Source organism: Octodon degus, unplaced genomic scaffold (genome assembly GCF_000260255.1).
Source record: "Octodon degus isolate 3935 unplaced genomic scaffold, OctDeg1.0 scaffold00131, whole genome shotgun sequence".
NCBI classification, from domain to species: Eukaryota; Metazoa; Chordata; class Mammalia; order Rodentia; family Octodontidae; genus Octodon; species Octodon degus.
Window position 1 is genome coordinate 749,677 of NW_004524707.1, and position 55,606 is coordinate 805,282.

General features: G+C 52.9%; 1 protein-coding gene and 1 long non-coding RNA gene across 4 annotated transcripts in view; one reads left to right on the forward strand and one right to left on the reverse strand.

The window, feature by feature from the left end:
* Positions 1-13,967: 13,967 nt before the first annotated feature.
* Cdk18 (cyclin dependent kinase 18) lies at positions 13,968-38,164 on the forward strand. Of its 3 annotated transcripts, none has more exons than XM_004641123.3 (16): positions 13,968-14,315; positions 29,511-29,664; positions 29,814-29,956; positions 30,531-30,656; positions 31,824-31,880; positions 32,604-32,718; positions 32,870-32,964; positions 33,138-33,200; positions 33,831-33,954; positions 34,080-34,200; positions 34,766-34,863; positions 35,086-35,191; positions 35,286-35,328; positions 35,957-36,047; positions 36,256-36,333; positions 36,865-38,164. In XM_004641123.3, the coding sequence occupies exons 2-16, from the start codon at positions 29,535-29,537 to the stop codon at positions 36,897-36,899; spliced, it is 1,425 nt and encodes a 474-aa protein (XP_004641180.1). In that variant the 5' UTR covers positions 13,968-14,315; positions 29,511-29,534; the 3' UTR covers positions 36,900-38,164. The 3 variants fall into 3 exon arrangements, with proteins under 3 accessions (XP_004641180.1, XP_023556945.1, XP_023556944.1); XM_023701177.1 differs by lacking the exon at positions 13,968-14,315 and adding an exon at positions 20,194-20,210; XM_023701176.1 differs by lacking the exon at positions 13,968-14,315 and adding an exon at positions 24,582-24,891.
* Positions 38,165-52,926: 14,762 nt separating this feature from the next.
* The window catches only part of LOC111812590, a 19,428-nt gene continuing 16,748 nt past the window's right edge, over positions 52,927-55,606 (reverse strand). Inside the window, exon 3 of the long non-coding RNA XR_002818059.1 lies at positions 52,927-53,504. This is a non-coding gene — a long non-coding RNA (uncharacterized LOC111812590). The remainder of the gene's footprint in view (positions 53,505-55,606) is intronic.

The following is a 55,606-nucleotide window of genomic DNA, read 5'->3' on the forward strand; positions in this document are numbered from 1 at the left end:
ATCCCCCAGCACCACATGCCAGCCAGCCCCACCCCCTGGTGGGCTGAGCTGGCCACACACACACACACACACACACAAATAAATAAATAAAATTTAAAAAAAAAGAGAATAAAAAATAGTAAAAAAAAAAAAAAACAACTAGAAATGATACAGAATTTCCCTAAACAAAATGATAGGGATTCAACAATGGTTCTTATGTTGCATATTGTTGTCTTCAGAATAGTTGGTCAGATTACCAGATATAAGCATGCAAAATTGGCTAAAAATTATAAAAAAATTAAAAAAGAGAGAGAGAAAAAAATAACTTTTAATTTCTCCAGCAGAAATCAGCAGTACAATTATCCAAGCCATCCTCCTTGGCCTCATCCCAGTGGTCCCTTCCCTTCTACCCCACACGATCTAGTCCCCTTTCTTTTGCATTGCTGGGGGTGGAACCCAGGTTCTTCTGCCTGCTGGCCAAGCAGCCTGCCTCTGAGCTCACCTCAGCCCTCGATCAGACGTCTTTATGAATCAAAGAGCTGGAGAAGTCCTAGCAGGAGCACAAGCCACACATGGTTAACGAGAAGCGCGGGAGCCAGGCCCTCCTGCGGTGGGCCACAGGCTGCATGTCTCCTGCACAGCAGCCTCTGAGGGGGAGGAGCCGTGGGAAGCCTGGCATCTGGACATGGCCACCCTGAGGTGTGAGGTGTGGCAAAGACTCTCCCTGGTGTGAGCTGCCCTGTCCTGTGCTGCTGAAGGCTGAGCCTGGAGGTGAGGCAAGAAGAAAGTGGCCTGATGAGCTCTGCCTTACACTATGACACTGGGAAGTCCCCTGGCCTGCATGAGCCTCACTTTTCTCATCTGTAATATTGGACAACCACATCTGCCTCTCGTGACCACAAGGACTGTGACTTGTGCACCAGTGCCTGACACAGGTCAGGTGCCTGAGCGCCCTCAGGAAGGCCCAAGGACCCCCTCCTGGCTGTACCTTCTCTGCCGGTGGGGAACCCACCTGCCTCAGCCTTCCTCGAAGCAGCCCGTGCTCCTCACCTTCGCAGCCTCTCGTCCTGGCACAGCTGGCCAAAGAGCTCATCCCAGCTGCCTCCTCTTAAAAAACCCAGCAGATCCTCTGGCGAACAGGGCTTCTTGTGAATCATGCTGGGCAGAAGCAAATGAGGATGGCAAACGCGGGCAAATTGTCCAGCTTCTGGGCTCTGACAGGCCTCCTGTGGGCCAACTCCTGCTGAGGGGGCACCTGCATCCTCCTCATGCCCCAGCCAGGGCCTCACGTGTCCCCATCGCCCTTTTCCCTGCCCCTCTCAGGGAAGAGCTCCCAGCCCCTTCCCACAGGGAGCCCCACTTCTCCTGAATCCCCAAGGGGATGGTTTGACTTGAGTGAGGTCCCTATCTGCACAGCTCTACTCATCTCAGGTTGGCCCTGGGACAAACGCCCTTCCAGTTGTCCCCAGCCTATGCTAAGAGAGACAGAGGTGGGATAGGCTGGGCAGACTCCTCGGGTCTGAAAAAGACTCTTGGGGTCTTCCCTCCCAGCTCCCCAGAGCCCAGCCGGCTGTACCTCCAGGCTGTGGGCGTTGCCCATCCCTTGACCTCTGCGAAGTAAATATTGGATCAGGTTTGGTCACCAGCTGTTTCATGAAGAGCAAAGTCAGTCGTGAGCTTGTGAGTGGCTGGGATCCTAGGGAAGAAGTCTGGAGAGAGTGTCCTGCGGGCAGCAGCCAGCTCGAACATGGTGGGCTGGAGCAGGTTTGGGCCAGGCCCTGCCTTCCCCTGACTGTGAGGCTCGGCTGGTTCGAGCCCGCGTGTGAGTCTGCCACCCCTCTCAGTGGCTGCCCCTGGGAAGGTGTCTTTCTTTCCCCACCACACAGCATACTGGTCTAATTCCTAGCAGCTTGGTGTCTGCAAGGCCTGACCCCACTGTTCACCCAGCCAGACTTAGCACCCCTGCCCTGGCTCAGGTGTATCTTCCCTAGAAGTGATGGACACATTTGGAAGCATGTTGACTGGACACACCTGTCCATTCAGGTGTGGGACCTCTGGGCCTTGCTGATTATCCAGCTGTGTCCCACCTGAGCAGGACTAGTACCTGCCCCTAACCCAGCAGGTTGTGTACCTGGGGGACCCGGGTAACCCACACCTCCAGGTCACAGGGCTCAGCCAGAGGAAAAGAGGTAGTGGCCTGATCCGTCCCTTCCTCTGTCCTCCTTATGTCTGCTTTTGCCCTGCACCAGCCTGGCTGCTCCCTGTTCCTGAACCTGGTCAGCCCTTCCTGCCCTGCCAGGCCAACTCCCACCCTTTGGGCCACACCTCACTATCTGGGCCCTGGGGCCACGCAGGCTGCAGGAAAAGGGGAAGCTTGTCTGGGAGGAAGTTGTGGAAATGAGCTATGACTCCAGGGAACAAGGGGCCCTGGGCTGAGTCCACTTGGGGAGGTGGCAAGGGACAATGTGCTAGCTAGGGGCTGCAGTGGAGTGGGACAGCTGCTTCCCTCTACCCTGGACGTACAACCTGAGCCTGGCCAAGGGCTCTGCAGGCGCGGAGATCTGAGTGAAGGGTGAGAAGGGCACGGCCTACCCAGGCATTTGTCTGGCCGTGCTAACCACAGAGGACAACACTGTGAGTCATCACCTCACAGCTGTCCTCACCTCTCCCTCACCACATGTGGGGGGGGTTGCGCAAAAATCACAGCATAGGCCCGGGCCAGTCAGAGCCAGAATAAATCCAGGGGAAGCCAGGGCCGAACAGATTTCTGACTCTCTCCTTAGGGTCAGGTCTCTGGGCTCTGCTGGACACCAGCTCAGTGCTAACATGCAATGCCAAGCAGCATCTATGTCTGTCCAAGCCCCTTAGAGGTTCTGGGCTCTAGCCCCTGCCTCTCCCTTGTCTGCCCCAGTAAACTTAGCTTCTTCTTTGTTTTCTCTGGGGCTCTGTCCTTCCCATCCAGATCCAGAGCTGGAGTGTGAAGCATCTGCTCAGGGTACCAAGGCCTCTGGGTGTGCTGTGGGTGGTCCCCTCCCCAGGCCCAGGCAGAGGCCTCGCTCCTCTCTTTTGCTCCCGGCTTAATGCTGGGCTGGCAGCTTCCTCTACACTCCTGTGGGGTCAGCTTTGCTGAGGACATGGGTATGTCCAGGGCAGGCTAATTACCTGGCACTTGTCATTAGGATGTCTTTTAAAATTTGTCCAAAATAGGTTTGGAAGAGAAGCCAAAAGTTGAGGGGGGCAGAGGATGGCTGCTGGGGCGACCTGAGTCCCTCTCACCTCTCCAGGCTGGTTTGTGTCCCCCTCCCTGCTCCCAAATCCCCAGTAGTGCAGAAGCCCTCCGGGGTGGCTAGCTCCATCCTGGGCCACCTCTTCCCACCAGAAGTTGCCACTTCCAGGGAGTACACTTGCCCTGTAACAGGCTTGGGAACAGTTTTTCCTGCCACACATCTCATTCCAGGCCTGGGTGTCCCATGCACCTGCCAGCTGGCCCAGCCTTGTCTCGCCCGTTCCAGCTACAAGGGCACAGGTGGCATCTTGTGGAGCTCCTTGTTGCCCTCCTGGGCTTCCCTCCCTTCAGCCTGAATGCTTCTAAACCAAGGAAGTGTGTGTGTGTGTGTGTGTGTGTGTGTGTGTGGTGTGACATGGTCAGGGTATCCAGATGTTCTCAGGCACACCTAGAACAGGACCTCACTTCCTAATCCAAATGTCAGAATGCCTTACAGCAGCCACCTTGTCTTATTACTCTAGGGGGGTCCTGGGCACAAGGGCTCTCTCCTCTTTCCAGACCCTTTGCTTCCTTTCCCCAGGGGTCCCCTAATCTGCTCCCCAAGTCACTAGACAGCCCCAGAGCTGGAAGCTTCTGACTCTCACCTCTGGTTTCCCTTTTGCAGGCAGAGCTGGGAGCAAGGGCTCACCTTTGCCCAGTCCCTCCCCGCTGCCTCATGCACCCCTCCAGGAGGAGTAGGGAGCCTTGAGAGTATGTGCTCCATGTTTAATTATGGAGCAGGAGCTCGGCAATGAGGCGGAGCCTCTCGCACCCTAGCTAATGAGACGGTGCCAGCCAGCTGACAGTGCTGGGCTCTGTAATTTATGGGGGCCTAATTGCTGTGGAGGCTATTGCTTTTAATGTGATCAGAGCAAAGGCCTCTTCTTCTTTCTAACCTAAGAACCAACCGGCGACTGGCAGTGGGGGGAATGGTGTTCTGGTCTCTCTCCCAACATGTTTCAACTTGGTGAGCTCCTCAGCGGCCCTGGGGGTTGGTTCCAGGTGCTTTACTTTGGAGTAGCTGTTTAGAGTAGGTCCTGCGCGCTTGGTTCGGGGAAGATGAGGAGAAGTTTAAGCTCCTCCACCGAACCTCACACTGTTCCCCTTAGCCGCTGGCCCAGGGAGCCACCACACACAGCACACAGGTCAGCCTCACCTGCGGCTCTCAGAACCTTTGCTTTGGGTTGAGACAGGGTCTCACTGCGTAACTAACATAGGGTGGCCACCTACTCATGATCCTCCTGCCTCAGCCTCCTGAGTGCTGGGATTACAGGCATATGCCTTCATAGCTAATTTCTTAGAACCTTCTGAAAATCTCACAAAATTTCTTCTCTCTCTCTCTCTGCAACCTAACAATAGCTCATGTTAAGGGTCCTCTTAGTATGTTCCAAGAAATTTACTGTTATTTGCTTACATTTCTACCTACTCTTCACCATGGCTCTCTGAGAGCAGCCTCCGCCCCATTTTACAGACTAGAAAGATGAGGTGGGCTGGTGAGATGGCTCAGTGGTCTAAAGCACCTACTTAGAACAAGTTTAGCAAAGCACAGGGACCGCGGTTCAATCCCCCAGCACCACATGTCAGCCAGCCCCGCCCCCTGGTGGGCTGAGCTGGCCACACACACAAACACACACATACATACACACATAAATAAGTAAATAAATAAAATTAAAAGAAAAGAAAAATCTAACTCTAAAGAAAGCACAAAAGAATACATGTTGAATAAAAACACTAAAAAAAAAAAAGAAAGATGAGGTGGTGAATAATTTACTCTTATAACAAAGAGAGCACAAGAACATGCAAATTTGTAGAGACTCTAAAATATACCATCTGGGGGTCTGTGAGATAGCTTAGCAGACTAAAGCACCTGCTTAGGCAAGCTTAGGCAAGTGCAGGGACCGTGGTTCAATCCCTGGCACCACATGCCACACCAGCCCTACCCCAGGGTGGGCTGAGGCGGCCACAGAGTCTGGGCATAGTGGTGTACTCTTGTAATTCCAGCACTGGGGAGGCTGAAAACAGGAGGCTCACTATGAGTCCGAGCTGTGTAGTGAGACCCTGTAACAACCAAATACATTAAAAATAATAATAATAAATAAAAATAAAATATACCATCTCTGTCTCTGTTTCTCATAGACCACACACACATACACACCCCAGAGATTCCATATTGGCCTGTAACCACATTCATCTGTAGACTTGTGTTGTCCTGCACAGCCCGATTTTTATATTCACTGCTCAGGGTCATAAAATGCCACAAATTTAGGAGGCCTGATCCCAGATAGAAGCACACCAAAGGGCAGCAATTGTAGCTGGCAAATTGAGCACAAGATAAACTTAATTCATGTTTATAGACAGAAGGAAAGAGACAAGGAGAAAGAGTCAGGGAATGAAGAACCCTCCTTGCCTTCAAGTTCAAAGTGGAAATAGTTAGACGATCTCTACAAAGTAAAATGAAATTCTTTTTTTTTTTTTTGTGCCAGGGAGCAAGCCCAGGGCTTGGAGCATGCTGGGTAGGCGTTGGGCCACTGAGCCATACCCCAGCCCCAAAAGAGACTTTAAATATAGCCCCAAAGAGAAGAGTCACCACCAATTCAAGCAGGACCTGTCATGGCAACTAGAAGAATCAAACTGATGTAGGGCCCAGGATGCCAGGCTGGTGGCAGGACTATCTGGGTCACTGAGGCAGCAGTCCCTCCAGAAGAAAGTCACCCAGTGTGTGCTCAGTGTCCCTCATGCCCGTGGCTTGTTTGCCATTTCTCCAGGGTGGAGGAACAGGAGTCACAGGCTGAGTCTGGCACAGTCCTTGGGCTCCTCCTCCTCTTGGTACCAGCAGCTCAGCAGTCACCCACGCTGTCAGTGTCCATTTTTTTAAACTATTGTTCACCCCTCAGCCATCTCCTACCTCCAGAGCTGTCTTTGTTGAGGTCACCAGTCAGGGGGACCACCCAGCAAGACTAGCGAGGGACTTTCAATGTGAGAAGGGAGAGAAACAACTGGGACAACTGGTCACCCTGTCAGTGGCTTCTTTCTGCCAGATTCAACATTGCCTTTTAGCCCTTAACAATCTTGACCTCTAGCTCCTTCTGATTCCCAAGTCCTCGATGCCCGCCCTTCTCCTGGATCTGATTTTCTCTCTGCCTTTGCTAGCTCCGCTTCCTCTTTCATTTCACTTCTGCCACTTTGGCTCCTCAGACCCTGGCAAGAACCTGCTATGTGCAGGGACATAGGGTACCATAGCAAAAGACACGGTCTCTGGCCTGGGAAGCTCACAGTCCATAAAGGAGACAGATATGGAGTCCCTGTGTCTTGGATGACACAGAGGAGAGAAATGTGCAGAACAGACTAGGGAGCAATCAGTCCTGAGTAGACAGTATCAGGACCACATGTGTCAAGGAGGTGGTAACCCCTGAGCTGGGTTTTGAAGAATGAATAAGAATTTACTAGATAAGGGGTGAAGGAGACTGGCTCTCCACTTGGTAGGAGTGCTGTGTACAAGAGAAGTGCATGTGATTTGATGTGTCTGTATATATGATATACCAGGAGAGCCAGAAATCAAGACAAGCTGGCAGGCCAGGTCACAAGGTACCACGTATGTTGTAATATCCTTAAGGGCCACTGAATGTACTTGAAGAGGCCTGCAGCTCCTGAAAATGAATGGGAGAGGGTGTGTGTGTATGTGTGTGTGTGCGCGCGCGCACACGTGTGTGTGTGTGTGTGTGTGTGTGTGTGTGAGTGTGTTCTGACCCTGGGAGGGCTTCTTCAGCTTTTTATGAGATTCTGAAAGCAACTTGGAGACTCAAAGGCCCACTATTGAAAGTCACTGGAAGTAACTAGGCAGAAGAGCCCACTGTTGAAGTTTTTCTTTCAATATCTTGGGCTGGGGGCCAGCCAGATAGCTCAGTGGATTAAAGCACTTGCTTGGGCAGATGCAAGGACAGGGGCTTGATCCCCAACATGCCGTGCTGGCTCTGCCCCTGGGGCTCGCTGAGATGGCAATTGAGACTGGGCATGATGGCACGTGCCTATAATCTCAGAGCTTGGGCGGCTGAAAGCAGGAGGATCATTATGAGTCCAATCTGTGTAGTGAGACCCTGTAGACCCTGTACTAAATACATTTTTTTAAAAAAAGATCTTGGCCTGGGAATACAGCTCAGTGGAAAAAGGCTTGTGTGGCGTGGGTGAGGCCCTGGGTTCCATCCCAGTATCACAAAGCAAATGCACACATAAAATCTCCCTGGTGGTGGCTGAAGAGAGGGTTGTGAGCAAGGCCAGTTTACTAGTGAGACCTGCAGGGTTCCAGCCTCAGTCTCCATCTTGGCCCTGAACAAAGTGTCTCCAAGGCAATGCACAAGCACGTGTCTCAAGGCCATCCAGCAGGCCTTCCTGACACTTCCCAGAGTCTCCATCAGATGTCCACTAGACCCTCCAATTTTACCTGGCCATAGATGAACTCGGCATTCGTGTCTAGCACACAGCAGATACCAAGGAAATGTTTCAGTCCAACTCTAACTCCTTCATGAACTCATGATCCAGATTTTAGGTTCAGGCTTAAGCCTTCCTAGATATTGGTCAGCTCTCTCTTATCCAGAAGTCTCAAAAATTCTTTTTTTTTTTTCTTTTGTGAAACCAGGGATTGAACTCAGGTCCTTGCACTTGCCAGGGAAGCACTTATTCTACTGAGTCATCTCCCCAGCCCCTCAAAATTTTTTTTTTTTTTTTTTTTTTTTTTTTTTTTTTGCAGAACCGAGGATTGAACTCAGATCCTTGCATTTGCCAGTCAAGCGCTTATCCTACTGAGCCATCTTCCCAGCCCCTCCTCAAAAATTCTTAAGGCTTTCTGAAAAGAAAATCTATTGTTCTACCCCTATGTTTTTAAATTTTAGTTGAAAACTAATTGCATGTTGGGGCTGGTGAGATGGCTCAGTGGTCTAAAGCACCTACTTAGAACAAGCTTAGCAAAGCACAGGGACCGCGGTTTAATCCCCCAGCACCACATGCCAGCTAGCCCAGCCCCCTGGAGGGCTGAGCTGGCCACACACACACACACAAATAAATAAATAAATAAATAAATAAATTTAAAAAAAAAAAAAGAAAACTAATTGCATGCTCTAAGCACATAGGATACCATAATACAAGCAGGAGTCTTTGGCCCCATTCCATAGGTGAACAAAACAAGGCACAGAGCTAAGAAATAGGCTTAGAAAGCCCAGGACAACCAGCTTTTCTCTGTGCCCCTGACCTTGCCTGTTGATCCTTAGTGACCCACCCTAGTTAGCCTAGCCCTCACCCCAGCAACTGTTCTGGTCTTGTTGCCAAGGGACACTTTCTCATGTGTTCTGGCTCTGAGTGGTGGCTTCGTTGCCATGGTAATGCATCAACCTGGTGTGTGTGTGTGTGTGTGTGTGTGTGTGTGTGTGTGTGATAAATTTGGGAGGCCCAGCTGGATGCAGAGGTGGGGTTTTAATTGGTTTAATGGTTGCTAGGTTCAACAGGCTCATGATTGGCTGACTCTGTTTATGTAACTACCCTGTCCTGGAACCTTCTGGGGATGCAGCTGTTGGCCTACCGAAGTCCAGAGTGGTCATGAATGGGGAATACGTCTTTGTATAAACACATGCATGGGTGCACATGGCCTGTACATTTAACTTAAATGGTAAAGAGAAGCTATACTGCTTGGAACACTCATAAGGCAGAGAATACAGGGCTCTCTGCTGGAATCACATGGGAAACAAATAAATGCTATTTTTTCCCAATTACATCCAGTCTGCATAAATCACTAGCAAACAATGGCCTGGGGTTAGCCAGGAGAGTAAGAACTGGCCTGTCCAGCTAAGTTCTGCCCGCTGACTCACAGCCCTTGAGCCAAGGGGCTGCAGTGGGTCGGTCCATCCTCTAGTCTCTCCTGCCAAGGACACACATGCTCTTTGGTGAGCTCCTCTGTTCTTACTTGGTTTCCCACTTAGCATGTCTTCACTTGACTTCTGGAACCCCGAGAAGGACCCTGGGCCAAACACTACTGACCTCACACCCATGCAACGGCTTTGTAGTTTACAAAGCACTGGCATAACCACAGTAACATCTAATTCTCACATCCTAGGAGGTGGGTGGACACTCATGCTCTTCCCATCTGGCTGAAGAGGAAAACTGAGGCCCAGACAAGCAAATGACTCCTACATCTTTGGCGCAGAATCAGGTCCTGTGCCCACCCAGGTGTGGGGAGGGCCAAAGGTCAGAAAGACTGCAGCTGTGTGCAGTGGGGGAGGCGGTGTCTGCTGGCCCAGGTCTTCCCGCGTGGATGCTGCAACTCATGGGGAAAGTGGGGCAGGCTTGAATTTGGGTTTCCAGAAGCTGGCTGTTCAAGTGCACTGCCCACACAGTCTGAGAGGGAGAGCGGTTTCCAGCTTCCCCACTCAGCCTTCAGGCACCCAGGGAAGCCTGTCCTGTCTGCATCGCAGTGGCATGTCATCACAGCAAGCAGGAGATAAAGGAACAGAGCGAGAGGGGGCCGGCTGCTGTGGGGGTCCCTGCTGTCATGCCATACAGTCCTGCCAGGGTCTCATTACAACACCGTGAGAGCATGGCCAACAGAGGGAAGAAAGGGGGCTGCAGGGACCCCAGGGGAGGGACCCCAGGGGCGGGGCCAGTGGAAACCCCAGCAAGGAGTCTCTTGTCTGACCCTCTGGAAGGAGAGAGTTAACATCCAAAGAGAAGGAGCAGAGAGCATTGATTGGGTGCCAAGTTTACATCTCATGAAACCTCAAGGCAGCCCCAGGAGAGGGGGACTGTTACCATCCCTGGGTTACAGGCATGAAGCAAGCCGAGATGGAACTGCCCAAGGTCGCTTAGGCCCTATGCCTTAAAGCCCCAGTCTCCATCGATGGGAGAGCTGGGCCTGCTGAGATGGCCCTAAGGACCCTAGCATGGGAGCAAGCTGAGGACACGGGAGATCTGGAAGGAAGACTTACAAGGGCACTGGCAGGGAGCGGAGCAGGAGGGTGGCACAAAGCACATGCTCACAGCCCATCAGTGTCCAAGGTGTGCAGGTGCATGCAGGCTCCCTCTCGCTGCAAGCTCTGCCCATGCAGTGCCCTCAGTCTCACCTGGTCCCCCTCCTCCCTGCCTCTGTGAGCGCCCTTTCTGGGACTCCACCCAGACACCTATCCACCTGCTTCCCTGACCCTGACAAGATTCCGAGCTGATTGTTTCTGAGATCCCCATGAGCAATTCCACACCGGGGACGGGGGTTGATGTGAGGGTTTCTGAGCAGGTGGCTGCCACCTGTCCTCTGGGAAGTTGTTTCTGGGCCTCCCCAGGATGGGGCGGAGTGCAGGAAGGCCTTCCTTCTCCTCAAATGCTGGCCAACAATGCCTCAATATGGGACAGTTCCTCTGTCCCCCAGGGGACAATGAGTACATAGGGATGGAGGCATCCCTATGGCTCAAGGATCTGGTACCATCCTCAGCACACTGTAGGACCTCCATCAGTGTTTGTCCACTGAACGAATGATGGTGATTGTATCTATAATTTATTATGTTACTGTTTGAGCCAAGCCCTTTAGTATACCTTCTAAACCACACCGATTTTTAGGCTCTTTGTCCTACAGGTTATAAAACTAGGCTCAGGAAGATTAAGTTGCTTCCCAAGATCACAGAGCAATGAGCCGAGGGACACCTACAAAGTTCCAAGGCCCCCCTCTCAGCATGGTTTTCCCAAGCTGGATGCTCTTCCATCCTTATCTCCTGGGATCATGTAGGTATGAAGTCTCTGAGCCTCTGTCCTAACTTCTATTTGAATGAGCTCCCTCTCCACCCTACTGCCTTTCAAGGCTAGCCTGCATGATTTCTCACTAATCTGTCCTAAAAGTTGGGGTTTGCCTCTCCAGATGCCTCGCCTATCTATTCTCCACTAAGCTAATGAAGAGCTTCCTGACCTACAGACTGGTGACACCTCCTCCTTCAGGAATGCACCATGTTGGCCCAGTTCTCAGGAGACATCCCTGGCCCATAAGCCACTGTGCACGTGGAAGGATCTCGACCTCCCTCCACATCAGCAGCCCCACCCCAGGCTCAAGGCTCTGGCCTCCTCGAATGGGCACCCATAGCCTCTCAGCCCTGTACTTTGTGCAGGTGTCAGCCCTTCTGGGAAAGCAGAAAGACCCTCCTCCCCTCTCTGGTCCTCCCAGAGCAGCTTTCCCAGGGCAGACAGAGCACCAAACCCATCCACCAACATTGCTACTGTTGGACCTGGGATGTCCTTCATAGGTTTGTTAAAGGCTTGGTCCCATCCTGAGGCATCATTAGGAGATGAGGGAAACTGTAATGAGAACTGGTGAGAAGTCTCCAAGACATTGGGGTGTAACCTTGAGGGGGAGCATGGAACCCCAGGCCTTTCCCTCTTGCTTCCTAGACATAAGGTAAACATCTTTTAGTTGCCTCATGACCCCTGCTATGATGTACACTGAGCCACTAAAGCCCAAAAGCAAGGGCACCAGTTAATCACGAACTATAGCCTCCAGAACCGTGAGCCAAAACACACTCCCCTCCCATCCTTTTCTCTCTTGGCCTACTGGTGATTGAATCCAGGGTCTTTACTCTGAGTTATACCTGCAGCCTTTATTCACTTTTAATTTTGAAACAGTCTTGCTAAGTCACTAAGTTGCACAGGCTGAGCTCAAACTTGCAGTCCTCCTATTTCAGCCTCCCATAGGGAGATTGGCACTGGGATTTCAGCCATGTGCCACCATGCCTTATTAACTTCTTTTCTTTACAAGTTGATTATTTGTTATAGTAGCACCAAGCTAACATAAGCATCTTGTTTACTTCCCTTCCCCTAAACCATAAGCTCCTGGAGAGTGGGGATTGGATTTTATTAATCTTTTGTTCTCATATGCCAAAGGCCTAGACCTTGGCATGTGAGAGACGTTCAGAAAATGTTTGTAGAGACCTCTTGACCTCATCTCCTGGCTCCTTGCAACTCTGCCCTTTGGTCCAATTTTCTCTAATCCTGTAGTAAACAGTTTCTTAGCCACAAACCTGCCTCCCTCGTCACCTGCCCCCTCCAACACATGACCTCCTAATCCTGGGAATACCACACTCAGGGGTTATGGAGTGGTCCCCACAGTGTGGAGACCCAGGATCCAGCCACTTTACAGCCCTTTAAAACTCTGCAGCCTCACTTTATAAACTATACATAGCCAGGAAATCTGCATGCTCTCAGCAAGAAATGGGGAGTAGGGCCGGGGAGATGGCTCAGTGGAATAAGCACTTGCCTGGCAAGTGCAAGGGCCTGAGTTCAATCCCCAGTTCCACCAAAAAAAAAAAAAAAAAAAGAAAGAAAAAAAAAGAAAAGAAATAGGGAATCCTCTGTGGGGCACTCCTGCCAGTGACTCACAGGTCAGTCTCATGCATGGGTCCCAGGTCTCCCGTCTTTCACCTATCTCCAGCTGAGGGCAGATCTCAGGTTGGCCAGGGTCTCCTGGGAGGGAACGATGCTGCTCTCAGCATCTTTCTCGCCATGGACAGGGTTGGGGCGGAAGCATACTGTGGCCTGCCTGCCAGCACAGGACAAAGGACGCAAGTTCCGGGAGGAAGCAGGCTGGAAGGGGCCCACACTGGGATGCCATTCTTCATGAAAACTCGGCCGGGGAAATGGCTCAGTAGAATAAGTGCTTCCCTGGCAAGCACAAGGGCCTGAGTTCAATCCCCCGTTCTACCAAAAAAAAAAAAAAGTGGTACAATTCTTCATGAAAACTCAACTTTTTGTTGGTTTTTGACCCCTAAAGTCAGGTGGTGTGGGCAGAATGGCCACTGACCTGGGTTCTAATCATGACTCTAACTCCTTGTGAAACTTTGGATCAGTTTTCTGGATCTCAGTTTTCCCTTCTGTAAAATGGGAGCCGACCAGCACTCACTATTCTGTAAAGCAGCTACTTTTCCTCCTCCTTCCCCTTCTTTTCCTCCTCCTTCAGCATTGGAGATTGGACCCAGGGCCCTCGTGCTGAGGTACAATGGTGGTCCTTTTATAACTATTTTGAGAAAAGATCTTACTAAATTGCTAAATCACCTAAGCTGGACCCAACTTTACAAATTTCCTGCCTCAGCTCTCAGAGCCTTGGAATCACAGGGGTGCCCTACTGTCTCCAGCTCTGCACAGCTTCTTGGATGCCTCCAAGTGGCTTGTGGATTTGCTCCTTAGAAAACACTCCTCTCAGGGTGGGAGGTGGACATGCTGATTAGGGCTCATTCAGGCCGGGGAGGTCAGAAGCTCTCAGAAGCTTGGAAGGTTAAGCAGCAAGTCCCTCCTGACAGGTAGAAGGACAGCCCCTGAGCCACTGCTTTCCAGAAAAACAGAACCTAGAGTACAAGGTGCCAGGTGGAGGACTGGACACTTAAGAGATGGGTGCCCTGCGACCCAACCCTGGTGCCCTACTGCCAGTCTGGGGTGATCAGGCCCAGGAACCTCGTCCCTCAGTCAAGGTCTCAAGGCCAGCCCCCACCCCCACCACAGCCTTAGAAAGGAAACCGGAAGAGGCTCTTGGACCCAGTATCCCAGAGTGGGAGAAAGGGGTGGGCACCCGGACAGAGGGAGCCCCGCCGATTGGCAGCTGCTGTGGGCAGGGAGGGAGGGGGAGGAGTCAATTTGTACACGTGAAAAACTCCGGCGAGGGCCGGGCTTTTCCTTTCCACCTCCTCCTCCTAGCCCCCACCTCCTCCACCTCCTCACTTTCTCCCCCTCTCCCTTCCCCTCCCCTTTCCTTCTCCTCCTCCTCCTCCTCCTCCTCCTCCTCCTCCTCCTCCAGCTCAGGTTGCAGCTTCTCTCCGGAGCCGCTCACCTTCCCGGAGTGGAGGAAGCGGCCCAAAGCCCAACAGGGACCCCAGCGGGGCTCAGGGCGCCGGGCGCAGGGCTCAGGGCACTGCGCGCAGCCCCCGGGCGCCGGGCTGTGACTGGCGGGAGCCGGCGCGCCGTGACCCAGGACGCGCGCAGTAAGTCCCGCGGGGTGCGGCGCGGCGGGCGGCGCCGAGAGGAGGTCGGAGCGAGGGGCACCGCGGCGCCCGGGCGCAGAGCAAAGGTAAGCCGGCGGTCCTTAAAGGCGCCGGGCTGCTTTGCATTGGAGCGAGAGGTGGGAGCTGCGAGGGGAATCCGAGGCGTACGTGTGTTGGGGGCGGGGGAAGCCCTGGAAAGGCCACTCCCAAGTTTCAGGTGCCCTAGAGGGAGGGCTGTTTCGCCTTCGCTCACCCGCGCCCCGCGGGGATAGACCATCTGGGATTCTCTTTGGCCCCTGGGTTCCTGTCCGAACCCTACAAAGCAAAGTTTTCCTCTCAGTTGCGAACCAGGTGCTTCCTAAGCGCCCTTGCTTGCTTCAGGGAAGGGCAAGGGTCAGGAGTCCCGGGTGACGAGGGGACCCAAGCGCGTGGGCCCAGTCGATCGCTGCCTTGAAGGGCTTTCTAGGCTCTGGTGAACTTTCCAGATCGGCAGGCTGGGGGCGGGGTGGTCGGGGCTGGACGGAGCCCTGGGAAGAACATGGAAGGACACGTGAGGTCCCAGTGCCGGGGTGCCGCGGTGTCAGAGCAGTGTCTGACACCGCGGTGTCTGACACTAGGGAATGCTCCTCTTATCTCTGCCTCTGGGAAATCCAGGGACCCAGAGACCGCGTCCCATAACCCCCAATCATCAGGACAGAAGGGGTTAAAGCAGCGGTGGGAAATAGAAAGCTCCTAGACTTGCTTTACTTGGGGGAATTTGGAAGCAGAATGGGTATGCGCTGGAGGCCTCTGTTTACACCCTGTTGGGGAGCCAGGTTTCCAGGAGCATCTCGGGGCTGTGGTGGGAGTTGTGCGCAGAGGCAATGACTGGTTTTCTGTACTGAGAGGTCAACACTGTGCTAGACACCAGTAGTCTCTTAATTACCACTCAACCCTTTCTGCCAATGGCCATGAGAGTTGAGGCTGCGGAGGAGGGTCAGGTCCCCAGATCTCCTGGGCCTTGACTGCTGCTGTCTCCCCGATGGTACTCCTAGTCCAGCCCTCCACAGCCTTCTCTAGTAGTGCCTCGAGGCCTGTGACTCAAAGTGCCACTGGCTGGCCCCTACTTTCAGCACCCAGGGAGACTTTCCCACTGGGCCCAGGCACGAAGGACATTAAGGATGTGGCCCGAAGGTATAGAATTGTCCAGGTGGTCTGGCCATCTAGCTGATTGGCAGGTGCCCAGAGATCCCACACGTTAGCATGGGCAGGGCCTGGGAAAATGCCACCTAAGGTCAGGAGAAGGAAGGCCAGAGCTGGGGTCCCTAGAGAGAGGGTCAGTTTGCCACAGCAGAGCTCCTGTGCCAGCCCCTTTCTAGGCAGCTCATGACCTAGAGGGCTGACTTCAGCCCCACCTTGCACCCTGGCATGGCCAGGCCCTAGCGGTAAGGTTCCTAGGACTGTCCCCACCAGCTGCCCACACCTGCCAGGAGAATGGAAGGCGTCTACCACTCACACCAGGAGGATCTGCTTCCAAACAGATGGGGGGTTTTCAGAGCCAGAATAGACTTTAGTTAGTCAGATTTCTGAATGCCTTAGTAGCTGCCGTTTATTGGATGTGTCACAGCCACTTGATGAAGCAGGTACCATTATTCCCGTTTGACAGGCCAGGAAACAGAGACCAGTTTTCCCAAAGCAGGGTAAAGATGGGATCCAACCCACTTCTGCCTGTCCCCAAGCCCCTGTCCCCAAGTCTTGCCCCGACATGGGCAGGTCCCAGCCCACTGTGGATCCCTCAGTCCTTAGGGGAATGAAGAAGGGCGTGGTGCCCTGAGACCAAGGCTCTCCTTTGTCCTGTGCCAGGCAGAGTCAGGCTTCATCACAAGTGGCAGGAGAGAGGGGCCAGATCTGAGGTGCCAATGGGCTCCAGTCTGGGACCCTCCTGTCTCATGGAGACATAAGGTCTGGAGGAGACAGGGCTGCCTTTGGGGCTGGATTCATTTCTGCCACATACCAGACGTCTTCAGGTCTTCCCATGCCCAGGGCGACAGGCCCCACAGCAAAGCCTGTGACCAACACCTGCCCTACCCAAACTCTTTTTGTAGGGTTACCCTATTCTGGACTTTGGTCTAAAATATCTGTCAACTCCTCTACTGATTCCTTTTTCTGTTCTGTAAGTCAGATTGTGACCTGAAAGAGAGGGTGCATAGGGACTTTGCTGGAATCCAACTCAAGCTGGCCTTCTGACTTCCGCTCCCTCGCAAACTCCTGAACTTCACAGGCCTGTTTCCTCATGTGTGAAGTGGGGCTCCTAATAGGAAGGATTGTATTAGGAATTAAGTGAGGTCATGCACAGTACCCACAGTGGAGCTGGATAACTAGTCACAGTGATGAACATTGACCTGGAAAGGGACCGTCACAGAGGTGGCACGGGGACTGGTGTCACCAGTCAGCTTTCCTAAACCTGAAGGAAGGGGCTGGGATATAGCTCAGTAGTATAAGTACCTGCCTGGCAAGCACAGGGTCCCAAGTTCAATCGCTGGTACCGGGGGAAAAAAAAGGAACCTAAGCTAGAGGGCTTTGCTTTAGACAGAATCCTTCCTGCTCTACCAGGGTGGGGAGGAGCCCTTCAGATAGGAGCATGAGGTTGGATGGGAACCTGCTGTGGGGACTGGGATATGGGCTGGGCCCCACCTACTGGCTTTAGAGTAAATATGGAAGCTGCCAGCCTTCTGCCCCTAGCACCTTTGACAGGGCCTCCTCTTCCTGGGGAACAGGACCCGCTCCTGCTTCTTAGTTATTAGCGGCCCCTGTCCTGCTCCATTGTCTGTGAGGGAAGGGATGGCTTGGATAGCTCATCAGACTCATATCATGAGCTTCCCTCTTGGGAATCTGTTGCATTTCTTGCCCTAGGCTCTCTCCCTACCTTGAACCTCTCACCTGCCCTGCAAGCATTTGCTGCTGAGTGGGTATCCCCCATCTCAGGGGCGGGAACACACCAAGGTCAGTCTTGTCTTCTTCCCTACAGCTCTATGTGCATGCGCACACACACACGCACACACACACGCACACACACACACGCATGCTTGCACATATGCACACACATTTAGAACCCAGCTCTGCAGTGGTCAGGGGCCTGTGTCACCACAGGGCTAGTGGCTGGGTCTGGCAGGAGCAAGCCTCTCGTGCAGCAGCCAGTGGGCTTGAGGGAAAGCTGTGGCAGTCAGGCCTCCTGTCTGCAGAGGAGTCCATCTGCTCCTGGAGTCCCTAGGGCTCCGTCTGTGGAGGGGAGAGATAAGGGAGGTGAGTGAGGTTTGGCTTTCAACTGAAAAGGGTCTTGGAGCTTTCCAGCAGTATGTGTGGCCCTGGTGACTGAGGATACTCAGCTCTGAGAAACATTGGATAAAACATTAGAAGGGACAGTGGTAAGAACCCTTCCCTGGAACTGTGTAAATGTTTCCCACCGGCATCCCCCTGACCCAGATGAGCCTGCTGTGGCTGCCTGGTGTGTTCAGCTGTTATTTATATGCTGCCTGTTCCTGTCTGTCCAGCGTGGTGGGGGCAGTGTAAGGACTTTGGGGTGAGCTGAAATCCTGCCTCTGCCGCTCAGTGACTGCTTGCATTAGGGTCAGTCGTTTGCTCACCCAAGGTTCAGTTCACTCTGTTTTAGAAGGAGAGGTGGTAGTATTACCTCCTGTTAACGTCTGAACTTGGGTGAGATCATATCCCCTGTGCTGTTAGCCTTTTGCCTCTCCTGGTATCATGATTGAGAGGTAGTGACACAGAATTGGTGAGGTCTCCTTGGCAGTTTTGGTACTGCTTGCTTCTACTTGATATTTTCTTTAAAGTTGGGTCAATCAGGCCCCTAGTAGGAAGGAAATCTTCTTCAAATGTTTCTTCCTTTGAGCACCCTTTCCATCTTTACCATTGTCGCAGGAAATTTTGTCAAAGCAGTATAACGATTTTTGCCCACAAACCTTGCTTCCCTAAAAGAGCCTGCCCCTTCTGCCTGGGGGCTCCCCTCAGGAACCAAGCCTTCTTCTCAGGCCCCCCATCACCCAGCAAAGAAGACCCTTATGGTATGATCAAGCTGGGGGACACGGCTCCCCCACTGCCCCTTATCCTAGTGGGCTCTACTGCCTGGAAATCAGTGTGTGGTGGGTGCTGTGCCAGAGGGTGCCCCTCGTAACCAAAGTGGCACAGGGAAAGGGTCCTAGAGCCCCTCCCTGATCCTACCTGGACCCTGCTGGCAATGTGCTGGGGCCCACAATCTGTGCTGATGGCAGACCCGAGTGGGCTGCCGTCTTCCTTTGTCCTGGGGCCCAGTAACCATGGAAGAGTGAGTAGAACATGTGAACTCCAAATCACAGACCCACGGCTCTGATCTAAATTTTACTTTGTCCCTCTGAGTAGCCTTGGGCAGATCACTGCCCTTTCTAAGTCTTGCCTTCTTGGCCTGAAAAACAAGAGCACAGACCAATGGATTTCTAAAGCCCCATCTAAGGTGCTGGTTTGTGGCTTTGGCCAGTGATCTAGTCTCTGAGGCCCCAGGTAGGATGCAGCCTTCTGAACCTCCAAACTTTAGAGCCCAGCTGATGCCTGGTGCCTGGTCTTGCTGTGGTCAAAGGGTGAGGAACCCAGAAGGCCTCATCCCTGTCAGAGAAGAGGATGGAAGTCTCTCCTGAAGAGGTGGGTGCTGGATATAAAGAAGTACTGAATGCTCAAAGGTAAAGTTGGTGAACTATGTCTCTTGGCCAAATCTTGCCTGTTTTGTATGGCTCGTGAGCTAAGAATAGATTTGGATTTTTTAAACTGGATGGAGAAATTTTAAAAAATTGTGATGCTGGCTGCTTCCACAAAGCTGTCAGCCTCAGGTTGCTGTAGTTCGATTCCCACAACACTCCAGCCAGCCAAACCACCCCTGAGGGCATTCGGAGAAAAAAAAAAAAAAAATTGTGATGCTTAGGAATTACCTAAAAGTCTGGGAGTGTATCTCAATGGCAGAGAGCTTGCCTAGGAGACTTAACAGCCCTAAATTTGGTCCCCAGCACCATAAAAACAAAACAGAGCAACATAAATGAACAAACAAAATTGTGTGAAAGTCAAATTTTAATGTGCTTAGGTTTTACCAGCACATGGCCGTGCTCAATCACTTACAAGGGTGGCTTTGCGTGGGTGCTGCAGATAGCATGGCCCTCAGAGCCTAAAATAATGGCTTCTGACCTTTTGCAGAAAAAGCTTCTGACCCCTTGCATCAAATGCTTCTGGAATCTCAAACTCAAAACTACTTTCATTAAAACACACACACACACACACACATGCACATACACTCTACCATTTTCTTATTAAGTAAGCAGTAAATGTTCATTATGGAAATGTTGAAGATACAGATAAGGAAAATGAAGACATCAAAGTCACCTGTAGTCCCCCCACTCCACCAAGATCATTACCGATGGCATGTTGCCTTGTGCTTTTTTGGATTATATGCAGTATCTGTGTGTGTGTGTGTGTGTGTGTGTGTGTGTGTGTGTGTGTGGCTAGGATGCATGTGTCTGACTTGCACACATACAGCTTTCCCAGATTGTGCACCTCTGCCTTCTTCCATGGAAAACAACTATCAGATGGAGCCCAGGATGGACATTCAGACAAAGGTGGCCAGTTAGGTCTGCATTTTGGAACTCAGGGGCTGGGGCTGTGGATCTGGGAGTCATCAACACATGGGTGGTGTGACCAGGATGAGGTCACATAGGAACTGTGCGTCAATGGGGAACAGCAAAGGACCAAAGAGGGAACTCTGGGCATGTGGCCACTCAGGGATGGCAGAGGAAGTGAGCTCACCAGACTTGGAGGGAGAATGTTAAGGAGACCCAGGAGATCAAACTGTCACGAAGGCCGAGGCAGCAGACTATCAGATAGAAGGCTGAGGATGGTACCTTACACTGAGAAGTGCTTGTGAAGTGAGTGACAGGAAGAGGCTCTCTGAGGAACCCAAGCCCTGGTTGGTGAGTGACACTGACTAGGAACATCTAGAGAGCAAGTGTGTGCTCCTCAGAGGAGGTGGTGGTGGCTGGGAGGAAGGGTTGGCAGCCCAGGGAAAGGCAGACCAGGCAGAAAGAGGATGCCATCCTGTGACCAGAGGCCCTGGGGACGCTGATCAGAGGAACCTGCTGGAAGTGGCACCAAGATGCTTTTTCAGACCAGCCGCTCAGATTGGACTGAGAAAATTTGGAAAAAATTGGCCAAGGGTTCCTGTCAGAGCATGGACATGGGGTAATATGGGCCAGGCTGGTGGGGCTGGAGTATAAATAGGACTGTCATTGACAGAGGCTGGGAAGCCCTCCTCCCACCGTCCCTGCTCCTGAGACCTTGAGGTCTCCAGGGAGGCCAGGCTTTAAAGGCCCTTGCAGTTCTGTTGCTAAAGTTGGGCATAGAGAAGAAAATCAGAGACGTTAATAAAGACCTGTGACAGCACCCCAGAAAGCTGGGCTTCCTGCGTTGGAATGAGGGCAGCTAAAGGGTGGTTGAACTCCATGCCCTTTTTTCTGTTTGTCCCCCAAAGGGTGGGGGGAGAATAACCCCCGTGCCAACGCAGGCAGAGAGGAAATGGGTCTGAACTGTTTTCCAGTGATTTAAGGAGGACCTAAGAAGAGGCTGCAGACTTTTAACTTTTTTCATTGTTTTAAATTTTGAATTGACTATTAATAATATACATATTTATGGGGTATAATATGATACTTTGATGTATTTGTACTTGGTGCAATGATTAAATCAGGATAATTATCACATTATCATCTCATTTTTCATTTCTATATGGTAGGGAAACTTAAAAATCCTCTAGATAATTTGAAATGTAGAATATGTTAACTAGTCTCCTTGTAAATAGTAAAATACCGGAGTTATCTCTCCTGCTCTGACTTTGTCCCCATCCCTTTGGGCCCCTTCTACTCAACCCTAGCGACCACCATTCTGCTTCTACTTTCATAAGTTTGACTTTTTAAGGTTGCACTTACGAGTGAGATCACTCCGTATTTATCTGTCCACATCTGGCTTATGTCACTTAGTACAGTGCCTTTGGGTTCACACCATAGCACCCCACTACACATGCACACCACGTTTTACAAAGCCACTCGTCAGTTGATGGGCTCCTAGGTTGTTTCATATCTTGGTGACTGTGAATAATGCTGCAGTGAACGTGAAAAGGTCTCCCTTTCTTCCGCATACTGATTTTAATTCCTTTGGTATATGCCATCACTGGGACTGCTGGGTTGCAGACTTGGGGATTTTTGAAGACATTGAATGAGGTAGGTGATGGCCCTTCTTGGAGGGTCTTTAAAGAGCCTACTAAAAGCTGCTGGTCAGCCCACTGCCCCTTCTGTCCCAGGTTCCCTTTCCCTCGGCTGTGGGGGCCACACAGTGACTGGGGAGAGGGCTAGGTTAGGCCGAGGCCTCAAGCCCAGCTTTCATCTAGTCATTCACTGGTCATTTGCAGGTTCACTCTGGGCCAGGCCTCACATCAGATGCTGGGCCACAGTGACCAGACAGACCCGCCCTTGCCTACTCACAGGCAGACTAGGGAACTAGACAGTAAACAAGCAGTGTGGGGAGTCAGGTGCTCTACGGGGAACAGCAGAATGCTGTGTGGGCACAGGAGAGATGCCTCACCTGGGCTCAGCAAAGTTCCAGGCAAGAGAAGCCACAAGGGGTGAGTGTGGTGGCACACGCCTGTAATCCCAGCGCTCGGAAGGCTGAGGCAGGATGATTGTCACGAGTTTGAGGCCTCCCTGGGTTACATAATGAATTCAAGGTCAACCTCAACCATAACACCAGATCCTGTCTCAAAAAAAAGAGCCACTAGGGGCACTGTGGAGGGCATCTGGGCAGAGGTCATGCCTGACCTGGGCCTGTTGCTGGCTCCCCCTGCTCCCTCTCAGGGTTAGGGAACCAATCCCATGCTCCATTGCCTCTGAGACCCAAGAGGACTGAGTAGGAGACATCAGGTTCAGTGCTGCTGGCTGGGATGGACATTTCCAGCTCCCTCCAAGGTACACAGGGCCAGGCCCACCCTAGTGCCCTCCAGCCTGGATCTGGCCCTCCAGGGACAAGATAAGCCTAGAAATAGCTGCCCCACTGCTGGAAAATGGAAGCAAGGCACATTTACAGTACACAGCAGCTTGCTTGGAGCTTGAAGGTGACTAAGACACAGTCTTTGTCCTTCAGGGGTCCTCATATTTTCAGGGGAATTGTTGCAGAAAGAGGCTCGGGCTCTCCTTTAGCCTCTGTTTGTTTCTACCCTAGACTGAGCACCTGTTGTGTTCTGTCCCCTGTGCAAAGTGCCAGGGCAAGCAGAATGACAGCGACCCTGTTCTTGTCCTGAGGACACTGTACCCTGGTACGGCGTGCATGGGCTGCTGTGGGAGCCGCGGGAGGAAGGAGGTGGGGCCATGCCCAGCTTCCCAAGACAGATGACACAAGTCGAGTCTGGGAGTGGCTTTATCAGGGAAGAATTGAGGAAGGACATCCCAGGCCACAAGGCTGGCGTGTGCAAAGGTGTGGGTGTGAGAGTGGGTTTCTTCCGGGAATGTCAGGTGTGTTCACTCAAACGGACTCTTCAGGGGAGGGTTGAGGTCGTCTGAACTCAGAGGCCTGGTGTGCTGCACCCTGCAGTCTGGGTTTTTCCTGAGGGCATTGTTAGCACTGGAGGACTGGAGGCAGCAGACAAGGAAGCTGAAATACAGAGGCATCTTCCTTGATCACAGTGCCAGTAAGTGGGTTCCTTCCATGATACCATGGTAGAGAATTTAGGGGCTGGACACATACAACCCCCTAGGATGTTTCTAACCAGAATAAGGCAGCATACACACTCTACCACTGAGCCATGCCACCACCACACCTCTGTGCACAGAAAAATATATACCGTGGGGTCCAGGGGTGCATATACCCCCAGTAGAGGCGCCCCTGAGGCCCCCACACTTTGCCTCCTTCCCTGGCCTTCTGCAGGTTTGCCCTGTATGTACCCAAAAGTCTTCCTGCCTGCTTCCTGCATTCTAAACAGATTCTGTGGGAATATTCTCTGAGTTCTGTCACCATCCAGAGCATCTGTTTCTAGGCAGGGTGACTGTAGGCCAGTCTATCCTCCTCTGTTCTGAAGGCCCCATGTCTGTCCCCTCTCCCATCCAGGCTGAGGCATGGAGAGGTCAGGGAGGGGGCTCCCCAGGCTTCTGCTACCACTGCCCAAGTTTCAGGCAGCCCAAGTGACCAATGACCGTCTCCCCTGAGGTTTGTCCGCCTTTGCCAAGCAGGGTCAGCTGGAGAATGCAAGAGATACTATCTGCCAGCTCCCTGCAGGCACCGCTCTCCAGGAGAGGAGGAAGCAGCTCTCCCGGAAAGGAGGAGCGCCTCTGACGTCTGCGGACTTGGGCAGCCAGCCATTGCCTGTCGTGGGCCTTTGAAGCTCACCCCAGGCCCAGAGTGGCTGAGTGACCAAGATGAGGGAGTGAGTAGGAAGCAGAGGCTGCCACAAGGATCCTGGTCAGTGGTCAGCATCTGGGACTAAGGATCAGGCCCACTGGGCTTCCGGAAGCAGTTAGCTCTGTCCTTCATCGGCTGCCCCGGGCCCTCAGAGAACGTGATGCAAAACAAGACACAGTGAAGACCTGGGAGGCATCTGATAACAGGTGCCTGGAACACCTGGTGCCCACGTTTGTCTGGTGGGCACCTGGTGGTCCTGGGGGTGCTCAGTGAAACAGAAGCACCATGGTGGGAGTAGGGAGAAGCCAAGCCAGAGGAAGAGTGCCAGATCTTCCAGCCTTTAGTACAGGCTTGTTAGGAGGAAGCCAAGGAAGGGGTTGGCTGAACCAAGACCCTAAGCCTGGCCCTGAGGCAAAGTGAAGCTGCCGCCAGCTCTCCATGCCTGACCAGGGCTTGGACTTCTGGGGGCAAAGGCTATTTCAGGGCACTGATGTGCTGCCAACCTTTTGTTTGGCCTTCACCTTCTCCAGCTAGACAAGGGGCAGACCTGGGCTGGGCAGAGGCTATCCATAGCAGGGGGTTGAGAGCTGCAGGCTGACTGCGCCCCAGGTACCTGCTGCATGTCAGAGCTTACTGCCCTCCTAAAGCATGGTGTGAGGCCTGTCCCCATGGTGGCCAGGGTCCTCTGCCTGGCACTAGCCCTGCTTTATGTGGCCCTGTGGTGCTATCCCTGTAGGCCTTTGAAACCCTCTCAGTCTAGTAGTGTAGCCTCGCTGTGTGCTGGCCATGCTGCGCTCCTTGTCCCTGTTCCGCCCCAGGGTCCCAGCCCCTGGGGTAAGGGAAGTCTGAGGCGTATATGATAGTATTTACATGGAGCTTGTTTCCTGGCTGCTCTTTATGTCTGAGCAGGCACCCGAGACAAGAGCCAGCGTCTCCTGGACCTGTCGCTGGGCGGCTCCCTTGCTGGATGTTGAAGCCTTAACCTGCCCAGCTCCCAGTTCCTGGTCTTCCTGAATGCCTCAGTATTTCATCCCTGACATACTGAACTTAAATGGAGGAAGTACATGTGTTGGCTCACAGTTCAGAGGCTTCCATCCGTGGCCAGCTGGCTCCACGGCCATCGTAGCAACAGGGCCTGGTGAAGGAAAGCTGCTCGCCTCATGGTGCCCGGGAAGCAAGGGGAGGAAGAGCCAGAGGAAGGGGGCCAGGGACCAGGTATGGTCCCCGAGGCCACGCCCTCATGGCCCATCCAGGCCACCTAGAAGTGTGTGTCACTGATCTCAGAAGCATCTCAAGCCAGTCAAGCTGGAAGTCGGGTGAAGGGTTACACTTCCCACCAATACGTGCACTCCCAGCAGCCCTCAGCTCCCCCACGACTAGGCCATCCTTCCAGTTGCTCAGCTCAGTCCCCTCCTCCGCTTGCATGATTGCTTTCTTGCCCCCATGTACAGTCTAGACACCTACAGATGTCCATGGCTTCACCTTCCGACTACACCCTGAATCCAGCCACTTCTCGCCAGCTGCTGCACTCATCTGTTCAGACTTTTCTGCACCCCTCAAGGCCCAGCATTGCTGCTCTCTGCATAGACTGCCAGGCTCCTCTGCAGCTAGACTGCTGCTCCGGACCACTGCAACTCACTTCTGCCTCGGGACCTCTGCAGCTGCTCCTCTGTTGCTCGTCTGCCTCCTGTAGATCCCGCATGGAGCTCCCACCCCCTTTCTCAGACATCATCTTCTCAGGGAGGCCTTCGTGACCACAGCATTGGAACTTGCAACACCACACATCTCACATGTGCCCCTCTCTCCTGCACTGGTTCCCGTCATCACACTTGCCACCACCTGTTATTTTATTGTCTGCATTTCCTTGCCTCCTTTCGCATGTACAGGGGAAAGGAACTGGGGACATGACTCAGTGCCACCGTACTTGTCTAGGGCGCTCCAGGCCCTAGGTTCTATCTCCAACCAAAATAAATAAATAAGACAGGAATCCATTATCTTGGATTCTCAGTGCTTACCACTGCCAAACATGTAGTAGGTGTTCAATAAATAATTGTTGATTGAGTGAGCCAAAGTTAAGAGGGATTCTGTCACTTCTCTGTGATCACACAGCCTGCTAGTTAGCAGTGGCTCCCAAGTCTGAACTTAGGCTCATCTGGATGTTGATCAGAGAGGGAGAGGAGAGACCTAGAACCTGGCACAGCACTCTTTAGCTGAGGCCACAGGGAAGGCACAGGACTGGAGATGACTCCAGCCAGAAAAAAGGAGCAGTGTGGTCAGAGTGTGCTCTTGGCAGCAACCAGGAAGTTGCTGCATGAGTCTGAGTAAGTCGTGCCCCTGTTGGAGCCTCTGCAGCCTTGTTGGGCAAGGGACGAGACAGAGACCCTCCATACCATCCTGCTCTGCGGGCCGCCCTGGAGTCCAGCCCCGTCTCACTGGGTGCATGGTGGCCTCCCACAGTGCCGTTGGCTCCTCCTTCCTCCTTCTGTGCCACCTGCTTTTCTGGCCCCAGCAGGAAGTGCTGGGTGGCTGGTGTGTGCACAGGAGGAAGTAACTGAAGCAGGTGGCCAGCTCTATCCTCTTACCTGGAGAGGGAGGCAGGGCAGGCTGGCTGAGTCTGCTCGGCCACCTACAGCTCCAGGGGCCTCTGCTGCTGCCGCTGCCTCACACCATCCCTCCACCCAGCACCCCTTGACACCCACTGCCCTTCCCCTGGCACCAGTTGCACAAAGACAGCCCCAGATGGCTCTCTGGCCTGGGGACAAAGGCCACACTGTGCCTGGCCCTGGATTGGCCTCAGGCTGTGACACACTGAGCCCTTCTGTCCCCAGTTGGGGCGAGAGGCAGACAGCACCAAGGTGACAGGCTTTTTTCCTGTCTCCCTTCCCCCCCTTAGCCCCCAAGTCTGAGGAGCTGACTCTCCCAAGAGGAAAGTGACAGAAGCATCTTGTGTCTTGAGCTTGGGAACAACAGACCAGTCTCTGACCAGCCTGCCCTGTCACACCCAGGACCCTGCCAGTTCAATGCCCTGATTGTCCCCAGCAGAGAGAGAGGCGTCCACCCTGTTTCGTTCACTCCCCAGTGGCCTGCTCCTGTCACCGTTGGGAAGTTCATCCTAGCATCTGACCTCCATCCCTCCATGGCAGTGACAGCCACTTCCTCTTGGTCCCTTCACATGCAATGGAGAACAGCTGGTCCCCTTCCCCCTGCCCCCAACTTCACTCTGTCCCATCCTCCACTCCAGCCCAGGACCCCGGAGCTGGTGGCTCCTTGCTCCTATCTGAACTGTGGGAAGAGCAGGTAGGATTCAGGGCCGGCTAGCCTGTCCTGCAGAAATGGGGCCCCTCCTTCCCCATAGATTTGGATACACTTCCTTCCCCCAAAGTCATATTCATGGCCGCTTCTGGGAGATTCCTGAGCCACAAACACAACATGCCATCCCATAAGCCCAGACTGCAGGAGGACTTAATGTGGAAGACCTGTTTTTAGAAAGGGGTGTGGCGGGTCCCTCTTGGCAGAGCGCAGCCCTCTAGGAGCCACGTGCCTGCCCCCAGGGTGGCCAGGATGGAGCCTGGGCAGGAGTCTGCAGTGCAGATGTGCTGCTTCCAGGGCAGGGGTGGCTCCTCTCCTGGGGAGCTCCTGTGCCCCAGGTGTTTCTCCCTCCTGCTCCTCCCCTGCACAAGGCAGCCCAGGGTGCAATCCAGAAGCCTGGCAGGTCATCAGCCCCTCCCTGCACCCAAAATGCTCCCCGGCCACGGCTCCAAGTGCAAGTCATGGGAAATGCCGCTCAAGACTGCCCTTGCCCTTGTGCACAGCGTTGCATACCCACAAGCCCCGCTACTCCAGAGGCTGGGACAGGAGGGCCACAGGATCGGGGCTTGCCTGAACACTTTAGTGAGCTGTCTCAAAAAAAAAAAAAAAAGGCATTTTCCTTGGCTAGCATGCTCAAGGTAGGTCCTGATTTTAATACCCTGCATGGATGGGGAAAGAGAGCAGTTCCAAAACCTGAAGGTAAACCCCCGGAACGTGAATTTTTTTTAAACAATGTTTGTGGTGATGCTTCTGTTCAGCCAACTTTGTAAACAGCTGACATGTGCTGTGAGGACATTGCCACGGAAGTGGAAATCTCTGGGCAGGTGGGGCTGAGTCTTCTTGTCCCCGGGACCCTTCCCCTCCTGGCACCATCACAAGGCAGTCCTGTGTGCCTCTGGGTTCGGTTGGTCACTGTTTGCAGGACAGAAGGCAGGTGGCACTTCCTGTCTGAGCATCCCACAGACCAGAGGCCTGGAGAGCTCACAGAGCTGGGCCACAGCTGAAGCTGGCTGGTAGGCAGGTGTGGGGACCGAGATTCAGGATCCTCTGGGGCTGTCGCAAGGTGGCTGGGACCATGCTCTGCACGTCTCTGTGATCTCAGTGCCTCACAGGCAGCGCACAGTGCTCAGCCTTTGGTGTGTTGAGCTGAACTGAGTCAGCCTTCAGGGGCCTCTGTTCAGCTGGCAGTATCTGAGCTCGACTCTGAGGCACTAGCCTGGACTCAGGAGACCTGCCTGTGAGGCAGCCAGGAGCATGCAGGACCAGAGAGAGGACCCTTTTCAGGCTGGCTAAGGACACAAGGACATGATCATTAAGCAAAACAAACATGTTACTGACCCATAATCCCTTAAACCAGGAGGATTCAGGAGGACCTGGTTGCCTTGGCAACTAGGTGCTGGCCAGTGGCAGAACTGAGCATCCTCCAGGCGTGGGCTGCTCTAGTGCGTGGGGAGAGCCAGGGAGGAGGCCAGGTGGGCCCTGCCTCCACAGGGTTGGCCTGGGTCCTTGGTAGGCATGGGGGTGGGTTTTCATAGGCCTGCTGGTCCCTCCTTGTCCCCATGGCAGCTCAGCAGAAGGCAATGTGACACAGCAGGAGGGGGAGGGGGATCACTGGGAGCTTAGGAAACCATGGAGGGAAGGCAGGACAGCCCCACTGGGTTTTCGGGGCCTGAGGAGAGGACTGTGGGGAGAAGCGGCAGGGTTCCCCTATGCCAAGAGGCTGAGCAGCCAGCCGGAGCTGCTGCTTGCTGGGGAAAACCCTGAGGGTGAGCAGAGCACCCCTTCATGGTGCTCTCAGCATAGGATGCCTGCTCTGGCACCCTGGCGTGGGGAGGACCACAGGGCTCTGCCTTCCTGTCCCTGTTTCCTCCGAGACCGTCCCTGCCTCTGGTCCCCATGTTTCAGCTGGAAAGAGGGAGAAGCTGAGCCAGAGTCCCTGCACGTTTTTCCTCCCTTGATGCCTTGCTCTCTTTTCTGGGTTCCTGGGTCCAGGACAAGCCAGATGGGGTCACTTGCAGTGTCATGTCCGAAGGGGGTGGGCCACAGCAAAGGGTGGCCCTCCCTGGCTGTTGACACCTTCAGTCACTCACAGGGTGGCCAGGGGCCACCAGGTTTTCACTTCAGCAGCTAGTGTGTGTGCTGCTCCAGAGCTGAGGGGCTCAGTCTTTAGGGGAGGAGGAAGCCAGGGATCCTCCCCTCGAGGAACTTGAACTCTGGAGAAGACACAGCTCCTCAAGCGTAGTGGTGTGCACCTACAATCCCAGCTCCCGAGGAGGCTGAAGCAGGAGGGCGGCAAGTTCTAGGTCAGCCTGGGCCACAGTGAGAGCCTGTCTCAAAATATAAAGGACTGGGGTGTGGCTTGGTGGGAGAGCACGTGGTTTCAATCGCTGGTACCAGAAAGGAGGAAGAGAAGGAAAAACTTTTTGTAGCATGAAGGACAGCATACCTGATGAGAAGAAGGGGCCCTGAATCCACACTTGGGGTACACCTGGGCATTGCCTTTTCCTCTCACCCCTCCATCCCAGGATCCCCACACTGCCTGGCCCTTGATGATCATGAACAAGATGAAGAACTTTAAGCGTCGGTTCTCACTGTCTGTGCCCCGCACAGAGACCATTGAGGAGTCTTTGGCTGAATTCACAGAGCAGTTCAACCAGCTCCACAACCAGAGGAATGAGGGTGAGGGCCTCACCTACACCTCACCATCCCGTTGTCCCCCAGGCCCCTGCTGACCCCCCTCCCCACAGCCCTGGAAGAGGGTGAGGCTGGGCCAGGGCTGGGGAGGGCTGCTGGGAGGGGAGCTGACGGCTGGTTCCTGTGCCTCTCAGACCTGCAGCTCGGTCCTCTTGGCAGAGACCCCCCGTTGGAGTCCAGCGCCTTCTCCCCCACAGATGGTGGGGAGGAGCCTGGGCAACTGTCCCCCGGCATACAGTACCGGCGACGGCAGAACCAGCGCCGCTTCTCCATGGAGGTAAGGGCTTTCCTCCCTGGGTGTGCAGGACACAGCCACAGAGGTGTGCTGCAAGGGAAGCTGCCTCTGAGCCAGACTTGGGGGGTTCTAATCCCAGCTCTGCCATTCATTAGCTGTGACTTAGAGCAAGCTGCTTAACCTGTGTCCTACAGTCTGCTTGTCCTTAGAAAGGTCACAGTGGGGATTAAATGGGTTAATATATGCCAGGTGCTCAGCACATTCCTGGACATAGCAAAGGCTGAACAACATGACTGTTCTTTGCCCCAAATATGTGTGCCAAGTATATGAAAAGTAAGCTCACAGAATTAGTGTCTGGGAGGGCCGGAGATACAGGTTCTTCTTCTACACAGGTTGTGGGTGATACTATAGTCCAAAGAGGGGAAGAAACCTCATAAGGTCACGCAGCAAACCTAGGTGTTCACCTGTCTCTGGGTCACCCCCAAAATAGCTTTGAGCCTGGGGTCTGAGCCTGGGAGTTGGCCTGCTGTGGTTGCTCTATAGGAGAAGCTAGTGAGAGGTGAAGGCCCACAGCCCTCACTCCCCTTAAACCCAGCACAGTTCCTTGTCACCGCAGGACATCAGCAAGAGGCTCTCTCTACCCATGGATATCCGCCTGCCTCGGGAGTTCCTGCAGAAGTTACAGCTAGAGAGCCCAGACCTGCCCAGGCCACTCAGCCGCATGTCCCGCCGAGCCTCCTTGGTGAGTCCCGAGAGGGTCAGAGATCATTAGGGCGAGGTCCTTGCCCAGCCAAGGCCAGCAGTGGTTTTTAGGAAGCTTCTAGGGCTCTGGTGCCCCCTGCTGGCCACAGTGGCTTCAGAGCACTGATCCTCCCAGACTGGCTGGCATTGCCCAGATGGTCCCAGTGAAGCGAAGCTGTAAGCCCCCTCTGGGCTCCAGGGAAGACCAGCTGCGCCATGCTTCCCAGTCCTGCCCACCTGTCCCAACTTTTGGAGCATTTTTACAAAACATAGACCCTGGTCCTATGATAGACACTTGCAGCATCAGCCTCTGGATAGACACCCAACAATCCGTCCTGTTAGGAGTTGACTCCAGGGCTGGGGAGATAGCTTGGTGATCTAAGCACCTGCCTGGCAAGCACAAGGTCCCAAGTTCAATCCCAGTACCATGTGCTGTGCTATCTCTGGAACCCCAAGTTCCTGCTGGCCCACAATTGGGCATGGTGACACAGGCCTATAATCCCAGCACTGGGGAGGCGGAGACAGAAGGATCACTATGAGTGTGAACTGAGTGGCGAGACCCTGTATCAAATTAATTAATTAGGGGCTGGTGAGATGGCTCAGTGGTCTAAAGCACCTACTTAGAACAAACTAAAAGCACAGGGACCGCAGTTCAATCCCCCAGCACCACATGCCAGCCAGCCCTGCCCCCTGGTGGGCTGAGCTGGCCACACACACACACACACACACACACACACACACACACACACAAATAAAATTTAAAAAAAAAGAATCATCATTAAAAAAAATTAATTAATTTTTAAAAAGAGCTGGCTCCATCTGAGCTAGAAGGAAGGGGTATGCACTGATAGGTGTGTTCCAAATGGATGCTCGTGTGGTAGAGAAAAAGACACCACATCTGCCAGGAGGAGCTGAAATCTGAACAAGACAGAGATGGGAACAGGGCAGCCCCTCGTCCCCAGTGTCACGGGAGGGAGACATCACACTTCCAAGGGGCCCTCCTCTGTCACGGGGATAAAGGGAAACGGAGCACAGGAAGAGCCTGCAGCCAGTCTGAGTGGCTCCCTCAGCACCACTGGGTGGCTCATTCCCGCCCTTCTCAGAGGCTGGAAGTAGGGGGAGGTGGGGGCCCTGGGGGCTCTGATCTCACAGCACTGTCTTCCTCCAGTCAGATATCGGCTTTGGGAAACTGGAAACATATGTGAAGCTGGACAAGCTGGGGGAGGTAAGGGCTGCTGTGCCTTCTTCAGGGGCAGTTACGGCCCTGCCCCTGTGGGCCCCTCCCTGAGAGAGATGTACCCCTTGGCCATACAGCCTGGCCTGGCCTTCAGCTGGGTCCCCAGAGCCTGAATAGGATGCCAGGACAGAGGAGCCCATGGGCTCTGGGCTACTTGGTTCCTGCCAGTACTCACTGCCTAGATTGAAATGCCAAGTCTACCATTCACTAGCCCTGAGACCTTGGGCAAGTGACTCTCAGTGCCTCGAGTCCTCCTCTGGTGAATAGGACCCATTGTTCTCCCAGGGTTATGGTGAGGATTGGGGATACATGACAAGCACTTAGACAGCTCCTGGCACATAGTGAGGGCTGTCACTGAGCTAACTTGGCAGCACTACACTGGGCCGTGTGTCAGAGGCTGGGGGAGCAGCACAGAGAGGTGGAAGGCCATTTCCCAAGGAGACCCCCGCCTCCAGATATCAGTGTGATCTGAGGAAAATGATTCGGACGTTATAACAGAAGATGTCCAGAGTCAGAAGAAGGAGCAGTCCATCTTGATCCGGAAGCTATTAGGGGCATTTCACAGAGGAAGTGGACTTTGGGGCAAGTAGAATTTCATGAAGGGAGTAGGGCTCTGGTACTAAAGGGCCCAGCTCAAGCACCAGAGGAGGGGAGGCCCTGGGCCAAGAAGAGCAGCACCCAATGGCTGACAGGTGGACATTCCCCACCCAGGGCACCTACGCCACAGTCTTCAAGGGGCGCAGCAAGCTGACAGAGAACCTGGTGGCCCTGAAGGAGATCCGGCTAGAGCATGAGGAGGGGGCGCCCTGTACTGCCATCCGAGAGGGTATGCTCAGTGACCCTGGACCCACGCTCCCCCCCCCAAGTGGTTTGGAGGGAGGCTCAGCAGCCTGTCGTAGTGGGCACCTGGGGAAGAGGACATGGGTAACTCCAGGGAGAGGAGGACACAAGCGACCCAGGCAGGCCTGTCTCCCCAGTGTCACTGCTGAAGAATCTGAAGCATGCCAACATCGTGACCCTACATGACCTCATCCACACAGACCGGTCCCTCACACTAGTGTTTGAATACTTGGTGAGCTGGGCTGAAGCACTGAGGCAGGGGTGGTAGGGTTGGGAGGAGGGAGTAGGAGAGGTCTGGAGGAGTTGTAGACCTTGTTCTAGAATCAGGCTCTGGATGTGCCTGCGCAGGAGTGGACCAAATGCTCAGGCCTAGCAGTAACTAAGAGCCAGGGACCTGTGTTGCAGGACAGTGACTTGAAGCAGTATCTGGACCACTGTGGAAACCTCATGAGTATGCACAACGTCAAGGTGAGCACCTCCAAGGCCACACCCATCCTTCTTGGCATCCGTGCCCTGGCCCATGATGCTCACCTTTCTCACCACCAGGGCTCCAGCTGCTGAGCACACTCAGAGCTTGCAATGTAGGAAGAAGTGGTTGGGTGCTCCCATCCAGTGAGCCAGGGCCTGGGATGGGCACCTTGCCCACAGGAACAGTCACAAGCCTTCCACCACAGTCTAGCTGTAAAGACCATCTCTGATGCTAAGCATCAGTTTCCCCATCTGTCAGCTGGGAACATGAGCTACCTGCTAGGCTGCAAGGAGGGAGACTTCCAGGGAATTCCAGGAGGTGGCTTCTTGCCCCACTCTTACCCCACCCCACACACACACTCTCCAGCTTGAGGACGCTAGCCTCCTGCGCACTCACTGCCTCTTCTGCACAACTGGGCCTCCCCGCTGGCTGGATTCCCCAATGTGCTGAGGCCCAGGATGGGCAGTGGGGTGGATAGGAACCAGGCAGCCTGCCCGGGAGAGACTTGTGCTGACCTACCCATCCCCACTCCCATTTCCACCCCGGCCTTGAGGCAGAGGCTCCAGGTCTCCCAGCTGTGACAGGCCTTCTGCTGCTACTTCCTACTTCTTTCTCTCCCTGCTCCCCAGATTTTTATGTTCCAGCTACTCCGGGGCCTGGCCTACTGTCACCGGCGCAAGATCCTGCATCGGGACCTGAAACCCCAGAACCTGCTCATCAATGAGAGGGGCGAGCTGAAACTGGCTGACTTTGGTGAGGCCAGGGAGGGTGGGCATCCGACGTCACCGAGGTGCCCAGCCAACTCAGATTATGGGTGCTAGCGGGAGGGTTTACCAGTGAATGCTGTGAGCAAAGGTTCAGTGCCTCGCTGTCCCTAGGACTGGCCCGGGCCAAGTCAGTGCCCACAAAGACCTATTCCAATGAGGTGGTGACCCTGTGGTACAGGCCCCCCGATGTGCTGCTGGGATCCACAGAGTACTCCACACCCATTGACATGTGGTGAGTGTGACTGAGGGCAGCTATGGGGCTCCCATACCCTTATACTCTGGAAAGAACCACCTCACCTCCCTGAGGAAAGCCACAGGAGGGTTTCCCCATCTTACATACCCTCCTTATCCCAGGGTACAGGAGGGTCCCTCCCTACAGTAAAGACGATGGATCTCCCCCAAGTATCAGTTCTAGTGATGCTTTTGGAAGAAGTACTTACTTTTATGTTAAAATTAACAAATCCATGATTTGGCATAAAATGAAAAACCAGTCCAAATTTGAAGCTAAAACTTAGATTTCTGCTGAATGTTCCCTGTGCCTATGACCAGGGCTTCCTAGAACCAAGGTGTGGGCTCCTCTTCCAGCTGGACCACCAGGCGGTGCAGACCCACACCCTAGAGGGAGAGGTCGCACCTTCCTAGGACCCAGGGCACTCAACACACGGGCAGTAGTGAGGACCAGGGCAGTTCCAGGAGCCTTCTACCACCAGCGGCAGGGCGTTCCTGGTACCCCGGTGGAGCAGCCGTAGGAAGCGTGGTTGCTTCTCTCTGACACCCCTGCCCCTTGCTCCCCGCAGGGGCGTGGGCTGTATTCACTACGAGATGGCCACAGGGAGGCCCCTCTTCCCAGGCTCCACAGTCAAGGAGGAGCTGCACCTCATCTTTCGCCTCCTGGGTCAGTTTCTTGCCGCAAACTCACTCTGGCCACCAGAGGGCACCAGCACTCCACCCAGCCCAGGCGCTCAGTGGACGCGCCCCAACACCCCCCTCGGGCTGATACCAATCGGCAGGACCCCGGTGCCATCGGCCGGCCTTAGCTTCCTCCGCCGGCATCGCACCCTACGCGTCGGCCTTGGCCCTTCACCCACACGTTCTCTACCCCCTCTCATTCCTCCAGGGACCCCGACAGAAGAGACGTGGCCCGGCGTGACAGCCCTTCCAGAATTCCGAGCCTACAACTTCCCTGGGTACCTGCCGCAGCCGCTGCTCAGCCATGCCCCCAGGTAGCCATGCCCCGATGCCACGCCCACGTGCCCCTCCTTGCACACCCCCTTCCCTCCCCCAACAGCTTGTTGCAGCAGCTCCTCCCCCTTGCAGGTTGGATACTGACGGCATCAACCTTCTGACCGGCCTCCTCCTGGTGAGTGACTTTCCAGGGGTTGGGGTAGTGACTTTCCAGGGCACAGCTCCACCTGCCCTAGGCCCCAACTTACCAGACTTGCTGTCATCTGCCCCACACTGTGGCCCCGTACCTAGAAGGAGCTCTGGCTTCCCTCGTCCCCTTAAGAGTCCCAGCATAACACCCGGACTACAGTGTGGACTGCTTACCAGCCGGGGACCTTTGGGCGTATTCCAGGGAACCTGTCTGTGCCTCAGGCTCTTCACCTGCCAAATGGAATTGACAGTTCACACCCCAGAAGATGGTGATGAGATACACTGGGGTTACAGGGGTGCAGTGAGGCACCTGTCTTGAAGCAAGCACGCCAGAAAGGGAGGGTGGTTTTCCTGCCGGTCATGGCCACTCTTGAGCGATGCTCGTGGTGGCCCTCCGCGCTTGTGAGCCTTTATCCCCTGAGGAAGCCCCTCCCTGAAGTCCCATTTGGGTGATTGGACACCTGGGCACTGGAGGCCTGAGACAGCCTGGTGGGGTCAGGCTGGGGACAGCAGCAGGCCCAGGCCCTCCCACCATAGCGATCTAACTTATTATGGCAGTTGCACGGCCCAGAGGTGTCCCCACAGTGCCCAAGAACCCATCCTGTGTGTTTCAGTATGAATCCAAGAGCCGCACATCAGCAGAGGCAGCCCTGAGTCACCCCTACTTCCGGTCTCTGGGAGAACATGTGCACCAGCTTGAGGACAGTGAGTGTCTAATGGGGCAGGGTGAGTGACAGCAGAACGAAGAGGCCAGAGGCCGGGTCTGCTGAGTAGCCTTAGGCATGTAGCTTCCCGTCTATGGGATCTTATTTGGATCTAAGGGGTGCAGTCTGTGGAGCTGGTCCTGACAGCTCCCCCAACGAGGGTGCCCCAGCCCCACCTAGCCCTCTCCCTGCCCCTCTTCTCTCCCCAGCTGCCTCCATCTTCTCCCTGAAGGAGATCCAGCTCCAGAAGGACCCAGGGTATCGTGGCTTGGCCTTCCAGCACCCAGGTAGGATTTTGGGGGGAGGGAGCTCCCACCACTCTCCCTGCTAGAAGAGGCTGGGCAGGCTGCCTGTCCCCAGTAGGGGCTCGCTCCAGAGGAGCAGAGATGGGCCCAGCAGCCTGCCTCGGTGATACTGAGTCTGCATGGTCACCCCCAGATGGGCCTCCCTTCTGGGGGGGGTTCCTCCACCCCAACAGGACACTGCATGTGGTACAGTTCTGGCAAAAGTGCTTCCTCTGGTACATGCACCCGGCAGACCCTGACCAGCTGGTGCTCTTGAAACCAACAGTGCTTTCTTTGCATTGTCTCATTTAACCCTTAAAACCCTCCATGAAGTTGGCACCATTAATATTCCCCAGTTCACAGCCTGTGAAAGGTTAAGTCGGCTTCTTGTCACTTGTAACAGAGATGGGATTTGAGCACAGGACTGCCTGACTCCTGAGTACACTGCTTCGCTCACTTGCTCAGAGTGTCAGAGGGACACGTGTCTCTCAGTCTTGGGCACCTTTCAGCCTGACTCCTCCCTCTGTTCTCCAGGACGAGGGAAGAACCGGCGGCAGAGCATCTTCTGAGCTGTGCCCTCTCTGCTGCGGCATAAGGGACGTGAGGTCATGTGAAACGCAGATTCCAGTAGGATGAGACCTGTGTGGCTATAGGAGGACCAAGGAACAAGAGCTAGTGGCCAACCTGGAAGACTGGGCAGCCCTGGGTGCAGCTGTCTCCTCTCCCTGCTTCACACACGACCTCCCTGGTGACCTATACCTGGACATCAACCCTCCGTCACTCCCATGGGGCTGGGAGTGAGCTGCTCCCCTGAGAGGAGGCGAGGGTCAGGGAGAAGGCTCAGACCGTCTCCCAGCCTGAAGTGCATGGGCATGGGAAAATCCCAGTGCCGTGCTTGGCCTGGATGTGGGCTGGACCACGCCTCCCCAGGGCCTGCTCACCTCTCCAGGCTGGCAGGCCTCCCTCTGCCCCCAGGAGCCTGCCCACATTTCTCTTCCTTCCTCTCTGAAAGCAAGAAGGGACATGGCATCTTGTGTGGGACTCAAGGGCAGATGTCCCCGGCACAGCAGAAGACACAGTAGTCCTGTCTTCTCTGTCCCCGCGGTCTTTTCCTCCCTCCTCACCAGAGGTCACTTGTGCCCTTTGGGCCAAGGCTGAGCAGCGAGGGTGCCAGCTGCCCCTGGAGGTGGTGTGGGCCCAGCAGCATTCCCCACCTCCCCATCTAGATGAAGTTGCCTTAACTTGGCAGGTGGTAGAGTGCATGCTGCCCTTGGAGCTCCGATCCAGCTCCTGCCAGCCCGCTTTCTGAGCTCTGCTGTGCCTGTCTTATCCCCAAGTACTGATAAGTCAGGCCGGGGGGAGGAGGGGCAGCGTCCTGAGAGAGGCGCCCAGACATTGGGGTCACCCTGACATTGGTGCCAGGCCAACTTTGGTGCCTTGGCGCTGACACAGCCCCCCGTCCCTCTGCCCCAGCCCTGTGGCTCTGTCCTCGTGATCCAGGCACCAGTGTGCTCAGAAGGTGATCATGAGAGGAAGAGGTGTGAATGCTGCAGCCCAGGGGAAAGGAAGTGGGGAGGGAGCAGTTGGATGCTAAGAGCCCAGAAGAGGACCCCTCCTCAGCACCTGGTGTTCCCAAGGCCACCTCAGCCTGGCCAGATCCTAGAGCAGAGGCCTGGCTTCCTCCACAAGCCCCGCCCCAGCCCAATGCCCTCAGCCTAAGGAGCTGGGTGGTGGTAGGGGCCTGGGCTCCCCAAGCCCTCCTTCCCCCTCAACTGTACTGTGAATGTCCTGTGACTCTCAGCACAAAGACAGATAATATATTTAATTCATGTTGTACAGGAAGGAGAATGCAGTCTGGTACAGAAATGGTTATTAATAGATCTATGCCAAAGGTGGGGAACCAAGGCCCTTGCAGGACCAATGAGTAGCGGGTGGGCCCAGCTTATATACTCGTATACACTGAGAGTGTTGGTCCCTATGTGCCTCTGAATTCACCCTGAGCTTCAAGAGGCCACCGACCCTCCCTTCTGCACTCAGGGCCAGATGTGGACTCTGCCTGGTTCCTACAGGGTTGGATTAGCCAAGACTTTGCCAGAGTCCCAGGGAAGGGGGTTCCCGGGGTCTGGCTGCCATCCTGGACCCTGACCTCCCAGTGCTTCGCTTGTGGGGAAGGAGGCTCAAGAGAGAAGTGACATTGAGGTGGGCAAAGCCGAGATAGCAGAAGGGCTGTGAGCCCCATGGTCATGCACACCCTGAGGTAACTGTTGCAGAACTTGAATCCACCACCTGCTGCTGCACACAGTGCCTCCTCCCCTGTCATACACAGGGCTCACGGCTCCCCAAGTCCTGCTGTCTTCCACTTCCACGACCAGCTCTGTTCTCCCAAGGCCACTCTGAAACGCCAGGCCCCAACCATGCCTCCTGACCTCCCCTGCCTTGGCACTGGTCAGGCCATGTGTCCTCTGATTTGCTGGTGTGCTTGAGGGGACTGCTGCTTTGCAGAGGAGAATTTAGTGCCCAGCAGTCTGATCCCTGCCACAGGCCATAGAAAGAAGATATACCTGGTCCTGCACCCTGTAGACTCCAGCAAACTGTGGGACTGTGGCTCAGGCTGTTTGGCAGGGATCTGAATGGGGCTTTTAATCTGCACTGCAATCCACTGGAAGGAGCCTGTACTTATTCATCTCTGTACCCCATGCTGGTCTCATTGCGTCTGCACAAGAACCCCTTCCTTCCCTCTTTGCATATCCTCATACATATAGTGGGTCCTCAGGATTGAGTGACTTGCCTCAGGGTGCATAGCAGCTTAGAGTCCCCAGCCCTCAGTCTTCAAAGAGGGGAGCTGTACATAGTGTAGAGGCCCCCATTGTCTGTAAGACAGACTATGCTTAGGGAGGGCCTGTGTAGACACTGCTTTGCTGGAGCCCTGTAGAGAGCACTGGAAATCACAGGCAGTGAGTTGTTCTTGGGGCCTAGGAGATAAATCCCACCGGACAGGCTCACCTTAGTGTAGGTAGAGATGGTGGCTCCAGAAAAGGGAGCCAGATTCAGGAGCAAAGATAGAGTATGAAGTGCCAGGGCTGGTGAGCTGCAGGTACTGACTGTGGGCTCCCCAGGGACCAGACCAAAACACAACCCAGCCCTGTGTCCTGGAGACCTTGGTGTCCTGCACACCTGACAGTCATTTCAAGATGCCACATGGCCCTTACAAACAGCAGCCTGCCGTTCCACCGGAGCCCTGAGTCATTGACCTGGCCTTGTGCTCTCTGCTCCTGGGGTGGGTTAGGAATGCCTGGGGCCCCGCCTGGCCTTCTCTTTACCATGCCAACTTGGCAAGGGCATTTATGGTTTATAGCGGTCCTACAGCTGCTGATGAAAGGTCTTAGGTGATGATTACTGCAAAGTAGAGGTGACCTCAGCTCCCATCCTGGTGTGAGGTGGAGTAGGCTCTCCCCTGCCCCAGCCTTCCTGGTATCCCAGGAACAAAGCTCAGGGCTGCCGCTGAATAATGAGCTTGGGCCACCATGCACCGCACTGTGGCAAGGCCTGCCCCTTCCTCCTGGAGCAGCTCAGCTCCCCCAGGGCCCTCCCCTGCCCCACCTTCACTTGGACCCTAGCTTCCATATGCAACACTCTGCAGCACCTCCTGAGCACTCTGTCTCCAGAGCAAGTCCCCAGCCTGGCCCTGTGCAGGACCTGAGGACATGGGGGCACACAGCATGGAGGCCACAGCAGTGAGGAGGTCTGTCTGGCCCCTACTCCTGCAGAGCCACCTTCCAGCAGGTGGCTGTGGATTCCTTCTCAAATCCACAAGGCAGGCACAGCAGCATGTCTTGGTGCAAGACTCAGAAGGGAGATGTGAGGGTGTAGGGTGGTGGGGTCGGAGGCCTCTGTTAGGCCTGGCTTCTGAGGAAGGGAACCAAGCAGACAGTCTGGGACAGAACATCCCCTGCAAGGCTGTGAAGGGAATATACTTGAGGAGGAGTAGAAAGCAGCAAGGCCAAAGCACAGCATGCTGGGAAGGGCAGCAGGAAGGTCGGACTACATGGATGTGCCTGTCAGGTCCAACTGGGTGCATTAGGGCCTATTGCTGCCTGGCTCCGGCTCAGATGGATTCCTGCAGAACTTTTGTCCTTTTCCACACGGGGGTCATGGTCCGTCCCCCAACACACACTCAATAAGATCTGCTAAGTGTCCAGACTGAGTTCAAACTTGTGATCCTCCTGCCTCTGCTCAGAGGGTGCAGTCACTCCAGGTGTCCAAGTGTGTGCCACCATGTACAGCTGCCATCAGACTTTTTAATGGTGAGGCCAGGGATCAGGTTTTTTTTATACACACTCGGGTTGAGGGGTGGATGTGTGCAGCCTGGCAGCATGCTTACTGAGCACACTCAGGCCTGGGGTTGAGCCCCAGCATCACAAACAAGGTTCTCAGAGGACCCTTGTGTGCAGCCAGAGTTTAGAGCCACTCCCAGCGGAAGGGTGCTGGGCCTCATTGTGTGGGGGCAGCCACTGGTCATTACAGGCTGGGAGGGAGCTTTGCAGGGGCCCTCGGGTTCCAGGCAGAGGGGGACAGGCCCTGGGGAGCCCACACTGCTGCTGTGGGGCTGGAACTGTCTCATCCCATCTCCTAGGAGAGGCCCTGGGGTGTGGTGACTGGCCTGGCCATCTGAGAGTATGGCGGGTTGTCACAGTTCGAATCTGGCTGACCTCCTGCCTTCACCTTACGAGCTGCCTGGGGTGAGAGTAGGGGCAGAGAAATCTCCCCTTGATGTGGTTGCATGGAGGAACCTTACCTGGGCCTTACCCTTTTGCCACCAGAAAGCATAGCTGACACTCACTAGGCACCAGAGATTGGCCTATGTCACTGTCCCCCACTGCACCCCACCAGGTATCTCATGCCATCATCCACCTCCTCCCTTGGGCCCCCATCCTCCAATCATCTGCCATCTGGAATGGCAGTGGGGGCCCCCGGTCCCTGCTTCAGCTGCTGGGGCACTGTGGCTGGCGTCATTTCGGATGGGCAGTGTCCAGCTCCTAAGGAGAGTGCAGCAGCTGTCCTCAGATGAGTGGCCAGGCCGGCACTGCCACAGAGACTGCAGATCCACCTGCGGCTGCCTTCCTCGTTCACTGATTTTTTTTTCTCTCTTCCTTCTCTTTTTTTTCTGGGGTGCTAGATACTACTCAGTATATATCCTCACATGACACTTAGACCCAGAGATCAGTAACCTGATCCAGCCGGTGGAAGCAGAGGCAGGAGGATTGCTGGAGCCTAGGAGTTGGAGGCCATCCTGGGCAACACAGCAAGAGCCTGCATCTTTTTTTTTTTTTTTTTTTTTTTTCAGAACCCGAGATTGAACTCAGGCCCTTATGCTTGCCAGGCAAGCACTTATTCTACTGCGCTATCTCCCCAGCCCCCAAGAGCCCGCATCTTGAATGAATGAATCAGCCATCTGACCCAGCCTCCTACCTAGGGCTTCCACTTACTAAGATTCCACAACCTCTCCCTTCTGTCCACCCTACCTAAAGGCCCTGAGTTCCCTCAGGGTCAAGCATCAACCCTTTCTCCTGCACCCTCATTCACTTCCTGGTGGTGTCAACAGCTTGGAGCACTAGGGCAGGAGTGAGGTGCGCATGGGTGGTGAGCCCTGCCACCTGCACCTCCCTGGACTATAAGTGGCAGCTCAGCTCCTCATCTTGTGATCTCCCTCCCCGATTCCCTCATCCTAGGCTCTGTCTTGGTACCGCAGGATGAACACCTGCTGCTGACCAAGTCCTGCCTCCCTCCCAGAGCTCAGGATCTCAGCTAAAGTGGCTTATGATGTGGTCTTTGCACTCATAAGGTCTCAGGGTTTTACAAGATGAGCTTTCCATTAGTCATTCTATGAAAATTTACTGGGCTACAGGTGCAGCTCAGTGGTACAGTACTTCCCTATATGCATGAGGCCCTGGGTTCTGTGCCCAGCACCCCAGGAATGGATGAATGAATGAATGAATAAGTAAATAGCTAAAATAAGTTTTACTGAGTTTCTGGGTTTTGTCTGTATTTTCCAGATACAGCAAATACTTTTCAAGGCATCTGTTTTCCCCACAGCAGGGACGGGCTAGGCCCCCAGTTCCCAGGTCTTGTGCATCCAGGTATTACAGCACCAGGCTCCAAAACACACACACCCTGATTCGGATCCCACCTCTACTTCCTTCGAGCTAAGTCATGTGCCTCAGTGTCCTCTACAACGGGGACAGTGACGGCACCTTTCCCGTAGAGTTTTGAGGATGCAAGAGCTGCGTGTGAGGAACAGCCTGGTGCCATCTCCTCACACCCTCCCCCTTCCACACTGTGACTATCCCAACGCCCTCCCTCCCCAGGGATCCCAGTCCTGGAATTAGAATTGGAGAGCAGATTTTTCCTTTCCTAGCCTTTTTCAGCCACCAGCGGTCCTCAGTTAGCAAGCGTGTCTTGAGTACATTCTACTTCGGGGATACTGCAAGACGTCAAAAGTTGACCTCAGCCCAGGGCTGCACCTGTGTAGAGCTGTCCATGTGGCTGGAGAGGGGAAGGCACAGAGGGGATGTATGTGCACAGCGCCGATCACCGGCATTTCTCCATGGAGGTCAGCGCCTCCTGCGGTAGGGAGCACTCCACGCCCAGGAGCCTTCAAGCAGAGGCTGTGGAGCCAGTCACCCGCGCACTGCAAGAGCAGCAGCGCAAGTTACACCAAGTGCCCACGGAAGGCAGCTGGATCTGCGCCCGGACTGATCCTCTTCCTCCAATCTTTTATTTATTTATTGTCATGTGAGGCAGAAAGATAAAACTGGCAGATGAGACACATCCCTCAGAAAAGCTGAGAGGGGAAGAAACTAAACCACAGTTCTGGATTTGCAATCCCTCTGCCCGCTGGGTTCCAAGACACCTGGGCTGGCGTCACAGCCCCATCACTGGCTTTAGGGTGAGGTTGTCTTACCCTTCCAGTGTCTGGGAGCGATCAGCCCTGGGCTGGGATTCCCAATACCTGATGGTTGGCGAGGGCAAGGGGCACCTTGCGGGGATGGACAGGACCAGGGCTTAGCGCCCAGCACCGTCCTGTTTCAGCAGGTGCCTTGAGTGGGCACCCTCAACCACTGGGGTGAATCTGGGGTCCCCAAACACCAGGCAGAGCATATGGAGGTCAAAACTGGAGCTTCCGAGGCACAGCCCCCCTGTATGGCTTCTTGGCCCCTCAGTTTCCCATCTACTAAAGGAGATGATCACAGGGTGAGTGTGGAGATCAGGTGGGGCAGCGCACGGGAAGCACTCAGAGTTCCCTGGCTGAATACAAAGCATGACATACATGTTAGCTGTCATCATGTCATCTGTCCCTGAGGGTAGAAGCAGGCATCGCTTGCCACCTGTTTCACTCTGAGAGATGTGACCAGAGACCCCAGGTTCCTTCCTAGCAGGGGGGAGGGTAGGATAGAGGAAAGGAGCAGCTCTGGCTCCTTCCATCTGTGGAGAAGCATCTAGCCTCCCAACTGCCAGGGTGTGGGATTCTGATGTCCCTCACTCTAACAGCAAGCACAATGTGGTGAGCTCCACAAACATTACCTAAAATCTTCTTGACCCACATAGCTCTGAAACACTGAAGAGTCAGGAACTCTGTGGACAAGGGGAGAAAAGCTGATTGCAGAAATGCTGAGAATGGCTCCCAGTGGGCGTGCTTGTCTACCTGGCCCAAATGCAGAGTGATAACCACAGAGGAAGCGCAGTCCCAGGGGTGCGGTGGCCGGAGACTCATCCCCACCGCAAACCCTTGAATTGCCAACCTGTTTTGCAAGCCTCATAAACCTCACAAACCTCTCTACCTTGAGAGGACCACAGTGTGGATGAAAATCTGAATGAGTCAATAGAAATATGTACTGCCTGATTCACTGGGGAATCTGCCCCTGACCCCATTCCTTTGAACTCTGCCCTCTGCAGACTTGAGTGCCATGAACAGCCACATGGTGCCCAACCTCGCTTCTAGGTGTCCCTCAGCTGCAGAGGGGCTCCCCCTCTCCCAGTGTCACCTCTCGAGAACTGAGAACCAGGCTTATTCTGCAGAAGGTGCCCGAGCCCTCGCCTCACTCTGACCTCTCTGTTTACCTGCACCCCCTGTGATAACAAGGCCCATGCACCCTAAGAAGCCTCCTCGACCAACTCTTGGGCCTTGGCAGGTCCCTCCATGCCCTGCCCCACTCCTGGACCTTCCCTTCCGCCTCCATGAAGCATACTCCACAGCCCAGGCACAGCCAGCTTGGCCTTGAGCAAGTCCCGGCCCCTTGCTGGGACTCAGCGTTCTGTCCCAGGGATGAGGGTGGGCCCTCGATGTCCTCAGAACATCCTCCCTGCCCAAATATTACATCAACTCTCTGTTCCCACTTTAGTAGTTTAGTGTTTGCTTTTACAGTGCCAGGGCTGAAACTCAGAGCCTTGTGCATGCTAGGCAAGCGTTCTGCCGCAGAACTACACGCACAGCTCCTTTACTGTCCCACAGGGGCCATTTCCTCTCCACCTTTCAAAGATGCCTTAGACTTCCTTTCTCCAGGAAACTCTTCTTGATAAACCCATGCACACCCTCTTCATGCTCAGTTCCGTTGGCACCAAGTAGCTCTACACTGATGTTTGCCATCCAAATTCTCACAGCCTAAGTAAAAACACCTTAGGTTCAAAGCAGTAAGTGCTTCTAGCTAAGACCTCTGATTGCCCCCAGCTCTTCCCTGTAACTAGATCTCCCCCAAAACAATCATAAAATTCTATCTGCCTGTGGCCTGCCTTGGTGTGTCTGGGTTTCTGGTGTCTGTCTGGCCTCTTTTGTCTAGGCTGAAGAGAATGTGCCTTTCTATGCTGGGCTGTGACCTTAAATGGGTGTGCTTTACTGGAGTAATAGTACCACTTGGTGACCAAGTAATTCTTTCATAATTATTGACATGCATAAGCACCCCAATAGACAGATGTGGAAACAGCCTCTTGTGGTCTAACACCCTGCAGACAGCCAAGCAAGACCTCCACTAGACCTGGACATCTTCCTGCCTCATCCCAGCTGTTTAGGTCACTGACTCTGAACTGCTTTGGATATCGGCTTAAGCCTTAATCCGTTTCAGTGTCAGGGCTGTGAATTGTGGCCCAGGGCTGGCAGGGGAGCCAGAATAAGCAGATTTGACTTCTAATCTGATGCAGCCAGCTGGTTCAGAGAGCTGCCAAGCTGAAAGCACTCCCATCACGCCTCTTTTCCACTGGCTACCACAGCTGTCCTCTCACCCTTGTCTACATACACACCCCTCCTCCTCTGGGAGCCCTCCATGCCGGGTGGGGTCCCAGGAGGATGTGAGCTGGGGACAGGCAGGCTGTTTTTTTCCTTCTCAGCATTGTTCTGTCCCTGTCCATTGTGTGTGCTGGGAGCAGAAGTCACCAAGTTGCCTGGCAGACTCGCCATGGAGCTGGAGCAAGTTTCCGGACGGGACTGACCCATTATGGATGGCTGAAGCTTTTCAAGAATGTTTTGGCCAGGCCTGCCTGGGGGAGCCTTGGTGTGTGTGTGGGGGGAGGGAGAACATGAGACTTTCCACTCCCTGGGGGCCAGCCTTGAAGTTAGAGGTCCCAGGGACCTTGACAGACCATAGCCTATTAACCCACCTTGCAGCCTGGGCCTGCCATGGTGGCTGGCCTGAGAAATTGAAGAGGAGACCCTAGAGGGGAGGGTCCAGTGGACCAGTGGTCAGCCAGGTTGTCAGGAAGCCAAAATTGCATTATTCTTTGTCTGGGCTACCTGAGTCCCCATGACTCACACCTAAGGATAAAAAGCTTTGCTGAATTTATCCCAGAGGAAATGGAAATGGAAATTCAGAGCTGTTTTGAAGGAGCTCAGCGTTCACCATAGGCTGATTAATACTCCAACTGAATCTCTTTCCTTACCAACAGGTTGGGTGTGCCTTCCTAGTGCCAGATGCTTTGCATATTTCTTGGGGGCTGACTGAACCCACTTGGAGATTAGCTCCTAGCTCAACCAGTGAACCTGTACAGTGCCTGTTTCTTCTGGTCACCTCACAGGGGTTAGGAAGCATTCCAAACCACGCCACCGATGCTTGTAGCAGAGATGGGATTTGAACTCAAGTCCAGGAACCTCCAAAGTCTACTTCCTACAATAGAGACCCTCACTGTGCATAAGACATGCCTGGGTGCTGGCCAAGAGTGCGTATTTCTGGGCTCTGACCCTCTCCTCTGTTCTAATCCTATTAGTGGAGGGCTGGGAGGAACCAGTATTGTTACCAAGTTACACAAGTGATTCTAAAGTGACTGGGTCACAAGTTAAGAAACTTGCCTCAGGACAAGTTTCAAACCTCAACCAGAGAACAGGAACCCTGACAGCCTCAGGCCACTGCCAGCCCTCCCCAGGATCCAGAAGGAGCATCCTGAATCTCAGAAGACAGAAGCAACCAACTTGCAGCCCGCAATGCCCTCCCATGCTTCTGAGTATTTTAAACCTGGAAGAGAGAAGGCAGAGTCATGAGACCAGGGATAAAAGGAAGCCCATTCCACCAAAGATGTTAAGACCTTTGTCACCAGTAAAGGCCTGAGAAGAACACCTTCAAGATGGTTGTGAGGATTTGCTGTGAATCTACAGCCCTGGGCCCAGCTTCAGGCCTCCAGAGTCACAATCTCAGGGATTGAAAAGCTTGAAACTGGTATTGTAAGTGCTCTTCCCCTCTTCAGGCAATCCTGAAGTACAGTGAGCTTTGGGGAGGGAAGGAGTTGGAAACCCGGTAGCTTCAGATCCTGTGGGTGAAGGGTCCTGGTAGGACCCCAAAGTGCAGCATTTGCCAGGGATTCCTGAGGTACAGGTTGCTGAGTGAAAGGAGAGCCATGTGTGGTCACCGAGTTCTGGGCTTGAGTGCTGGCTTGTCCCCACTGTGGTGTAGGAAAGTGACTGAACTTCCCTGAGCAGAGGCCCTGCTTGCTGAGTGGGGCCTGTCTGGCCACCTGTCACATCTCCTCTGAGATCGCAGAGTGCATTGTGCTCCACTCTACAACCAATTCCAACACATGGCTCCCAGCAGCCCCCTCGGCTCAGAGCCCTTAATTCTGTTGGGGAACTAAGGTCCAGAATTAAGACTCTGGACTCAGATGAGTGTCACAGGACATCTTCAGAGTTGGGGGTCAGGTTGTGACACAGGATGCTGAGGAAAAGATAGCCTTGCAATGGCAAGTGCAGTGGGTTCAAATCTCCACTGCACCATTTGCTAGCTGGGCCACTGTGGGCCTCTTAGTTCCCCTCCCAGTGCCTCAGTTTGCTTATGCATAAAATAGAGATATAATCAATGTACCCACTTCCTTGGCCAAGGGAATGTCTGGCACATAATTAAGTATTCAATACATATCAGCCACGATGCTTATTAATGGAACGATTTCGAGTGTGGGAAAGTCCTTTAGTAGCCTTGCCTGTGTCTGTCCCAGATGGTGCCTGCTGTGTCCAAAACTGGCCCTGGTCCCAGATCTGGAGGTGATCCTGGGATGGCGGCTACAGTCTGAGACCTTGGACTGAAGTTTCTTTTTTCTTTTTTCTTCTTTTCTTTCTTTTTTCTTTTTTTAGGTACTGGGAAGGGTCTACAGGGTGTTCAGGGTCTAAATACTAGATCAGAATCGTAGTGATTTACCTGTTTACAGCCTCCCAAGAGCTGGGATTACAGGGGTGCGCCACCACGCCCAGTCTTGAAGTTTCTTCCCGATAATCTCCTTGGGGTAAGGATGGAGAAGAGGGCTTTTGCTGGAGTAGGGGAGCATCTCTACACATGTCTTAAGCCAGGGTCCCCACTCCCTATGTCCAACTTCCTCATGCATCAAGGGCAGAGCTTGGGGAGAAATGGGGCTGGAGCAATTGATGAATCCCTGGATCTTCGTGCTCTGAGACCTAGGGAAGGAATGGAATTCTCTGCCAGCTCTGTTCTTCCCTATGGGCTGCTGAGAACCCAGGAGCCGACTCTTTCCCTCAAGACTGGGTTGGGCCCAGCCACAGCCACTCCGTGCTTCTGTCTCCTCGCCTTCTGCGAGGAGTGTCCCTTTGAGTGGAAAGTGGGGGTGGGAAGGGTTCTAGGAGGCCTTCTAGCCCTACTTTCTCCTAGGAATCCTAAAAAAAGACTCCAGCTCCTCTGGCAGACCAGCCATCCTTGGGGAGCCCCTTCCCCTCAGACTGGGCCATTGCGGGAAGATATCGCTCTACAAAGACCACTGCTACGGGCCCGGAATGTGGCCAGTATAAAGAGCACGCTTATCACTTGCAAGGCCCTGGGTTCCATACCTGACCCTCCAAAGGAGAATGCTGCTAAGTAGAGAGCCCCAGGGGTGGACACAAAGCCCACAGAGCCCCAGGATCACACCCAGGTGCAGCCGGACAGAAAGGAGACACCCAGGTGAGGCCTGTAGCTGCTCTCACACTCCCAGACATTCTCTGTCAGGAGCGGAGGCCATCCGGCCCACCCGGGCTAAAGAGACTCTCTCAGCCTGCCAGGTGCACACACAGGAAGGAGCCGGGGCCATGATGGCTACCTGGGCACTGATTTTGCTGGTAAGAGGGTGACACCTGGGGTGGGTAGTGGAGGCTGGATTGAATTTCTGCAAGACTCACTCAGAGAATGCAGGTCCGGCCTCGTGGGGGGCACCAGGGAACCATGGCAGAGTCGGTAGAGACACAAGCAGGGCTTCCACCAGCACCCAGCAGACTCCAGCTTCTTCCTGTGGACATAGAGAGGGACAGAGCATACCTCATATTTGTTACTGCCTGTTAGGAATACTACATGTTTATCATGAAAAATTAGAGAGGAAACAGTAAAAAAGATAAAGAAGAAAATTTAAATCGTTCATATGCCAACTACCTATAAATAATTACTGTTAGTGAACATTTTGATACTTCAGCTTCAGAATGTCTTGAAAAAGATGTCTTTAAAAAATGTAGACACGGGGCTGGTGAGATGGCTCAGTGGTCTAAAGCACCTACTTGGAACAAACTTGGCAAAGCATAGGGACAGCGGTTCAATCCCCCAGCACCACATGCCAGCCAGCCCTGTCCCCTGAGCTGGCCACACACACACACACACACACACACACACATAAATAAATGTTTAAAAAAACAATTAAAAAAATGTAGACACACAAAGTACACGTACACATAACCTGCTGTGGTGACACTTGCCTGGATTCACAGCCATTTAATAGCCTTAAAATCATTTTACGTCTGGGAAAGACGTGCCTGGGCAACACAGTGAGACGGCATCTCAAAAGCAAACAAGAGGGGGCTGAGGGTACAACTCAGCATTACGCCTTGGCAAGTGTGAGGACTTTGGTTTGATCACTAGAACCACATGCACAAGAGCACATATACCAGCCTGAGGATGTAGCTCAGTCGTACAGCACCTGCCTGGTAAGTGCAAGGTCCTGAGTTTGATTCCTGGTACCAAAAAAAAAAAAAAAAGTACGTGTACAATAGATACAATATGTAGCATATAGAAATGCACACACACTGCTTAGATGCAGGGGCCGGGAATTCAATCCCCAGGCCTGCCCTGCTGGCCCCGTTCCAGGGATACACTGAGACAGTGACTGAGACTGGGCGTGGTGGTGCGCACCTGTAATCCCAGCACCTGGGAGGCTGTAAGCAGGTAGATCATTAGGAATCCGATTTTTTTTGTTGTTGTTGTTGGAACCAAGGATTGAACTCAGGCCCTTGTATGAGTCCGATCTACGCAGTGAGACCCTGTCCACCCTGTCCTAAATACAAAAAAAAAAAAAAAAAAAAAGAAGTGCACACACACATGCCCAAACACACAGTCTTCTTTTTTTTCCTTCTCCTTTTTTCTCTTTTCTTCTCTTTTTCTTTCTTCTCTATTTTCTTTTCTTTTTCTGTTCTATTTTTTTACTTCCTTCTAGAGTTTTCTGTGTGTGGGGCTGGGGATCAAACCCAGGGCTCGGAGATGCAATGCAAACATTCTACCACTAGCTATAGAAGCATACTATTATAGAAAAAAAAAATGTGTATCTCATAGTAAAGCTATACTGATTGACCACCCCTAACTTGAATGTCCAAAATCTGAAATGGTCCAAAATCCAGAACTCTGGGGCAGCAATGTGACATAAGTGGAAAACTCCACACCTATCCTCCTATGACAAGCTGAGGGCAAAGATGTAGGTGTACTGAAAATGTACACAGCTACCTGTGGACTAAAGGTGTAGCACAGTAGCAGAGCATGTACTCAGCACATACAGGGCCTAGGTTTAATTCCCAGCATCAAAAAACAAAAGTTACCTTTAGGCTACGGGTATAAAGTGTGTATGCCACATAGACGAATTTCATGTTTAAATCAGGGTCCCTTCCACAAGACATCTCATGGGTAGTTAGACAGAATGACTGACTTAGACAGATTGCAAATTCTGAAATTTGGCTGGAAGTGATGGCTCACACCTATAATCATAGCACTCTGGGAGGGTGAAGCAGGAGAATCACTACCAGACCAAACTGCTTAGCAAGACCCTGTATCCAAAAAAAAAAAAAAAATCTATATCCTTCCACTTAATCTCAGATATTATTTCCTATCAACTTATACAGTTCTCTTATTTTTTACATAGATAATGTTCCACTATATGAGTGGATGTATTTTAATTTATTGAATATGTCCCTATAATAGACATTTGAGTTGTCTACAAACTTGCACCTTTGTAAGCAATGCTGAAAGTGATTAAATCTGTGCATATGTCATTTTGCACACATACAGCTGTGCTTGAGGTAACTCCCTAGAAGGGGACCTGCAGCTTACGGGCAGGTGTGGATATAATTTTCGTGTGTTTCCCAAGTAGTTTTCCAGACAACTGGCACTTACTGCTGTAGAATGGGCCAGTTTTGTCTTGATGGAGTGGCAGAGTCAGGTCTGATTGTGAAACCTGTAGGAATGGATTAGGGAAGGGGAGGCTGCCGCAGCAGTGCAGGAAAAACTTGCCCGCCACCCTCTGTGGGCCAGAACCACGGGACCAAGGCAGCTGACCATGGGCAGGAGCTATGGGTCCTAGGAATGCGGGGGACTTCATGGATTGGCATTTGAAGGTGAAGACACAAGGAAATAAGGAACCCAAGCGAAGGCACGGATGAACCCAGAGCAGAGGAGCAGAAGAGGGGGAAACCCCATTTCCTACAGGCAGAGATGTACCCTTCTGCATCAGGGCAGCAACCTTCGTTCTGCAAAGGGGAAGACGCGTCTGGGGCAATGGCAGATTCCTATTCGAGGGTGGATATTGGCCACTTGCCTAGGCCTCTCTTTCCCTGACCCGGCCACAGTGGTCTTAGAATGAAGAAAGGTAGATTCCTTTAATGATGGAGAAGATGGGATAAACTGCTGATAAAGATTTGTAGCAAATAGTTGAGCACTGGGAGACAGAGGAAGATCACAGACCATGCAAGAGATAAGTGGGCCCACATGCAGCAGCTGACAAGGCCGCGCTGTGTCCCTGGCAGCCTGAGCCTGGGCAGTGGAAGGAGACAACACAGACTGGCTTGTTACACAGCACAGTAAATCCTCGAGCGACACTGAGGGCAGCCAGGGATCCAGGCCTAACCAGAGACCCAGTGGGCAGAAGAAAGCTCCCCTTCTATTGCAACCCCGTGGGGTTGGCTCCCGGTGCAAGTGAAATGAAGTCTGCTAATTGGCCAACCTGGCTCACTTTTAAGAACAAAAAGCAAAAGCTCATCAAATGGGGCTGGGGAGATGGCTCAGTGGAATAAGAACTTGCCTGCAAAGCACAGGGCCTTGAGTTCAACCCCTGGTTCTGCCAAAAAAAGAAAAACTCATCAAACATTTGAGCTTCTAGCGCAAAGAAAAGTAAATCAGAATAGAAAGCTATATATTAAAAAAAAAAATAGAAATAAGCCAGGAACATATTTTTAATTTCCACTGTCCACATACCTATAATCCCAGCGCTCAGGAGGCTGAGGCTGGAGAATCACTGCAAATTTGAGGCCAGCCTGGCTTCAGTTCCTAGTACCTTAAAAAAGAAAGAGAGAGGAAGTTCAAGGCCAGTCTGGACTAAAAAACAAATGAACAAACAAATGAAAGAATGAAAAAAGAAATAAGAGCAGAAATAGAAATAATTTGCTACAAGAGAAAAAAAAATTAAGGTCCAGGGAAATGATAACATTGGTGGCCAGAGTAAGCAGGAGGAGCTCAGTGGATACCCCCAAGCACAGGGCCTGCCGCCTGTCCAGTGGACCATGACTGGGGACACATTTGACCCCACTGTCACTGATCTTAGCTGCTTCTCTGCCCCATGTCTTCAAATTTCCCTGTATTAAACCTGGGAAGTCTAGCATATGGGATGCTGAGGCAGGAGAATCGCTGTGAGTTTGAAGCCAGCCTGGGCTACAAAGTGAGTTCAAGGTCAGTCTAAACTGCATAATGCAATTCTATCTGAATTCAAAGAAAACAAAAAACAAAAAACAGAAAACACAAAACTTGGGAAGAGGGGCCGGGGAGATGGCTCAGTAGGATAAGCACTTGACCGGCAAATGCAAGGATCTGAGTTCAATCCCTGGTTCCGCCAAAAAAACAAAACAAAACAAAACTTGGGAAGTCCCATTTTTTTTTAAAGCTGTGGACCTCTGAGCTGCCAGGGATCTTGAACTGGGCTGTGTACAGAGCCTTAATCACGCGCGTCTTGTTCCACGGCTGTTGGTGCTGCTCCCTTGCTCCGCAGGACGGACCTGATGCGCTGGCCAGGGTGAACCTTGGCGTCCTTGGCCCTGGCCTCCTTGCCCTGCGACTTCACACAGCACAGTAGCTCGAGCAGCAGGAATCCCAGGTGTGGGTGTCAGCGGCACTGCGCTGCCTGGAGGTCACCTAGGGAAACCATACGGTGACCAGTCAGGCAAGCTCTCTTTGTACACTGGTCTTTATGAGGACAGGAGCTTCATGGGTTTAATTGGCTGCAGAAAAAACATTGTTTTCTATTACATTTTTATTTCATTTGAAATGAGTTCTTACTTATGTTGCCAGGTTGGACTTGAAATTCAGGGCTTAAGTGATCCTTCTGCCTTAGCGTCCTGATGAGCTGGAACTACAGGTACCAATCCTGCATCGGTTTGCGAAGCTTAAAATAATTCGTATCAATTAGTATCTCAGAGAAATCTGAAAAAAATAACAAATGTCAATGAAGAAATGACAATGGCAAGTATTCAGAAGAAAATAATAGAGGAAGGGGAAAAGGCAGAGAAAAGAAAAGAAAAAAACAATGTAAATCTCTAAGAAAAACTTTAAAAAAGGAATTAATAACAGGATTTTTTTTTTTTTATTTTTTAGTAAGGGTCTACAGGGCCTACAGGGTCTCACTATGTGGATTGTAGTGAGTTCAGCCTCCCAAAGAGCCAGGATTATAGGCCCACGCCACTATGCCCAGTCTCAATTGCTGTCTCAGCACGCCCCGGGGCGGGGCCAGCCCAGCAGCCTGGGGATTGAACCAGCTACTGTGTCTGCCTAAGCAGGTGCTTTAATCCACTGAGCTATTTGGCCAGCCCTCCAATAACAGGATATTGTTTAGCTCTGCAATAAGCAATATTTATACTGTCACAACATGTAAGTGCCATGTATCAGATTTAAACTTTTAGAACCAATGTATAGGGAAAGCATAGAAGACATGGTTATGGTTAGAAAATGAGAATATACTGTTATCGACATTGAGCTTTTTGTGTTTTTGTTTGTTTGTTTGAGACAGAGGTTCACTATATTGTATAGGCTGTCCTTGAGCCTGTTTATATAATCCAAGCAGGCCTTGAACTCACAGTGATCCTCCTGTCTCAGCCTCCCAAGGGCGAAGGGATTACAGGCATGCCTGGCAACACTGAGCATTTAAAGGAAGTGTTCAGAGGCCAGAAGCTGGGAAGAAGAGGCACAAGGGAAAGAGTGATGGTGCTACTGGGATCCTATAAGTCGGGGAAACAGACTACCACCATTAGCTAGCAGAGTGAAAAATAAAGATGCAAACATGCTCCATGAAACAACTAAGATAATCAACAGATTTGTTTTTATTTTACTAAATAAAAACAGCTACATAATAATATTGGAAGAAGGATGGGGAGGGTTGTTGGGATGATATATGTAAACTACGTCGTCACTTTTTCAAAGCTATAAATCGATAGAGGATGTTTGAACTTGAAAAATGAAGGAAAGGCAGCACACGCATGTTATTTAGAGATCTGGACATTCCTCCCAGAATAAAGAGCCAAGAACATTCGAGGGAGTTGTCTCAGGGAAGCAAGACTGGAGGTGGGGAGGGACGAAGGCAGACTCATTTCTGTAGGATTCTCTGTTCTAGGGTATTTTTAGCCATGTGCATGAATTACTTTGAGGGAGGAAAATGTAGGTGCATCACAAGACAGAGGAGAAGGTGATGGCGTGAGCTCTTGGGGCTGCAGGGGAGTCTGGGGCCAGAGCTGAAAGAATGAGACGCCAGGGTCAGGAAAGACCTTGCAGCTAGGGCAGAAACTCAACCTAGATACATCATAAGGACACCAGGCATGAGCACATGTTCTGATTTTTACAAGAAGACAGAATGTATTTCTGGAAACTATAGACCAAGTGGCTCAATATAGAATCCTGGCAAAATTCTAGCACAGATTATTAAACAGATGGCTTGGGAGTGCTTTGTGATTTATTTTTATTTATACTCTACCTCATTCCAAAAAGAGATGTTTGCAGTGGCTTACAGAAATATGTACAAGACAAAAAAAAATTAGTGAGGAAAGGGTCTCAAAAAAAAAAAAAACTAAGTGAGGAGTTACTACATGATGCAATAAACCCCTCCTAAGTATATGTCAAAGAAAACTACAAAAACTTGCATTTGGGTGTTCATAGCAGAGGAATTCCTAATAGCCAAACAGTGGGAGTCCAGATGCCCATCAACCAATAAATGGTTCCACACAATGTGGTATATCCATATAATAGAATACTATTCAGCTATAAAAAAGACTGTGGGTGTTGATACTTGCTACCATATCAGATCAACCTAGAAAACATGCTGAGTGGAAGAAGCTAAAAGTCACATACCACATGATTGCAATTATATAAAATCTCCAGAACCTACAAATCCATAGAGACAGTAAGTAGGGCAAGGGAGGAAGAAATGCTCATGGTATGGAGTTTTCTTCTTCTTCTTCTTCTTCTTCTTCTTCTTCTTCTTCTTCTTCTTCTTCTTCTTCTTCTTCTTCTTCTTCTTCTTCTTCTCCTTCTCCCTC

Coding starts and splice junctions, on each gene's coding strand:
- Cdk18 (XM_023701176.1), top strand. CDS start 24,691: ATGCCTCAGTATTTCATCCCTGACATACTGAACTTAAATGGAGGAAGT. Junction 35,192..35,285: donor CTGCTCAGCCATGCCCCCAG/GTAGCCATGCCC, acceptor TCCCCCTTGCAG/GTTGGATACTGACGGCATCA. Junction 35,329..35,956: donor TTCTGACCGGCCTCCTCCTG/GTGAGTGACTTT, acceptor TGTGTGTTTCAG/TATGAATCCAAGAGCCGCAC.